Source organism: Gopherus evgoodei, chromosome 14 (genome assembly GCF_007399415.2).
Source record: "Gopherus evgoodei ecotype Sinaloan lineage chromosome 14, rGopEvg1_v1.p, whole genome shotgun sequence".
Taxonomy (NCBI): domain Eukaryota; kingdom Metazoa; phylum Chordata; order Testudines; family Testudinidae; genus Gopherus; species Gopherus evgoodei.
This window is the reverse complement of record NC_044335.1, coordinates 3269772-3339470: the sequence shown is the minus strand read 5'-3', so window position 1 is coordinate 3339470 and position 69699 is coordinate 3269772. Positions and strand designations below refer to the sequence as shown.

The following is a 69699-nucleotide window of genomic DNA, read 5'->3' as shown; positions in this document are numbered from 1 at the left end:
TCGCTGCGTACTGCAAGGGTCCTTGCACTCTGAAGCAGCAGGTGCTGGCCAGTGTCGGAGCCAAGGCTCTGGGCTAGCTGGCCTGCTGGTCTGGCTCACTGGCACTTCCTCTGCATGCTGTGCAGGTTGTCGCTGGAGAGGTCCCACATGCAGCTCTCACCAGCTGCCCCTACAAAGAGGCGAGTGGTTTGCTCTCATTTAAAGGCACCTCTGTTTCTTTTCAGCTCATCCACAGAGCCAGGTTTTCCCTCCAGCTGGCGAGATGTAAAGGGGAGACCCCATCCCGAGCAGTGCTGGGGGCTGGTAACAGCTCTTAAATCAAGGCTACCAGGAGCCTGAGTGAGGCGGGGAAGGCTGATGCAGGGCCAGGTGTGCCCAAGTGAGGGAAATGCAACACAAAGATGGGCTGATTAACGTGCCAGCCGCAGGCAGTGGAGATGGGGACGGATGCTGTCCCCTCTTTCAGCAAATTGAAGCATTCATGAAAAGTGAGTCGGATACCAGGCATCATGCAGGCAGGTGCTGCATTGCAAGCTTCCCCACACACCACTCTTCAGTGGACCTCCACCCTGAGCAGCACTGCCCTGGTTATGCCAGTCCTATGGCTCCCTGCTTCTCTGCCAGTGGCCCTCAGTCCTGCATTCCACTCCAGCTCCAGCAACCAGCCCTCTGCCCAGCTCTGCTCAGGCACCGAAATCCTGCCATGTGCACCAACCCCGTGCCCTCTGCCAGCATCCTTCCTCGGCCCCTGCTCTCATGCCACTGAGCTCTGCCAGTGCACCTCAGTGCTGAGCTGGGATTCCAGCCCTGCTCCTAGACACCCCAACAGAACCTGCCAGGCAGGTGCTAGCTGGGATATGGGCACTGGCATGTCTGCCTGGGGAGGACAGCTTAACCCATTCCACCCCTGGCCTAGTCCTGATCTGCACTGCAAGGATGATGCATGACTCCACAGGTCCTGCTCTCTCCCTTCCCCTGCTCTTCGCAGGTCTCCAAGGAGACATGTCCATCGTGCTGGCATCAGGCCTGTGTCATTGCACTCCATATGATTTTATGAAAACCTGCTAATAAGTGTCAATATAACGTAACTGGAATATGCTTCATGCAAAAGGCGTCTTGTAAGGAATCATTACAAAGCTTATAATCTGATCATCCTATTTGTGTAAATGTATCACTCTTGTATCTGAAACTTGAAATATAACTCTGAGGTCCTATTGTAATGATGCAAAGTGTGGGCCATTAATGGTGGTTTGGAATCTTGATGGCTCCCATTAACCAGGACAATTGGTTGTAAATGGCTCTGTTTACTTGCAAGCCTTCCTGTGAGTCAGGCCAGGAAGAATGAAGGCTTGGGGTCTCACAGGACACGTGACTATGTCACCTGGCACTGGAATCCATCTTACACCTGGTGCTTTTCCATTTAGAAGGAGGGTGGGGATCCAGAGAACCAAAAGATTCCCCCCTTGTGCCAAAGCTATATAAGGGGTGGAACAGAACAAAGGAGGTTCCAGTCATGAGAAATCCCCTAGTTACCACCTGAGCTGGCGCTAACAAGGGCTGTGCCAGGGGAGAGGATTGGGCCCAGACTAAGGAGGAGTCTAGTCTGTGAAAGAAGCTTATTGGAACATCTCTGCGATGAGATTTACCCGTGTTCAGTTTCTTAATGTATTGGGCTTGGACTTGCGTGTTTTGTTTTATTTTGCTTGGTAACTTACTCTGTTCTGTCTCTTATTACTTGGAACCACTTAAATCCTACTTTCTGTATTTAATACAGTCACTGTTTACTTATTAATTAACCCAGAGTATGAATTAATACCGGGGGTGGGGGGCAACCAGCTGTGCATATCTATCAGTGTTACAGAGGGCGGACAATGTGTGAGTTTACCCTGTATAAGCTTTATACAGAGTAAATCAGATTCATTTGGGATTTAGATCCTGTTGGGAGCTGAGTATGGGTGTTAGAGACAGGAACACTTGCTAAGCCATTTTCAGTTAAGTTTGCAGCTTTGGGGGCGTGGGTCAGACCCAGGGTCTGTGTCTGCAGGTGAGTCTGTCTGGCTCAACAAGGCAGGTTTCTGAAGTCTCAAGCTGCCAGGGAAAATGGGCTCCAAGGTAGTCTTAGCATATCAGGTGACAGTCCCAAGGGGATCTCTGTGACTGAACCCCTCACAGGGCCCCTTTGGGCCGTGTCCTGAGCCCAGTTTCACCCCAGGCCATTGCAGCCTGGGACAGCATGGAGCACCTCATCCCATCACAGCGTTGAATGGCGCAGGACCCCTCACCCTGTCCCAGGTGGGCCAGTCAGATGCTTTCTGTTTTGCACAGCAGGGCAGGACTGGGAAGTCCGTTCCATTTGTTTTGGCCCTGCTGTGTCTTGCAACGCACCTTGGATGTTGTCTTCTGGCCTCAGTGCTCGGTGCACTCCAGCTGAGGAAGGCACTGCTCATTGCACTAGGGCACAGGCCAGTGCGGTGCAGCCCGGGACACTCACTTAGCATGGTGCCTCCCAGTCCCAGATGTGAAAGCAGCCACCAAGCCTCTGGCCCTCAGCAAGTGCCAGCGAAGCCGATTCTGGTGCCACCAGCATTTCTCCATCAACCTCCATGCCCTGGATGACGTTGGATTGCCCAGTTACCCTCAGCACCGGGAGCACCATCTGTCTCCCACCAGGAGAGGCCATTGCAGGCTCCGCAGAACAGGAAGCGGGAGAGGCTGAGCCCAGGGCACTGGTGTGAACAGCACAGCCCCACACTGGTGTAGCACCATGGCACTGGGTTTATCTGAAACAGAGGCCCAGTGAGTGAAGTAACTGGCCCAGGATCACACTATGGGAGAATCGGGAACTGTGTGCCTGACTCCCCTTCCTGTCCCTTTGCCAGACACCCATCCTGCGAGGGACCCAAATGCGCCCCCCGCAATACCCATATATCAAGCCCCTGCCTAGATTTATCGCGCCCTTTGCATCTCCCACCTTCTTTGGCTCTGCCTGTCTGCTTGTCCCTGTGCCCATCTGGCTACGAATCCAGGCTCGGTCGTGATTAACTGGCCGGCCTTCCTGGTGTGGCTGAGCGCTGACAGGTGTTGTGTTAGCAGCAGCCTCGTGCAACGCGTTCCTACCATGTTTCATTTCACGCTTATAAGGAGGACAAAGGGCTGGCTGGGAGGAACCATTTGTCAGCCCGAGCAGTGGGAGGAGGGGAGAGGGACAGTTAGGATGAGGGTAGATGAGCTGGGGTCCGGCACAGCTCTGTAGCAGGGCAGCGCGAGGCACAGGATTCTCTGGGAGCCGGGGGCACAGGGGAGCTGCGTTTCCTCTCTCAGTGTATGAAATATAGATAATGACCTCAGGCCATTTCCAAGGGGAAGAGCCCCACCCCACCTCTGGCGCTGTGACACAGCCTCCTGCCACCCTGGGGGTGGCATCTGGGGCTCCATCTCAGCCCTCTGCACCCCCAGGCTTCCAGGCAGCATGGTACGCCTGCCCCCGCACCAGTTCAGAACCACCCTGATGGCTTCAACTGGCCTCAGCCCCAAGGCAGGGTGGCAAGAAGCATCGTAGCCCCACAGAATCCCAAACCAAGGTGTAACCAGCCCCAAACGTGGAAAGCACGCTGTGTGGGGGTGGGAGGCTGCATCTGATCTAGGACCTGTTCCCTCTCGGGTGTGTGAGGAGAGGAAAGGAGGGGGGTCTCAGGCTGTCTGGAGTATCCATGCTGCCCTCCACGCCCAGAGGAAGCAGCCGCAAATCCAGCTGAGTGAAGTGCTCATGGCCTTGTCCCTCATGTTATGTTCAAGAGACAGAGCCCAGGAGATGCCCATGGGTTGGCTGGTGAGCGTGTAGCAAGGGGGACACCTTTCGCAGCTGTTGTCTCCGCGCAGCTGTTACACATATAGGAAGGGATGGTTCCCCTGCTCCACTACGTCCTTCTGGGTCCCGCTCTTGGGGCTGGCTGGCTGGCTGATCTCCCCCTGCTCCTGTCCCTGTCACGCAGACATGGCCTCAGCTCCCTGCTCTGGCCTACAGACTCAGCTGCTCTCCCCACTTGGCCTGCAGCTGCAGCCCCTAGCGAGCACCTCTACAAGAGCATTTCTGGGAGTGACTGAGAGTAATTGGGGAACACGCTTCTGGGACAACGCCTCCTGCAGCCTGAGCTCACTGGGCATTGTTCAGGGTGCTGGGCAGGAGCCGTGCAGGTTTGGTCTACCCATGCAGTGGAATAGGTGAGGACGTGCCTCTCCGCCTGGGAGCCCGGCCCCCCACCAGCCCTTCCCCAACAGAACCTACCTGTCAGGTGCTAGCTGGCTGTGGGGATGTGGGGACTGGCAGGTCTGCCTGGGGAGGACACCTTAACCCACCCTCTATGGCCCAGCCTCCTAGCACCAGCCTCCATGAGAAATGCAAATAGAGGAAGGCCCCGAAGCACGCCAGGCTGGGCAGTGACCCCTATGGCGCCATGCTGTTAGAGAGAGACTAGGGAAGGAAGTGGGGCTGACACAAGCCAGAGGAGCAGTGGCCACCCCCAACGCCCCACCAGAGAGGCAGCCTGCAACCCCAGCCATGTCTCCCCTTTGCCTTACTGAAGACTGCCTACACCCTAATCACCTCCCCCATATCTGCCTGGCTACCAGAGACACCCGGCCCAGGAGCCACTTTTCAGCCAGCATCTAGTCCACCTCTCATTTCGCCTGACCACTTTTGCATGTGCAGCTGACTATGCCCACAACAGTACATGTGCAAAAACTGCATTTCCTTATGCAAATCAGGCACTGGGGTAGCCCACTGTCTGAAGTGTTTGGCTGTTACTGGGTGCAAAACAGATGTCCACTCACTTCAGCTAGTGCAGCCAGTTGCATGAGCAAAATTGGATGTGCAAAATCAGAGGCCAGTCTGAACATTTGGTCGTGACACGATAGTTTTTGTATCACCCAAAGTTCACACGGTGCTTTCCAGCAGTAAGGCCAGCTCCTGTCATCCGTACCTCATTTCCACTCAGTCTTCATTCAGGAAAAGCCTTCACCAGTGTCAACAGGCGCTGAGTCCTCAGTGCTACCAGACAAACGCCTACAAGGGAGATGTTCGGCAGCAGGTGATGTGGAGACTGGCGCGGAGGAGCATGGAGGCAGAATTACTCACAGAGGAGGGCTATTAAGAGGGATCTGAAGCAGAAGAGGCAGGCTGGGTAAAAGACAGAAATGAGCAATGGTCAATATATTGACACTAAGTGACAGAGGGGAAAGGTGGGATGGGGGGCAGGATTGCCCCCCAGCTGCCCTCACTCAACCCCCTCCACTATCGGCAGCACAGATCACCTCTGGTAAGTGATGTGTGTAGCCCCTGGAGGTTGCGAACTCTAAATGTCCCATTGGCCTTAATGGGAGTCACAGAGCAAAGCTCTGAAAGCTGAGGGGGAAAATAGCAAGGCTAAGACCTGGGAAAAAAGCAAACACAGCAAAGGCCACTGAGGTCAGGTGAGTTGGTGCCAGTGAACTCTCTCAGCTCCCCCCTGCAGCTCAGTGTTCAAGGTTTGTGTTTTTAAGTCACTCGTGTCCTGCCATGTAAGGAGCAGAATGATTCACCCTGCGAGCCCCACTGCAAATTGTGGCACGGGCAGCAAACTGCCCATGGTTTCCTGTCTCATGGAGCCTGGCAGGAAAGCTTAGGCTCAGATTTCCATCACTGCAATTGCCCACAAGAATATGTGCATGTGCAAGTTGCAGGCACAGTTACTGCCAATGCATGAGCAACAGTAGTAATTGCACGTGCAAATCCTGCGTGTGACTATCTAAGTCTGGGCCTTAGGCTTGTTCCTGCAGCCCCTGGAGTGTGCGAAATGAACACCGAAGAGGGTACATGGTGCACTTCCTGGACTTGTAGACATTCAAGCGGGGTCATCTAGTTCAGCCCTGACAATGCAGCATCCTTCCTAGTGCAAGCTCTGTGGGGCAAGGACCGCCTCTTGCTGTGTGTGTGTACAGCACCTGGCACCTCCCCTGACTGGAGCTTCAGGCCACTAGAGGAATACAGGTAACAAACACTGGCCACTTGTGGACTCAAACACTGTGAATGACCCACTTCCGGGGGGATTCTCTTCTAAAACCTCCCTGCTGGGCCATCTCTCCTGACAGCCTCCTTGGGCTTTGCTCAGTATCCTCCCATTACTCCTGCAGTACCTGGGCCCACCCTGCCCATCGCTCTCCCTCCTTGTCTGCACTTTTCCACTCCCAGCAGCAGATTCTCACGTCTCCACCTCCCCCCTGGCCATTGCAGCGATGAAGGGAGGGGCTTCAGCCCCATGAGTGGGGTCATTTTGTCTTCAGGTAAAGGCAGTGCTGGTCCTTTCTGAGAGCATCCAAAGCCCTGGGCCCTGGCAGCAACTCAGCAGAAGTGAAAACCCCATTTCCTCTGTGTGTGTGTGGGGGGGGGGGCTTGTAACAGGGTGGACTTGCTGGGGCTGGTGGAAGTGGTCAGCAGCTCCCCTCAGTCACCCGGGTCCTCCCAAATGAGACCAGGGAGCTCTTTTCTTTCCAGCTGGAGACGTGCAAAGTCCTGGAGTTCCTGGCACACCCATGCGTGCTGCTCCCGGACATTCGGGGCACCCAGGCAGCCATTCCCAGAGCAAAGATCCTCTTTTCAGTGCACGCCTTCAGCCCAGCACCTGTGGGGCTTTTCCCTCCACACGTCGCCTGCAAAGCCCAGCGCCTGCCCATGCTGGCAGGATTCCCTGTAACCCCCCAGGGAACACTCCGCTTGCTCCCCGCCCCCGAGATGAGACACAGGAAAGACTCGGATTCAAGTAGAACGAGAGGGAAATTATTTCCATACAGCTGCCCAGAACGCCGCCAATGGAGAGCTCGCCCAGTGGTATTTCAGAAGAAAGGATCCGTTTCCTTCTTCTCGGTTCTCTCTGCCTCCCTCTTTCTCTTTCTTTAGGGGTGGGTTACAGAGCAGTCAGCAGTATTTGCACAGCTCAGCAGGACTGATTGCAGGTTATTAACATACATTATCTCACTCCCCTGCCTCTGAAAAGAGTGTAGTTACTATTCTTCCCTCTTCCCCCTCCCTGGCTTTTACACTTAATTACCTCACTTATTACACCACAGCCGGAGAGAGAGAGAAAGCACAGGGCTCTGGGCAGGCAGGCAGGCATCCCGGCACAACTAGGGCGTGAGTAATTGCCCATTCTGCTAACGTGCCTTCAAGGAAGGAAATCACACACACACACATAAATAAATAAGGGACGCAGGGCTTGAAAGCACAGGGATCCTTCCACGCATGAAGGGGGGCAGGGGAGGCCACAGCATAACCAGAAGGTTCCAGTCCCAGCCCTGAAAGGGATGCAGTTGGGATGTGACCTCGGCTCATCCTAAGGGGACTTGCGACCTTGAACTTGTCAGGCCAGTGATGTCACAGATCCTTGCTGGAGAGACAGATGGGGTGTGATGTCACAAGGAGACGGGACTGTTCTTTCAGCCTGCCTGGTAGGAGGCTTCCCTAAAGTACGGGAGTGGGGGGCGGTGTTTGAATCCTGGGCGTTGCTTTGGCCCATTATAGAGAGGGGCATCTGAGAAGCTCAGATCTGAATCCAGCCCAAAGTTTGGGGGCTTTTGGATCTGGGGAGTACATTCAAGCCCTGAGTCTCTGAAGTAAGTTTACTCTGCAGAAGAAGAAGAGAATTTTTTAGTGGGAGAAGGTTCATGCCACAATGTTGGGTGGAGAGGATGGTGCTCTGAGTTTTCCTGAACATGGTTTTCCAGGTTGATCAGCTGCTGTGCCTGCACAGGACTCCAGCACATGAGTTTAGCCCATCCCAATAGTGATGCAATTCTCCACTGCCTGGTGACCAAAGGTGGAAGGTGACCAACTAGTCACCTAAGCCTAGTCTGAGTGGGTAAAAAAGGCAGGCCTCTCTCAGCATAAGTGTGAGAAGTGAGAGCATGTGGCCATCTAGGCAACTGGAGCCATCTCACCATTCTACAGAACAATGTGGATCCTTTGCACTAGAAGGTACAAAGTGTTTCACTGCATTTCCCAGGCCCAGGTCAAATGCCAAACTTCTGTCAATGAGACCAGTCTGTTCCTGGACCTCTGCGGTAATAGAAATAATAGTAAAACCATCACTGATCCCTATATCATAGAATCATAGATGTGTAGGAGTGGAAGGGACCTCGAGAGGTTGTCCAGTCCCCTCCACCCAAGGCAGGACTAAATATTACCTAGATCATCCCTGGATCTAGACTGTTCTCAGTGGTAGCAGATGACAGAACAAGGAGTAATGGTCTCAAATTGCAGTGGGGGAGGTTTAAGTTGGATATTAGGAAGCACTATTTCCCTAGGAGGGTGGTGAAGCACTGGAATGGGTTCCCTAGGGAGGTGGTGGAATCTCCTTCCTTAGAGGTTTTTAAGGCCCGGCTTGACAAAGCCCTGGCTGGGATGATTTAGTTGGGAATTGGTCCTGCTTTGGGTAGGGGGTGGGACTAGATGACCTCCTGAGGTCCCTTCCAACCCTGATATTCTATGATTCTATGACAGGTGTTTTCCAACCTGCTCTTAAAAATCCCCAATGATGGAGATTCCACAACCTCCCTAGGCAACTTATTCCAATGCTTGACTTGCCTGACAGGTAGGAAGTTTTTCCTAACATCCAACCTAAACCACCCTTCCTGCAATTTAAGCCCATTGCTTCTTGTCCTATCCTCAGACCATAAGGAGAACAATTTATCTCTCTCCTCCTTGTAACATGAAAACTGTTGTCATGTCCCCTCTCAGTCTTCTCTTCTCCAGACTAAACAAATCCATTTTTTCAATCTTTCCTCATGGCTCAGGTTTTCTAGATCAGTCTGGATGGAGACCAGACCCGATATCCCAGGAGAGGACAGCCCAAAGCACCCTCCAAAGGGATGAGAGGAGTGTTCAGTCTAATAACACCATACGGGAGGCCCTAAGGGCCAACTGGGCCAGCTCCTATCACAGGCTGGGGACAGTTTAAACAACTCATTGAACCAGATGCGAGGTGCTGAGTGGAGCAGCACTTGTCTCACCCTGGAAACAAAGCCGAGGGCCCCCTGAAGTGGGCCGGCAAAGGTTGGGAAGTTGTTTGCATTCCCTAGCCCAGGAGCTGCAGTTAACCTGCCTCGCATGGAAAAGGATCAATATGCCTGCAGTGCAGTTGTACCCGGGCCGTCTCACCCACCTTGTCTCTCTGGAATATTTGGCTGGCATCCGTATTGTTTGTTATACTAATAGTACTGAGCATTTTCCATTGCAAAGTCCTGGGAAGTGTGTAAGTGTCCCCATCACACAGGCCCTGCTCTCGGTATGGCTGCTGGCAATGTATCAGGAACTAGTATTAGTTAAGTGCTGACAAAGTGCTGGCACCTGAGAAGGTGCAGAAGACGCCTTGGTCCCTTCCCAAGAAGCTTTCAAGCATAGGACACAGGCAACACAAAACAGTGCACTGGAGGATCCAGAGGAAGGCTCTGTTCTGTTTGTTTGTTAATTTAATGGCTGGGTGGGTCTGTGGCAGACATTGGTTTTGATAATGGATTTGAAGGACAAAGGAGCAGCCCAAGGCCACAGAACAAGGCAGTGGCAGATGCAGGATTAGACTTTAGGCACTCCCAGCTCCTAGCCCCACACTTAATCAAGTCTAGGGGCTGTGGCTTCATAGCTGAGGTCGGATGAGGCGATTCATCAGAAGGCCTCTATTTTACCCCCTCCTTAATTCTCTGAAACAAAATTCCCTAAATGTGAACCATCTAGAACATGCAAGGATAAATTGTCAGAAGATGACGGGCCCTTCTCTTGAGTCCAGAAATGTCCATAAACCCCAGGAGTGTCTCTGAGGGGTGTGGAAAACTTACCTACAAAACCCTGCCACTAGGTCACATGGGTTCTTTGGTGCGTCTCCCATTTGCCATTAGAGAAACGTACCCGTCACAGCTCTCCGTATAAACATGGAAGTTCTGAAGTGGGATTTCCCTTTGGATCAGCTCAATGTAGAGCAGGAAGGGGCAGTATTTTCAAGGGCTTTTATGTTACTTTGGTTTGAAATTGTGTTTCTGAAGCAAATTATCTACCTGTCGTATGAGGACACTCCTGGAACGGTGGGAGGAAGGAAATAACAGGAAACTTTAACCCAGCTCCTTGTAGGGGCAACATGTTCTGACAGGGCCTCCCCTAGCTGGGTTATTCTTTCACTACTGGAATAGGGGAGTAAACGTGCTGCTGGTGTCACTCCATTCGCTTCAGTGGAGTGACACCAGTCAACAATTCGCTCAAGCAGTGACAAATTCAGGGAAGGCCAAAAGCATTTAATAAACTGATGGGCAGTCTGGAACTCCTTACTCCCCCTCCCTTCACCGGATTCTGGCCTAATTGCCGGCCACAGGAACGAACACTGATTGCCCAGCTAATGCTGAGACCCGCCAAGGTCTTACTCGCAGAATCTCTTTCCCAGTGTCCTTAACCTGCCGTGTGCATGCATTTCTGCAAGGCAAACACATTCTGCGGAAGGCAGAAGCCTGCCTGAAACCTGCTTGGCAATAGCAGCAAAGGCAAATAACCCAGCTCGTGGAAAGGGAACAATGTACCACAGCCTAGCCCCTCTTTTGGTTTTAGATCTGCCTGGGTCACTGGTTATTGCTCACCTTTGTTGAACTGGGAAATCAAAATGCACTCCCCTCCCCCAGCATATGAATCTAGACTGTATTATTCACAGGGTCTTAAAACACACTGGTTGCACCAAGACAAAGGAAACAGAGCCAGAGAGTTCATCTGAACAGCCTCTCTCCCTCTCCACTCCTCCTTCTCAGACTTCCTCTCTCCTCTTCCTCATGCACGCGTCTCTATTGTCTGCCTGTGGGTGGACTGGAGGAAAGAAAGAGAATTAAAGAAACCCACCCGCCCAGCTGGGGGAGAACAAACTGCCGGATCATGTGCAGGGGGTTTCAATGCGTCGCTGGATATTTCCGTGCAGATGATTGTCCTTGCCATGGTGTGGTGCCTTTCGAGTGTGTGTGTGTGTGCATGTGTGGATATGTGTGTGTGTATTTGTTGAAGAAAGTTCTCTCTTTATTTTGGAGCATGTCTCAGTGCTGAGCACTGCCCCTGCCTAACACCTGTTCCCTCCCCCCATCTGAGACTCAGACCAAGGGCTGTATCTAAATGTTAAGCAGATGGGCAGTGGGCCATCTCTCCACCCCCAATTTTCCCCCTTGTCTTCCTTCTTGCCCCACCTCCTTTCACTTTTTCTCTCTTTCCTTTTTCCTTTCTCTTTCACACACTTTACCCATCTCTCTCCCTCTTCGCCTCTCACTCTCTCTTTCACACACACACACACACTCTCTCTGTGTCTCTTTCCCTTTCTTTCCATCCTCCCTTCCTCCCCCACCCCGCCCCAGTGCCTCGCCTGCCTGCCCAGCCGGTTCACTGGTAATGTGATGATTGTCCTGGGGGACGTTTGATGGATTAGAGAGCTAAACAGCTCCATTGCAAGGCACCACCTGATCTCCAGCCTGCGTCCCGTGTAAAGACCGCGGGCCCTGAGTGCTGAGCTCAGCTCGTGTGTGCCAGCCTCTCCCCAACCCCCTCCCCTCCCTCCCTGCCTGCCTGCAGTCCGCGCAGGGAGCTGTCCAGTGCTGATCCCCTCGGCGCGCAGGAGAGAAGCCCCGCAGCTCGCACCATGCCCCGCTCCTTCCTGGTCAAGAAGATCAAAGCAGACGCTTTTCAGCCCTGCGAGGTCCCTGCTCCCAGCTACCATCCCCTGGAAGCTGCTTATGTGCTGGCCGGGTCCCGGGTGGGCAGCGGCCCCGGGGCCGAGAATGGTAAGTGGCTGAGGACGAGGACGGAGAAGCGTCCCGGCAGCTGGAACAGGGGCAGGCTCCCCTTTACCCCGCAGTGCGTATTATCCGAGAACTAGGGTCCCCTGCACCAGGCGGGGCATCTCGGAAGGGGTCAGGAGCCCCTCTGTGCCGCGGTGCTTGTCGGAAGGGGGTTTGTGTCCCCTACACAGCGGAGCGTATTATTGGGAGGCTACGCCCCCTCCCCTCATACACCGCAGCGCGTATTATAGGGGCGCGGCGGATTATAATTGACGAGTGGAGCTGACCCCCCCGGGCCCTAGAGGGTCTGTGCGCAGTAGTCTCCGGACCTCCGCAGCTGCTGGAGAGACTCCGGGAGGTCTCTAAAGCATCATTACGACCAAGAACCGGCCCGTTGGGGTCGCAGCTGGGCAGGAAATGCCGGCCAGAGGGGGATTCCCTTCGCGGCGGGGAGGCTGGCTCGGGAGTGGGGCGATTCGAACCCCGAACTCCAGAGGTCATGTGCCGAGCGACGCCCGGGCAGCCGCCTGGCCTGGAAAAGTTGCATCTCCATGGAGGGTGTTGGGTATTTCTGTAGGTAGGGGTGGGGGGTGTACACAGGCAAATGCACTTCAAAGGGAACCTGTGTTTGTAGTATTATGTGTAGATGCATGTGTGTGGATGTGAGTGACTGTGTGTGTGTGCGCGTGCATACTAGGATGAGTTCTCTATATTGTGCATATGCATGTGTCTGTGGGACTGGGGGGGGTGTTGTGTGTATGCATGTGCCAGCAGATGTGTATTGTACTGTGTCATGTTTGTGTGTCTGGTGTGTTTTATTGCGTGTGAGTACACACTTTGGGTGTATGGAGTGGTGTGTGCACTGTGGTGTATGGGCATGGGTTTGTACAGATGGGAGTGTGTTGGTTTGGATATATATATAGGCATGTGTTTGTCTATTGTGTTGGGGGCCAGGCACATACATTGTGTTGCTGGCGGTGTGCCCGTGGTTGTGTACTGTGTGGGCTGAAATGTGCACCTGTGTCTTTTCCTTAGGAAAGTGACCCTGGAACCCAACAGCCTCTGCTCAGAGTTGCTCTGTCGTGAAATTTCTCCCCCTGGCCTCTTGCTCCTAAGGGTATTGCTGCCCTTTTAGGGGTCTTGCTAAGCCAGAATTTGTTACCCTCCAAGACACACATGGGCAAGGGAGAGGGGGCAACTTTTCTGCCTGGACAGCCCTCCAGATTTCCTCTGAGCTGGAAATGTCCCTGTGTCGTTGATTTCCTTAGGGGCACCAGTGGCTGAAGCTGGGCTAAACCCCTGCCCTGGGCTTGCCTCGGGGTCACATCCTGGTTGGCTTGGTCACTGCAGAACAAGTGGTGGCATTGACAAGCAAGAGCAATTCCCCAGAAGACAGGCGCTGACCCAGGCAGGGAGAAAGGACATCTCGGGAGGAAACAGGGTCAGGGGCACTGGCGTTCCCAGGATGCCTCATTGTTCAAAGCCCTGCCAGCGGGTTTGCACTCCACAGCCCCAGCCAGGTGAGGGGCTGTCGCCTCACCAGCTAGACCTGGGGGAGCTGTTTGCTGCTGCCTGGGGTCGGCATCATGTAAATGAGGAACGGAATGGAAGAGCGGGGAAGGGAGAGCAGGGGGTGGGGAGTGGGTAAGAACAGACGAGGAGAGGGATGGCATGGCCAGTGTCCCCACGCTCCAGCCTGCAGCACTTGGTGAGCAGTGGGAGCATAGGAGGCTCAGGCTGAACTAGGCATCCCAAGCTCCATTAGAAGGCCCTGAATGTGTCAGTGTGATGAATACGGCTCTGCCCTGTGTTAATATAACCAGAGCGCCCAACACCATCACTGGAGTGAGAAATGCTAGGCATGATGGTGTGGAAGCAGAGTACCTCCAAGATGAAACCACAACAGGGTGGCCTCCGAGGCTCCCCAGATGTGCCTAGGGCTGGGGAGCACCCCCAGAAATCTTCTCAGAGGGTTGGGTAGCATTTGGAGGTTCCAGGGGAGGTTAAATCACGTCCCTGTCAAAGTGAGCTGCAAAGTTGGGAGGTGTTGGATGGATTGCGGTGCCAGGCCCTGCTTTCTAATCTACCTAGCCGAAGGTGACATTCCTGCCTGCCCTGGGTGCTAGGGGGAATTGTGAAGCAATTCCCAAGACTGGGCTCAATCCAAATCACAAGGCAGTCAATGTGAGCCTGGTCATTTACACGAACGGGTGCTAGATCAACGCCTCATTAAAAGACTCCCTCAGCTTCATCTAACAGGAGAGGTGGGTGGAAGGCAAACAGCTTGTGTCATCTCACTGGAGCCTGTTCCAGTCAAATCACTCCCATCAGGACACCTCTTTACAACACTGAGAAGGCTGCAGGGCTGTCCCAGAAGAGGCAGTGATTTTGAGATGACTTCTCTACCTCCCCCTGCAGGTTCAGTGAGGAATAGCAAGCGCCATGTTATATCTTAGCAGAGATTTGGGATGCTCTGAGATTCAGCATGTCACAGCCCTGCCAGGCCTGCCCCCCATTTCAGGTTCACACCACGACATTAGGGATCTGGGATTCCCAACATTTCTTGAGAAACTTCCCCTTCCCCTTCCATCCCATCATGCACAGACCATCATCTAGCCAACCGAGCCATTGCTTCTGAGAATGGAACTGTCTGGGGTCAACAGAAGGCCCACTCCGTAGAAAGCTCTTGTGTATGAATTTGCTTCCTCTGAGTTAGTCAGGTGGCCTTGGCACATCCATGGATGGGGTTTGGTCTTGAGACAAATGCACTGTCTGCAGGACAGTTTTGATGGGCCCTAACAGCACTGCTGACTTGACAGCCTTGCATGGGTTTAATTCTATTTGTAAATACCACTAGCACCTAGAAGAAGATCTGAATAAATAAATCAGGATGGGAAGGAGGATGCTGTGGCCAAAAGCTGGCCCTGTGAGTCAGGAGCCCGCCATTCCAATCCCACTCCTGTCACTAACTCAGGATGTATGGCAACGTGCAAGTCACTTCTCCTCTCTGTGACTCAATTTCCCCATCCCTGAAATGGAGACATTTCACTTACCTACCCTGATTATTGCTTGGTCAGTTCTTGGAGCTCCTCACCATGAAGCCCCTACAGAAGTGCAAAGAGTTCTCATCATTCAGTATTTTCAGTGCACATTTAGTTTAACAGAACATAGTCTGTTTGTCTCCATCCTCCAGATCATCTCAGCTCCAGACAATGACCCAGCTGGAAGAGGACCAATAAACATTGATTTACTGCCCAAAAGAAGAGAAATACGGGGTGCTGCCGTTGGCATTAGTGAGCGAATGGCACTTAGGGGCTGCACAGTTAGTCCAGTGACTGGCACTTAGGATCTCTCGGTTCGATACAGGGGATGGATGGGGGAGTATTTTCACCTAATGTCTTGGGTGTAGATATGGTAAATTCAGGCTGCGCCTTGCCAACAGAGGGTGGAATCTAGGGGCTCCATATCGGTACCGCAAACGCTTGTATGGCTTTGGAGGTTTTCTGCTCTCTTCCATCCTCTCCTCCCTGCATTTTGTGTGTGTGGAGCAAAACGTGTGTGAAATATTTTGTGCACTGGGTGATGTAAGGGAAAGGAATCCACGCAAGCCAGAGAAAAGCTGTTGAAGCCACTCTCCTGGAATTAACCTTGCTGCATGCTCCAGAGAAAGTGTGAAAAATTGCTGAGGAGAGTGCTTTTCGCCCAGCGTGTGTGACTGCACTCTGTAAACAAGGAGAGAGAAAGGAGAGGGAGGGAGGGAGAGGCAGCTCCATAGCAGAGCCGGGGGTGGGGGCAAAGGAGCAGGGGCAGAGGAAATGTCAGGCAGCACAGCTCCATCAGAAAGACCATCAGACACACTCTGTGATGGAAGACCACCGGAAAACAGGGGGGTTACACCACGTTCAGACAAGGAGGGGATGCTGCTTCTTAGGAGATGACAGACATATGCTTGAAGGGTTTACAAGGCAAGTCTTTCCAGAGCTGGGAAGCCAAGGAAGCTAGGTTGGGAGAGGACAAAAAATCCCTAACTAGGCAGGCAGGCTGAGGGCCAGTGGAAAGTGCAGGTCACGCTCAAGCAATCACTGTTACCTGGCACTTAGACTGAAGCAGGCCAGGAGGGAGGAACCCCCCCTCCCCCGCCTGGATACGACCACACCCACCACATCTTGGCATGACTGGCTCCTAAAACTACTTGCTAGGAGTAAAACTGTTGCCTTAGGACATGCAGCCGCTTGCCCCGAGTGAGGGGTATTTGCAGAAGAATTTCCCGTCCCCACCAGGGTCTTATCCCCTGTCTGCACAGAGTTAAAGCAAAGATCAGAATTCTTCCTTCAAACCAAAGCCTGAGTGTGTCTCCTCCACCCAGTGCCTTTTGGTCACCACACACAGAGGAAACCTGGGGTCCGTCTCATCAGGCACCCAAGGCGGTTAGGAATAGAGCTCCCAAGCCACAACAATGTCTGATCCAATTACAGTCAAACTCACTTGATGTCAGTGTTAAAGGAGGAAGGAAGGTCTGGTGGCTAAGGCACTGGGGTAGGAGTCAGGAGCCCTGGGTTCTGCTTCTGGTTTTGCCATGAATTAATTCTGGGACCATGGATAAGCCACTGAACAGCTTGTGAAATTCTCCCACAGTTGCTGGTACAACTCCCCTGTTGCTAGCAATGGTGGTAGTGCTTGTGGCAGTTAACTCTGAGCTGACTTAGGCAAAATCATTGGTCCAGGCCCTCCCTCCCTGCCTTGGTTTCAAATAATTGACAGACATACAAACCATGCAGCTAGGTTGATAGCGCTCAGCCCAGCCCCTATTCTGCTCCCCCACAGACAGTGTGGTTTGGTGCATGGAATGTGATCCTGGCATTCCGGAGACCTGGGTTCTGTTTCTAGCCCTGCCACTGACTTGCTGTGTGACCTGGGGCAAGTCCCTTCACCTTGTGAGTCAATTTAGCGACCTGTAAAATGGGAATAAAACTAATGAGTTCATTCATAAACTGTGAAATCCAGGGACAAGAAGCACTCTCTAGAAAGGCTGAGTATTTATTAGGATTAGGTAATGGCCCTCCCTCTCCCAACCTAGCTTCCTTGGCTCCTAGTGTCACATGAACTCATTGACATGGAGTATCTGGTGGAGGAGGTCACTGGTGATTTCCAAGTGCTGTTCAATGGGAAATCGTGTCATGGCCATTGATAGTAAGTAGGCACTGAGGGAGGTGAATTGGTTTTGCAATTGTGCTGATCCCCATATAGTACATCCCTCCCCCCTGCAGGACAGATCCCCACCTTTTTCTGGTCCCGCCCCCCAGCACCCTGGAAAACAATTCTATACCCCAATTGCCTCCTTACTCCCAAAATAAAGCTTTTCTGGGGGAATAACCCCTCTATTCCCCAGCTGGCAACTGACTTTATTCATGGAGGGTGGGGGGCAACCCAAACCCAGGCTCCCTCCCATTAATTTTTTTTATACTTGAAAACTCAAGGTTTTATATATATATAGGACAGGGTGGGGATCAACCCCCTCACCTGAGCATCACTGGTACATGCTGCACTGCATAGGAGTAGGTCTATCTCTGGCCCTTACTGCAGTCTTAGGATAACCGGCTAGTACTGAAAGCTGCAAGCAGGGTGCTACCATGAATGAAGTTACTTCTCCTAGTGTGGGATGTGCTTATCAGAATACCTTTGCCTACAAGTGCCACCTCCTGGTGGGTTAACACAAGCCTATGGAGAATAAACAATTGACAGAACAGGCCCTCTCCCTATTAGAGAAGAATATTGATAGACATGTACACATCAGACAGCCCTCAGTCTTTGCAAATCAACATGCTGAAATATTAATGCACCCAGAAATCCCTGGCTTATGTGAACTAAGTGCCGGAGCATACAGATGAGAGGCTGTTGCCAGCGGAAGAACACTTTTCTACCTCTCCTCGGCTGGAGGGATACCTTAGGAGTCAATGGAGTTGTGCCAGTTTATGTCAGCTGAGGATCTGGCTCGTTCATCCACATTTTACCATGCCACACCAGCAGGAGCTGCCTGCTCTGCCTTCTGCAGTAGCATCCACATTTCTAATGGTGAAAGTGCTCCCAGCTCGTAGCCTGAACATCTGGGGCTCTTTATCAGTCCAATGAATAATACCGATGGGGGTGGGAATATATGTGCTGGTGGGTTTGCACAAGCGGCACCTAACACAGCCCCATCAGACCCGGTATGTTAATTTCAGAGACGGGATAGCCAGAAAGAATTCAGTGCTTCACGTACTGTGTTGCAGTAGATGAGATGTAGAAGTCACACTTCCAAAGGCTTTTGCGTCAGGGCCACTTGCACCAGGCACATGTGAGCCTGCTCATTGTGTGTTCAGAGGGGCACGTGTGTGCCCAAATACCTGTTTTGCATGCACAGCATGCACAAATAGGGGGCTTTGTGGATGCATCACTGTACAGCTTCCTTTGATGGATTTAGCCCTCAATGTTTTAAATGAACGTGTCAGTCATTCGTTGACAGCTAAACATCATCCCAAGTGCCCAAAAGATCGACTACTCTATCAGCTCAGAGAGGTCAAAAATCATCAAACCAACAAAATACACTAAGTGATCAAGTGATGCCTGTTGCATAGAGTGTTAGAGTTTCACACCATGTGTCTCTCGGGCTGTTTTGTTAGGTACTCAGGACGCGTTGAGTGGAAGCTCTGATGTTTATATCCAGGGTGTAGAGAGAGGTTTACTTCCTACAGGTGGGGAGAGTTTGTAGTCAGATCCTGGGTTCTCAAGCTGAGAGTCAAAACTGCCCTCCATTGCTCAATAGCTAGGGCGATAGGGGGGATCCCCAAACTTGTTCTGTAGTTAACATGGGAGACCAGTCTGGAAAAGGCTGAGACCCCCTAAGTTAAAGATGCACCATGAAATATACACTGCAGAAGGATGCTAAGTGCATCAAAAATATCTTTCTCATGAGTCACCTTATTAGAATGTTTTACGGTTCCGAGCACTGTATGGTCCTGATCCTCTCCTCTCACTCGCTGGGTGGACCCCCAGGGATCCCTGCTGATGGGGCACAGAAGCGAAGCATGGCACTTCTCAGTGGCCATGCTTCCCCGTGAACATGCACACCGGCCAGACCCTGCAGAAATCCCACTGTGGGTTTGAGATCAGCACATGGCTAGAGGGAGTCCACCTAACTGCAGACACTGACTGAGTCAGGATCAGTGTTTGCGTGCACCTTGCATGCAGCAGAATCCCCTGAGAGGCAAGGCAGGTTTGCTCCATTGGAGCCCCACTGCCAGGTATCCAGCACAGAAAGCTGGAACAGTTTCAGAGCTGAAGGCCCTCCAGGTGGGTGGCTTTGGTTTCCAGCAGTTCCCCTAGAGACTTCCTGACTCTTCCGAGTGGGAGGACAAGCCTCCTGGAGTTTTCAGCTCCCTGCAGTGGATGAGCTGAGCCTGGTTCTCTCCCTACTAGCTTTCCTTCTAAGGGGGTTCATGTGTCTTGCTTGTTGCAAGGAGCGTTTGGTCTTTTGTTCCCATGTACGCTGCCTGCGGCTTCCTTACAGCTGCATTCTGTCTTCTCACCATTGTTGTCAGTTGACCTCAGTCTCCGACATCCATCTCCCCTTTGTGTCTCCGAGAGAGTCGTGCTCCCGAACCCTGTAGTCTCTCTTTGTCAGTAAAGCACCTGGCGAGAGCCAAGCCAGTAATCGGGTTTACTCTTGAAGGATGCGCCGTGAAAACAGCTGCGCAGTCCAAGAGCTCTCCTACAGCTGCTGCTGCATTTCTAGCTCAAGGTTGTGAGTTCAATCCTTGAGGGAGCCATTTGAGGATTTAGCTGGGGATTGGCCCTGCTTTGAGCAGGGGGTGGGACTAGATGACCTCCTGAGGCCCCTTCCAACCCTGAGATTCTATGATTTAGCGGTTGCTTGCACACTGATACCGCTGAGAGCAGGCTGGGCCTGTGTTCCCAGGGGAAATGGCTGGGGATGGAGGGCAAGACAGGGTGACCTTTGTGTTCTGTCCCAAGCCCCCTCCTGATCATTCACTTTGGGCTTGTCCAGTTTCCCCCAGGTTTCTGGAGTGTTGGGGAGGAAACGCTGAGAGACAGCACAGCTCATTGTGAGTGTCTGCCACAGTGTAACAACCAGGAGTTAAGCGTTGGCAGCTGTCTAATAGCCTAGGAAGTGATGGAACCCGAAAGGGGCTGGCTGCAGCCTGGGGCTGCAGAAGAGGTTCAAAGGGCAGATGGAGTGAATGGGCGGGGTGGGGATTCTTTCCTTGTGGCTCTCCCAGCAGCGGGTTGGATGGGGTGTGGCAAGGGGAGATATAGATGGAGGCTGGGCTGGGACAGAGGAATGGTGCCCCGCTAGAGGTCTACTGGGAACAAGGTGGCTGCACTCTGAGATCCGGGATTGTGACCCAAGGACTCCTGTCTCTCAGGCGGGGAGAAGAACAGCGCACTCTGCCAGGCCCGGCTGTACCCACAGATTCACAGATGTTAGCAAATGGTGAACCTGTCCCAGATTTCAGTTTGCAATAAAACCCCAATCTCAGAATGGGGCCAATGTGGCATTGGCTGCTAGGGGCTCCCTTTGAGAGCAAGGTCCTTTACACTGAGCTCTGCTAATCATGTCTGCTCTGCATGGACAGCCGTACAGCTTAGACTAAACCTCCCGGGTCCTACTCCACCTTGCAACAGGCAAGAGGAGAATGCTGGGAAAGCGTCTGTGGGTCCAGTCATTCCCCAAGTCCTTGTCAGGGTTCAGGAGTGGATCCCCGTCAGACATTGACTCCGGAGCTTCATCTGGTTTCCAGCACTCTCCTGTCCCGTCATCACCCCCAGACCAAAGGTTCTCATTTGGCTCATCATAGAGACAGCAGGCCAGTGCCAGATTTGGATGCAGGCTCAGATCCTGAACCCTTGTCAGAAGTTCAGGAGCACCCAGACTTGGCGCTTTTGGCTTGCCCACCTCCATCCAAAACCCACCTAGGCTTTTCTTGCAAGTCTGCCGTGTACTACAGGCTGCCCCAGGGAAGTCCTGGTCTCACAGGGATGGGGCAAGTAGGAAAGGGCTGGGACACACAAACAGGGAAGGAGAAGCCCTGGTCGATGGTGATCTCCATCTGTGTTTGTCTCCTGCAGGGTATAGCCAACATTGCCTCCCGCCCTCCAACTACGAGCCTGACAAGAAACAAGGGTTTCATCTGGTGTCTTCAGACCCGGTCTACGCCCCGGATCACGAGGAGTACAGCGACCCCGAGAGTCTCCAGTCGAGCCTCTCTGCCCATTACTTCAATGGCGAAGCTGCAGTCACAGACAGCTACTCCATGGATGCTTTCTTCATCACTGACGGCCGTTCCAGGCGACGCAGCGAGAGCCAGCGGCGCGGGAGCCACCGCCACTCGTGTAACGAGTGCGGCAAGACCTACGCCACCTCCTCCAACCTCAGCCGCCACAAGCAGACTCACCGCAGCCTGGACAGCAAGATGGCCAGGAAGTGCCCCACCTGCGGCAAGGCCTACGTCTCCATGCCCGCCCTGGCCATGCACATCCTGACCCACAACCTCAAACACAAGTGTGACGTGTGCGGCAAGGCCTTCAGCCGGCCCTGGCTGCTGCAGGGCCACATGCGCTCGCACACGGGCGAGAAACCCTTCGGCTGCTCCCACTGCGGGAAGGCCTTCGCCGACCGCTCCAACCTGCGCGCCCACATGCAGACCCACTCGGCCTTCAAGCACTACAAGTGCAAGCAGTGCGAGAAGACCTTCGCCCTCAAGTCGTACCTCAACAAGCACTACGAGTCGGCCTGCTTCAGGGACTCCGAACACAGCTGTGCAACAGAGAACTGACCCCTGTCCCAAGGGAGGGGCGAGGAAAGGCCGGGGCAGAAGAGGAGCAGCCGACGTCTGGGAGGAAGGGGGTCCCCTCCCTGCCGCTCTCCCACCAGCGAAATCAGGGCTACTCGGAGCTCAAGAGACGGCAGGGACTTTTGCAGCTCAGGCCAGCCGTGTTTGCTGAAAGGATGCGTTTTCCCAGGGATGCTCAGACTGACTTGCAGCCTGCAGCAGGGAGGGTGTGTGGGGCTGAGGGGTCCCAGGAATTTTCCTTAGGGACCAGGTTACGTTTCTGAATGGAAATCTCAAATGGTGCCAACCGCATTTCCACAGCTTTCCTGTTTCCTGCCCTCTGACCCGCATCCCCCCGCTCCAGCTCTTCCCCTCGCAGCTGGTGGGAGCAACAGCTCCTGGCTGGCTGGGGGAATCGGGGCAGGATTGACTCGGGAGCTGCTTTGCCGGCGAGTCCAAGTTCCTCCCCATGGGATTCACTCCTAGCTCCTTTTTAGGCCAAGGGACCTCGGGAAGCTCCTTGTGTATTTATTTAATTTATTGCTGTATTTATTTAGTGCTGCTGCTTCTCCCTGCGGGAATCGACTTGGGAGAAACGAAACTTGTCTTCTCCATCAGGAGCTAAACTCATTGGGTTCAAAATGCATCAGCTGTGAAAGTAAGAGTATTGACAAGGGAACAAGGCAGGCGAGGAGGCCAGACAGGACACATGTGGGTTCAGTGCGACTGACAGGCCTGGAGCAGGGGCGTCTGTGCGACTGATAGGCCTGTGGAAATGGGGTGGGGGAGTCAACTGACAGGCTGAGGCACGGGGGAGTCTATGTGACTGACAGGCTTCTGGGAGGGTGGGTGCAGCATAAGAGACAGGCCTGTGGAAGTGGGTAGTTCTGTGAGACTGACAAGCCTATGAGGGGGGAGAGGTGTTTGTGCGACCGTTGGGTTTGTGAAGAGGAAGGGTGCCTGTGCGACTGTTGGGCCTGTGGTGGGGGGTGTGATTGTTGAGCCTGTGAGGGGAAGGGGGGCCTGTGCGACTGTTGGGCCTAAGAGGGGTGTCTGTGCGGCTGTTGGGCTGGTGGAAGGGGGCAGGCCTCTGTGCAGTATGTCTCTGATTTCTGTCCTTGTTGGTTTGTTTGCGCTGCCCTAGGAGTACCTCTCTGGAGCTGCTCTGCTCTGTGACTGACAGGAGGGCTGAGGGACGAGCCAGCAAGGGCAAATTCTCTCCCACCGCAGCCATGGGAGGGATAGAAAATCTCACTATCCCCTGGCTCTAGGAGCGAGTGACCATGTGGCAGTGCAGGTATTGGGGCAAGCCCCAGCTCCTGGAGTCAGGGGAATATGTCAGAATCTCAGCTTTCATTTAAAACATAAAGGAAGATTCTAGCCCTTATTGGTGCAGAGAAAAGTTTAGACTCCTAACCTGAGTGCCCCCTAGGTGTTTAAAAACCAGAAGGTAAATTAAAGAAAACCCCAGATTCAGGAGGTTTTAAAACCAATCTCATGATTTTTAAGACACATCTCAGGATTTTGGGGATTGGCGATACTGTACACACACACCCTGCGACTGGAGGGCCATTCTGGGAGGCAGAGAGTTGCCCTTGTTCAAGTGAGTTACCAGGTCTCTGGCGAGTTGTGCGGCCATCACAATCCAGTGCTTTATGACGGGAGACCCTTACAGTGAGAGGAACTGGAACAAAACTTAAAACTTCTGCGGTTTCCATCCATCCCAAATCCCACGGCAATGTAAGACAAGATGCCAGGAAGGATTAAGCTCCACCAATGCCCAGGGCCCACATGCCACAGGCAGAACTATCAGCCCTGTTGGGTATGCCCAGCTGGTCTCCATTCAATGCCCCAGAGAAAGGCAGAAAAACCTCCTAAGATCCCAGCCAACATGCCCAAGGGAAAAGTCCTTCCCAGGCACAAGGTTTGTGAGCTGGTCTGTGATGTCAAAGACAGATTCCCATGCTATCCAACTGTACCTATGCTTTTCCCTGCAGACCCAGGAGAGTGCCAGAGGAGGTGTGGCAGGGCGTTAAATCCCAATCTGAATTTGGGAAGGGCCAGCCCCGCTCCTCACGCATCCTGACGCTCCCCCTGAGGCTGCAATGTCACACTGAAGGGTTTGTCCTGGGACGTGGCCACACCAAGCTGAGCCTTTGGGCTGGTGGCCAAGTCTGAGAGGGCAGCACCCTGACCCAGTCTGACTCAGAATGTCGGGGGGTAGAGGGGAAAGAGGGCTTCAGTCCACCCAACAGGAAGGCTTGTGACTGTGGACCATGCTCCGATCCCCCTGTGTCCCAGTGGGCTTCCCGCATTGCCCAATCAACAGTGCATCCTGCTGATTCAGACAGACTGGGATGTTCAGAGGCTAGAACCCCCAGCCGCCTCTCCCTCAGTCACAGAGCTGGAGTTCCCTGTGGTAGAGGCCGGTGAATAGGGAGAGAACCAGTGTTACTGTAAAGTTGGGGGGGGGAGGGGTCTATTTAAATGCTCTAATTTATATTATTTATAATTTATGCTTTCGATTATTTATTTGCCATGACAGAAAGGGCCAGGCCGGACCCTAGGGGCCCCTTTGCATGGATCTGTTGAGGGCCTGAAGCTGCCTGCAGAGCGGCGCTGTTCCCAGGGCGAGTATTCGGAGTGGGAGAAATGCGGGGCCTTCGGTGACCTTGGGGAATTCCCTTATTCCCAGACTGAGGGGCAGGGGGGCCAAGACCAGACTGTAGCAGTTCCACAGCTGGCGGGAGAAACTAAAGCTAGCCTGCCACAGCTGGGCATTGCCCCTTCGAAAGGGATTCTGCACTCTGCCATTCGGGAGCAGGCTGGTCAAGGCAAAGCTGTTCTCCCTCGTCTCCCTCAATGCCGAAGAAGGGCTCCCTGCCCTTTGCCAGGGTTCCAGGCTGCAGAGGAAATAAAACAGTCATTTCTATGCAACTTTCCCAATGGAGAGCACCCTTTGCCATGCCCATGTGCATCAAACCTTTCACCAACATTACTGACTGCACCATCGTCGGCATGCTGCACTTCCTCCCCATGACATGCAATCCCACCACAGCACTTCCTCTTTCCTACCTCAGATCCTGAGCCTGTGATGGACTGTCAGTCACCATGCTGTCTGTGCCAGAGAGCATCGGTCCAAGAGAGCAGGGCTCAGCCGCAACAGGGGCCCGCCAACATGCTCAGCTCTTAGATCCTCGCGTATGTAGGAATGCACACACATGTACCCGTGTCCTTCTTCCAATATACAGCCTCCCATGTTCCTTTGCACATGTGTTCGCACGTCTGCTATCATGTCTGAAGTCTTTTCTATGCACCTCACCTCACAAGACACACATGCACACGCTCATGCATGCACACCTTGATTGCACAAGCGGCTCCACACACCTGCATAGTTGCATGTAAGCACCAGGTGCACAACCTCACAGGCACAATCCTACCTTCCCCACGCACTCACAGCTAATCACACATACGTGGCCGCACATTTGCCCATAACCTCAGATGTGTACTGCATCCCACTCACATCCTCTATACATGTAGCCTCACTTGCACACTGCTCTGTGTGTGCAAACACGCACCCCATTATACATGCAGAGCTTCACTGCCCCACTCAGCCTCACGCAGTGCCATTCACACACCTGGTTCATGCATACATACACACACGTGTCAGGCGGGGTGATGCTCAGCACTGAGACATGCTCCAGAATAAAGAGAGACCTTTCTTCTACAAATACACACACACACACACACACACACACACACACACACACACACACACACACACGCTATGAGTATTCTTCTCTGATGACCCCTTCCTCAGTGGAATCACCGTTACCATATTTACCTTCCCCTGGGGACAGAAGGCGGAGCACCTTCTTTTGGGGCTTATCCATGGGAGCTGTGTGTGAACCAGCCCCCCTGGTTTGATTGCACTGGGGACAGTACAGGAGGGCCAGTCCCTGCTCCGTGTTTATATTGTATATAGGAAATCTGACAGCAATAATTTTCCGTGCATGATTGATTTTTCTGCCAGGTTTTGTATTTGGCAGAACATGGTGAGACATGTCTACCGAGAACCGGCCACCTGCAGTATTATTTGTAACGCAATTCAGGGATATTAAAGGGACTTCTGCTACTCAGACACCTGTCTCTGGAGATCTGTACATATGGCTGAGGCGTGGTTGCAGGCTAAAGCTGGGGAAACTAGTAGAAAAACATAACACACCTGTCACCAGGCCTGAGGTGCATCACACTTGAACCTGCAGGTCCAAGGACAAATGATTTGTTTAATAAACCGTGCATGTAAATACCTCGGGCATCAGCTGTCATTTTCCTGCTCAACCATTGCTGAGCCAGGATCTTTTATGCTGTCCTGAGAAGCAGCAAGATGCCTATCTGGGCTACTTTTCATTTATGAGCTATTTCTTTGGTTAATTTTTTTCCTGCAGAATGAAGAGGAAATTAAAAATCCACTCTTCATATACTGTGCAGTAGCTAGCGAGAATCCCTTCCAGTTACAAGAGTACCTAGAGTACACACATGAATTGACTTATCTGCAGGCATCTTTAGAACCTCAAAACCAAAACAGCAAAAAGCACAAGGGAAAGGTCCGGGAGGTGCCTGCCTTCCCAGAATGCCTTTGAGGCACACACGTGCATCAGCCCTTTGAAGCCCACATTCACTTAGCTCTTGCCCCTTGCAGAAGCATGAGACTGGCTGTAGCAGAACAAGCCAATGGTCCATCTGGTGTCTGAGCGCAGCCAATGTCTGTCTCTTTAGAGGAAGATGTAAAATCCCCACAATGCACCAAAACGGACCTCTCCCTCCTCCTTAGCCCGTGCAACCCTCTGAAATGAATGGTGTCTCGTGACTGGAGTGAGAGCACCGGCAGCTTGGGTGAGGCAGCGCAGAGCTCTGAAAGCAGGGCACAGGACAAGGGAGTGGGATGGGTACTGAGCAAGTGAAAGGCCCCTCATGGGTTTGTCCCTGGCTTCCCTGCCCTTTTCTCCAGGTTGACACAGCAATGCCCTCATCTCGCAGTCCTCTGCCTTATCCCACTCTTGCTTCTGCCAATATGTGCTGGTCTAAAGTGTTCCTCCTGAAGCAGGTGCTTCCTGGGCACAACCAGGCGAAGGCTCTCTTTTCCTGCTGCTGCCAATTTATTGCACACCCGGGGCAAAAGCAGCAGTGCCTGCAAACAGCAGAAAGGGAGCAATAGGGAACTGGCGTGACCTACAGCTCAGTCACTGGCCCCTCTTCTGGTGTCGACAGTGGAATCTTTGCTGTCCTTGTGGCTTCTGCTTCTGGTCCTCCTAGTTCCTTTTTCTGGGAGCTGGAAACTGGTGAGCTCACGCTGGGGTGAGCAATAGATTTATGCTAATGCCACCCTGCTCGTTAAAGAGCCGGTGAGGCTGGGAGCAACAGCAGAGCGCTGACCTGAAAATAAAGAGAAGCGAAGTCTTAAATAGCAGCACTCCAGTCAAAAAGCTTCCAGAGTCAGCCCCGCAGGGATCTTGAGATCTTCAAACACATGCCAAAAAATCCCAGGGAAGGAGCCCAGGCCCTTATTAAACATTCAGAAGGCAGATTTGAAACCCAAACGTTCCAGCTGCCTGGGCTTTTCCATTCGCTCCTGCACTCACACACGCTCAAGCTGGCTCCTGGGGAATAAACCTCATTAGCAGCTGTGCTCTTTTGTGGCAAGCGAATCATTTGCAATCCCAACCCTTTGAGTGGCTTTGTTCTTTGCAAATGTGGGCAGAAGAGTTAGCGAATCATGTGCAGCCCCTCAAGGTGGGGCTACACCACAGTGGCACAGCTAAGGCACTGCAGTGTAGACGCTACCTACAGGGATGTGGGGCAGTAGCTAAGGCAATGGACGGATTTTTCCATTCACCTCGCTGTGTCTACAGTGGAGGTGGTCGACCTAACTCTGTCGCACGGGGTGTGAATTTTTCACAACCCTGAGTGACAAAGCTAGGGTGACCTAAGTTTTAGGTGTAGACCAGGTCTAAGTTGTCAGTGAACTTTGCCTCTGGCAGTTCACTGTTCATGTGGTTAGTCACCTGACTCAAAATGTATTGTCTCTGCTTCCTTGTGGCTGGCCGGGAAACATCTTAATTAGGAGACCTGTGAATCAGGCTCTGATTTTGCAGATGAGTCATCACGGCTGCTAAAATTCATGAAACTCTTGGGACTGGCAACTCGTTCTGCGAATACCTTGCAGCCATCCAAACGCTCATGAAGAGTCGACAATACAACCCCACAAATCACAGCAAAACGAGGATGGTGCTTTCAGCCATGAAAGTATTTGCAAATCCAGTTTGGGGGCGGGCGGGGGTTAACTATTCACCCAGCTCGGCATAGAACTGCCTTTCACAGCCACTTCTTCTTGCTTTTTCTGCCTTCTGACATGTTGCCCAAGGACCCTCTGGGGAAAGGACTGTGTCTTTTGATCCCGGGAGCCTCCATGCACCCTTCAGGCAGGCTGATGGGCCTTTCGTTTTCATCTGTTTTTAAAATATATAAACATGCATGTAAAACTGCCCATATGTTGGATGGATCCCTTTCTCCAGTCACCCAGAGATCACTGATCTTGTTAAGTAAGCGGGACAAGGATCCCATTTTCCTGGGTGTTTATGTAATCTAATGGGGCCCAGATACTGACTGGGACCTCAGGGCACTAATAATAAATACAGTCATAAATAAAGAGCAGTAATTAAATACCCTAACAAGTGCGTCAAATTCACAGGCAGGAAGTATCTCCACTCTGGATAATAAGACTGCCAGCTCCTGCACTTTTCATCTTCAAAGCTTCTTCCAGGCATATACAAATGGATCCTCTGAACACCCCCATGACCGGTGTAGTAGGAAAAGAGCCTAAGACATAAGCCCTTGTATCAGAGGCATGGTATAAGGCAGGACCTGCTCACAAAATCTGGCAAGAACAGGGCCGATATTGCAGAAATACACATTCCTAAGAAGTGCTAAGTACAGAGTACTCACGCAAACACAGCCCGATACCCAGTGGTACCAGAACATCCCGATACCAAGTGATACCAGAACTTCCTGATATCAAGTGGCACCAGAACACCCCGATATCAAGGATGGTACAAAATATTCCCCAAGAATAAGAGGAGCACACCGGCCCTTCCTAAAAACTAAGGTCAGAATGACAGGAGATAAGTTGTTTGTATCAGGGTATAAAGATGGATCTCAGAGGAAGTATCTTTGGCCAGCCTAAGGGGCAGTGGAAAGTCCCACTATAGACTGATCTGCATTCATTATCACAGGCATACATGTCTTAGTATCCTTGTAGAGTCTGCCAGGTGCTAGTACCGTGCTTCGTCGACAATAAACCTGGCCTGGCGCCTTCGTTTCTTAACAGATCTTGTGGTCATTCAGTGGTTTGCTCGAGGTCTGCTGTGCCAGCTGTCTGCACAGAGCTGGGGCAGCACACAGGGAGAATACACACATTCAGCCTAACATCTAACCATAACCAGGAAGTAGGGACCATCTCCATTTTACAGGAGGGAAATGAGACAGGGAGGGTGGGTGATTTGCACAATGCCACTTCAGCAACTCAGTGTCAGAGCTGCCTGGGAATTAGACCCCAGGAGATGCTAGCACCTAGACCTGCATTCAGACCATGCCTCTATCAATCCCACCTGAGTTCAGTGCAAATGGGTCGGGGAATGACGGATTTTCCTAAAAGCAAAGTGGCGAGACAGGATCATAGACTCATAGACTCTAGGACTGGAAGGGACCTCGAGAGGTCATCGAGTCCAGTCCCCTGCCCTCATGGCAGGACCAAATACTGTCTAGACCATCCCTAATAGACATTTATCTAACCTACTCTTCAATATCTCCAGAGATGGAGATTCCACAACTTCCCTAGGCAATCTATTCCAGTGTTTAACTACCCTGACAGTTAGGAACTTTTTCCTAATGTCCAACCTAAATCTCCCTTGCTGCAGTTTAAGCCCATTGCTTCTTGTTCTATCATTGGAGGCTAAGGTGAACAAGTTTTCTCCCTCCTTCTGATGACACCCTTTTAGATACCTGAAAACTGCTATCATGTCCCCTCTCAGTCTTCTCTTTTCCAAACTAAACAAACCCAATTCCTTCAGCCTTCCTTCATAGGTCATGTTCTCAAGATCTTTAATCATTCTTGTTGCTCTTCTCTGGACCCTCTCCAATTTCTCCACATCTTTCTTGAAATGCGGTGCCCAGAACTGGACACAATACTCCAGTTGAGGCCTAACCAGCGCAGAGTAAAGTGGAAGAATGACTTCTCGCGTCTTGTTTACAACACACATGTTAATGCATCCCAGAATCACGTTTGCTTTTTTTGCAACAGTATCACACTGTTGACTCATATTAAGCTTGTGGTCTACTATGACCCCTAGATCTCTTTCTGCCATACTCCTTCCTAGACAGTCTCTTCCCATTCTGTATGTGTGAAACTGATTGTTCCTTCCTAAGTGGAGCACTTTGCATTTATCTTTATTGAACTTCATTCTGTTTACCTCAGACCATTTCTCCAATTTGTCCAGATCATTTTGAATTTTGACCCTGTCCTCCAAAGCAGTTGCAATCCCTCCCAGTTTGGTATCGTCCGCAAACTTAATAAGCGTACTTTCTATGCCAACATCAAAATTGTTGATGAAGATATTGAACAGAGCTTGGCTGGTTTCCCAGCTGGATGGCACCAGGGGGCTGGAGCCCCAACTGACTGTGTTTTCATCGCAAAAAATGACCCACGGCCCATAGAAGTAGATGTTCGGGCTCGGGCTGGAGCCCAGGCTCTGAAACCCAGCAAGGGGGGCGGGTCTGAGACCCCAGGCTCCAGCCCAAGCCCAAAGGTCTACGCTGCTGATTGTAGCCCTGTAGCATGAGCCCGAATCAGTTGAGCCGGGCTGAGACTTGCTGCTGTGGGACCTTTTGTTTTTGCAGTGTAGATATACCTTCCGTGGGATCTGGAGTATCTGCTGAATGAGCCACCATGGAGCCCCAGTGTCTCCACTGCGTGTGCACCTGCTTGTGACACCAAGATCTGCCAGGAGCACAAGGCCTGTGCTCAATTTGCTGTCTAAACATGTGTGCATCTTTAGGATCAAAATCAAAACCCGTCTCACCTGCTTGCACTCACATCCACCTTGCTAGGTACCTTCCCCTGGCTTGGTTCATAGGCTATGCACACAAGCCCTCGATCAGCTTTGTTCTCACTTGTGCCAGTTACAAGGAGTAATTACATGTCGCTGTGCACCACCTTGTCTTCAGGTGTGAGAGGGAGGGGACATCAGAGCCCTCATGTCTCTGGGCCTGCCCCAGCTGAGCACCATTTGGGACGATGTCTTACAAGAGGAGGATGACCCAATAGAGGACCGAGCTGTAATTGGGCCATCTCTGTCATTTGGACCCAGGCTGTGGATAGATCCCAATGTAGTGCCCTTGCTTGTTATATCAACCCTCATATAGAAATCTGACTGGAATATCAACGTTCATTCCTTGCTGCTCAGTCACATTTTCTGGTTTTGTTTTAATGCGGCACCATTCGTCCTCAGGGATTGGAAGGACATCAATGCTAGAGTCATTCAGTGCCACTGGAATGCAGCCACCTCTGGGGTGGAGAATGTAAACAGCCTATGCAGCAGGGGAAGGAAAAGTTCAGCCCGGAACAAAGTTCTGGCTCAGGACAAAAGTGGCAGGGGATTTTTAATGTCCCTGCACAGCAAACAGGACAGTAGTTCTACAGGCCTCATCCTAACGACCCACCTACAGTAAATCTCAAGATCCTAAAAGTTCTGGTAAGAGTCAGCCCGGCCAGGCCAGAGCTCCCTAAATTGAAAGGGCAGTGAGCTGAGAGTGGGGGCTGTAGACTGACAGGCTCCTACCTATAACCACCCAGCCGCTGACCCTGCCGAACTGTCATGGCAGGCGTGTGCCCTAACTGCCAGCTGCTTTCAGGAAGTCCTCGGGCCCACAGTCTTTCTGTAGGGTTATTTATTTACAGTAGCGCTGGCTACATGCCAGGCACATCCCCAACACGGTGCGCAGCCCCTGCTGCGGGGAGCTTCCTGGCTAAGGGCAGTGATCACCCTGGGACCAGAGGTTTATGTGTATATGGGGCTGGACAATCCCAAACCGAGATATTGAGAGGCAGCCACCTCTGGGGTGGAGGGCAGGCTGGGGCAAGGAGCTAATGATTTGGTTAAAGACACTGGGCTCCTGGGACTTGCAGCCTGGGATCTTTAAGGGCCATGCTGACTGGACAGGCCCTCGGCCTGCCCCATCCCCCGGACTCCTCGTGGGATGCCCTGACTCCGTTCTGCTGGTTCATTCTGAGTCGGCAGAGGGAGACAGGCCCCGCCTCCAGGGGAGTGATGATGGACCTGGCTTCCCGGCTGAGCGAGGGTGAAGCACACTGCACACTGCACACTCACTGTGACTCAGCCGCACTCGCCCTGCCGGAACAGCCTCTCCACCTCACACACAGCGGGGAGGGGGGACCCAGAACCGGGTCCCAGGCTGAAAGCACAGAGTGAAAGCTTCGTGCAACTGAGAAACCCACCCGGGGCCGTGACCCAGGCCAGCTGGAGCTGGGCTGGGGGACAGATTCCTCTGCATTCCCAAACGGTGTAATCCACGCCGGAGCGTAAGGCCTCTCCGGCAGCGCTCCGTGGGGCTCTGGGACAGGAGTGGCTGCCGCAGGTGAGGGCAGGTGGGCAGTGGCGTGTGCTCCAAGGAGCTCTTGGCAGGGGCTGGGCCACAGCGATGGCTAGCAAGGGCCCAGCGGAAGAAGACCAGGGGAAGAGAAGCATCCACTCCAACAATATCCCCACCGTACACAATGTCCCCATGAGGGTGCTCATCAGACCCATCCCTTCAGCCCTGGAGGAGAGCAAGGTGACGAGTCTCATGAAAACCATCCAGGTAACACCAGGGTTAGATATCCTGGGGATGGCAGTGCTTCGCTGGCCAGGCTGGGATGGGGGTGCTAAGCAATGCTGGGATTGTACCGGCGATGCTGGGATGGGGGCGCTGAGCGATCCTGGGATTGTACCAGCGATGCTGGGATGAGGGCACTGAGCGATGCTGGGATTGTATGGGTGATGGCAGCGTTTCACTGGCGATGCTGGGAACGGAGCCACCTGCTAAGCCCAGGTTATGCAGGGGGTGGCCATGCCAGCGATGCCAGGGTTGTGCCGAGTGGCTGTGCTGCAGTAGGCACAGTGACATGTGCCTGCTCTTCCCGTGTTCATCCTGGGAATGCTGAGATTGTGCTGATAACACAGGTGTGACGAACTGGGAATGTTCTTAATGTTTTCTCTGAATATGGTGTTGGTGCCTCAGTGTCCCCTATGCAGTTCTTAATATCTAGGTGGTGGAATAAGGGCATGTGATTGCTGCAGAGGAAGGGGCCAGTGCACCTAAATGCCTAGCATCCGTCTCCTAGCAACCGATGGCCTGGGCCCCTCCTCTGCAAAGGTGCCAACTGAAGGTGTTGGAGACAAAGAGATCACGTGACCTCCTGGCCCAGGAAAGGAACTGAGCAGAGAAGGAGGGGCTGGAGGGGGTGGTTGATCTGGAGCTGGCTGGGGATGAGGAGTGAAATGCAGATGTGGGGGTCTGGCTCACTGCCCCCCAGAATGGACCCAGCCGAGGGGTCCGGTTCACTGTATCTACAAGCTCTGTTTTAGACCCTGTTCCTGTCATCAAATAAACCTCTGTGTTACTGGCTGGCTAAGAGTCACTTCTCACTGCGAAGTGGGGGTGCAGGACCCTCTGGCTTCCCCAGGACCCCGCTGGGGTGGATTCGCTGTGGGAAGCGCACGGAGGGGCAGAGGATGCTGAATGCTCCAAGGAGAGACCCCGGAGGTGAAGACGTGTGAGCTTCTTGCCCTAAACAAGTCTGCTCCAAGGGAGAGGAGGCTCCCCAAAGTCCTGACTGGCTTGGTGGGGAGCAGTTCCAGAGCATCTCCCGGTGACTCCGTGACAACAGGGTTATACCAATACTGCCAGGAATGTAATGTCAGCCTGTATCTTGAACAGGCACTGCTGCGGGGAAGCTCACAGCTGGGGCGACTGGGTGTTGGAGGGGTGAGTCTTTAGACTCTGGCGGATGGGTTGGATGGCATTAGCTCCCTGCTGCTGTTTGACCCTGTTTCTAACGCTCTCTCTCTGCTCCCCAGGAGGAAGCGGACAACGTGCCCCCTATAGACATCCTCTGGATCAAAGGCAGCCAAGGAGGGGATTATTTCTATTCCTTTGGGGGGTGTCACCGCTACGCAGCATACAAGCGGCTGAACAGGGAGACCATCCCTGCCAAAATCATCCCGTCAAACATCAGCGACCTTCGCACCTACCTGGGCGCCTCCACCCCTGACCTGCGCTAGGAGCTGCTCGCTGGTCAGAACAGACCTTCCGCACCAGACCTGCCCGATTCCTGGAGCCCAGAGCCGCCTACCTTATCTCAGAGACCCGCTATCAACCCCAGGAATGGCAGCTGCCTGCTTGACCCCTCCACACCCCACCTCACCTGTAGGGGGAGCCCTTTGCCAGACTCCAGGGACTCTGCACCTACCACCTGGGATGTCCCAGGCTGAAGCACCCAGGGGCACCTGTCTTGCAACGGGAGCTAAGCCCTGGACGGTTTTCTGCATTTCTTTGCTGTGTCTCTGTTGCTGCTGGTCTCCCCAGGGGCTGAGATCTGCCAGGGACCTTGAAGCAGGCTGGGCAGAAATGCCTCTATGCAGAGGCCATGCTCCTGGCTGCAGGTGGGATGGGGAGGGGTTGCAACTGCAGGAGTGTCTATTGCCCATAAGCATGAGGGAGCCTTGCTTTCCAGCCTCAATAGGCAGGCAAGGAGCAAAGCCGGAGCCCAGATATTAAGGGAAAGGAGGGGAGGTCAGAAGTGTCCCAGCGCTCAGCTGGGAAAGGAGGGTCTGTGGGGGAGGGGGAAACTTGGGGTTTATTTTATTACAGGGGAAAACTCTTGTAACCTATTTATGTAATAAAATGGAATGGGATCCATTGTGTCCCCGTGTGGCGATGTGTCCAGGAGCCGGCAGAGAACACTGCCCGTCATGCAAGAATCACACTGCACAGATGCACGCATATGCCCAAGGCTTGAACCTGTGCAGCTGTGCAGACTTGCAGGTGTCAGCAGTAGGTGTGGGCTGACCCAGGCATGTCAGGTGTGTCAGTATGCAGTGGGTGTGAGCCGAGCCAGGTGTGTCCATATGCAGTGGGCATGAGTGGAACTGGGCGTGTACAGGTGTGTCCATATGAGGTGCGCGCGAGCTGAGCCGGGCGTGTACGGGTGTGTGTCCGTATGCAGTAGGTAGGAGCCGAGCTGGGCTTGTACAGGTGTATCCATATGCGGTAGGGTAAGCCAAGCCGGGCGTGTACGGGTGTGTCCGTATGAGGTGGGCGTGAGCCGAGCTGGGCGTGTACGGATGTGTCCGTATGAGGTGGGCGTGAGCTGAGCTGGGCGTGTACGGGTGTGTCCATATGCAGTAGGTAGGAGCTGAGCCGGGCTTGTACAGGTGTGTCTGTATGCGGTAGGTGTGAGCCAAGCCAGGCGTGTATGGGTGTGTCTGTATGAGGTGGGCGTGAGCCGAGCCAGGTGTGTACGGGTGTGTCTGTATGAGGTGGGTGTGAGCTGAGCCAGGCGTGTACGGGTGTGTCCGTATGAGGTGCCCGTGAGCCGAGCCGGGCCTGTACGGGTGTGTCCATATGAGGTGGGTGTGAGCCAAGCCGGGCCTGTATGGGTGTGTCCGTATGAGGTGGGCGTGAGCTGAGCCAGGCGTGTACAGGCGTGTCCGTATGAGGTGCCTGTGAACCGAGCCGGGCCTGTACGGATGTGTCTGTATGAGCTGGGCGTAAGCCAAGCCAGGTGTGTACGGGTGTGTCCGTATGCGGTGGACGCAAGCCAAGCTGGGCCTGTATGGGTGTGTCTGTATGAGGCGGGCGTGAGCTGAGTCGGGCCTATACAGGTGTGTACGTATGAGGTGCCCGCGAGCCGAGCCGGGCCTGTACGGGTGTGTCTGTATGCGGTGGACACGAGCTGAGCCGGGCCTGTACGGGTGTGTCTGTATGAGGTGCCCACGAGCCAAGCTGGGCCTGTACGGGTGTGTCTGTATGAGGTGGGCGTGAGCCGAGCCAGGCTTGTACGGGTGTATCTGTATGAGGTGGGCGTGAGCCGAGCCAGGCGTGTACGGGTGTGTCTGTATGAGGTGCCCGCGAGCCGAGCCTGGCCTGTACGGGTGTGTCTGTATGAGGTGCCCGCGAGCCGAGCCGGGCCTGTATGGGTGTGTCCATATGCGGTGGACGCGAGCTGAGCCGGGCCTGTACGGGTGTGTCTGTATGAGGCGGGCGTGAGCTGAGTCGGGCCTGTACGGGTGTGTCCATATGAGATGCCCGCGAGCCGAGCTGGGCCTGTACGGGTGTGTCCATATGAGGTGGGTGTGAGCCGAGCCAGGCCTGTACGGGTGTGTCTGTATGAGGTGGGCGTGAGCCGAGCCAGGCGTGTACGGGTGTGTCCGTATGAGGTGCCCGCGAGCTGAGCCGGGCCTGTACGGGTGTGTCCATATGAGGTGGGCGTGAGCCGAGCCGGGCCTGTACGGGTGTGTCTGTATGAGGTGGGCGTGAGCCGAGCTGGGCCTGTACGGGTGTGTCTGTATGAGGTGGGTGTGAGCCGAGCCAGGCGTGTACGGGTGTGTCTGTATGAGGTGGGTGTGAGCCGAGCCAGGCGTGTACGGATGTGTCCGTATGAGGTGCCCGCGAGCTGAGCCGGGCCTGTACGGGTGTGTCCATATGAGGTGGGCGTGAGCCGAGCCGGGCCTGTACGGGTGTGTCTGTATGAGGTGGGCGTGAGCCGAGCTGGGCCTGTACGGGTGTGTCTGTATGAGGTGGGCGTGAGCCGAGCTGGGCCTGTACGGGTGTGTCTGTATGAGGTGGGCGTGAGCCGAGCCGGGCGTGTACGGGTGTGTCTGTATGAGGTGGGCGTGAGCCGAGCCAGGCGTGTACGGGTGTGTCCGTATGAGGTGCCCGCGAGCCGAGCCGGGCCTGTACGGGTGTGTCCGTATGAGGTGGGCGTGAGCCGAGCCAGGCGTGTACGGGTGTGTCTGTATGAGGTGGGCGTGAGCCGAGCCAGGCGTGTACGGGTGTGTCCGTATGAGGTGGGCGTGAGCCGAGCCAGGCGTGTACGGGTGTGTCTGTATGAGGTGGGCGTGAGCCGAGCCAGGCGTGTACGGGTGTGTCTGTATGAGGTGGGCATGAGCTGAGCCAGGCGTGTACGGGTGTGTCCGTATGAGGTGCCCGCGAGCCGAGCCGGGCCTGTACGGGTGTGTCCGTATGAGGTGGGCGTGAGCCGAGCCAGGCGTGTACGGGTGTGTCTGTATGAGGTGGGCGTAAGCCGAGCCGGGCCTGTACGGGTGTGTCTGTATGAGGTGGGCGTGATCCGAGCCAGGCGTGTACGGGTGTGTCTGTATGAGGCGGGCGTGAGCCGAGCCGGGCCTGTACGGGTGTGTCTGTATGAGGTGGGCGTGAGCCGAGCCAGGCGTGTACGGGTGTGTCTGTATGAGGTGGGCGTGAGCCGAGCCAGGCGTGTACGGGTGTGTCTGTATGCAGTAGGTGTACACAGGTCCATATAGATGGACTATCAGATTCTGCGGCCGTCCGGAGCAGGCAGCAGATGGCAGCCTTACCCCGTTGTCAGCCGACTGATGGCAGGAGCAGCAGGGCCTTGGCCTGCTTGTATTTCTCTTCCCGCCCAGGGCCAGATCTTTGCTCCGTGGCCACAAACGACACCATTTCCTCCTGTCTCCTGGGGAGTGAGCAATCACCTCATGCCCTGTCCCACTCAGGGCTTTCCCAGGCTGACCTGCTGCCCCCACCCCTAGAACACACTGTGCCCAGGGATCCAGCTCTCACCTGCTGCCCCAGACACCCGAAGGAGCTGATCTGATGCCTGGCTGGCAGCGCTCGTCTCCTCTGGAGAGGGAGGGGAGCCAGTGGTTAGGGCACAAGCCTGGGCATTGGAAAAGCCAGCTTCACTGTCCTGCTCCACCCCAGGCTTCCTGCTCAACCCTGGGCATGTCACAGAGCTTCTCGGGGCCTCAGCTCCCATCTGTACAGTGGGGATAAAGCCCTGCCCTGCACAGCTGGCGTGCTGGGAGCAGAAACACCTGGATGCTTGTGGAGCACGTGGATACCATGGTAACGGGAGTTACAGAAGTACCTTAGACAGATCAGCCCCAGGACTCCTGGGTTCTGTTCCCAGCCCTGCTACTGACGCTGGGTGTGACCTTGGGGGACACGTCCCAGCCACGCTGGGGAACTCTTTTCATTAAGGGCCGTATGGCACTTCACTGCCGTGGGGCCGGGCTCAGTGTACCGTGTTCTGCCCCCTCTCCCAGCATGGAGCCGGCTCTGGAACGCTCCTAGCTCCGCACAGTTCTCAGCTGGGCCCCATTGCTCCCATAGGGATCCTCAGCCGCTGCTAAGGTGCTGTAGTTATAAACTCTGTTCTCTGAGGATCTGAAACCCCTTTATGCCTATCCCCCCAGGAGCCGGGCGAGTCTCCCCTCCACCGCACAGAGCGCCTTTCCCAGCAAGGGGCAGAGTGGGATTAAACGGAGCCCAGCCTGATGCGCTAGCCGCTACCCCCCACCCCACCCTAAGGAGCTTTCGGGTGAGCTCTCCAAACGTCACCCACTCAGAGCCACTCGGCCTCCCCTTCCCTTTGCCTGGCGAATTTTCCTTCTCAGCCAAGCACAGCCACCTGGTAAATGCTGTGTGAGCAGCGACTCTGCAGAGGTTCAGTGACAGCCGGAGGCCAGGAGGGGGCGATGCTGCTTCTCCCTTTGGCCACAGAGACTGCCCAGTCCTAGGAATCGCTGCAGAGAAACTGGGGACCCCTGTGGAAGCACCAGGGCTAGGAGCATAGGGACCACTAGAGCGGAACAGAGAAATGGTCCATCTCATCCGGTAGCCTGGCTTGAGAGTGGTCCCTGCGGGGGGCTTTCAAGGAAGCCATGAGCCGCCCATGATGCACCTAATTGAGCAGTCATGGGTGGAAACTTTTTCCTGAACACAGCTGGGGACTAGTCACATGGCAGGACAAGCTGATCGTTTTTATTCCACTGAGCAGGCGCAGCTTTTATTCCGCACCTGCTTTGATCCCTAGGTCAGGGACTGAATTTGGCCTTATACGTCTCTCCCTTTCTGGAAGCTTACACACCTCTTTGCCCCAAGAATAGCCAGGAGCAGGAAGCTCCGCTGGTTAGTTTTAACGTATTTCTACTTAGTGCTTGAAATGTGTCTTTTAGGGTCCCTTTTGCTGGTGCAGTTGTGCCACTAACTGTGCCAGAAGCGGGCAGCCGAACTCACCCTGCTCTTGTATGTGGTGCTGATGAACGGAGAGGGGATAAAGAAATGATGATAGAGAATTCACAGGTCTAAGGGTCACGAGGCTGACTCGAGCTCTGGCAGGAATGCTGACAGCAGAGCAGGCAGGCCTGAGAACAGTTTCTTAACCTTTATGGGCTCAGGACTCATTTGTAACCTTGATGGCCTGTCACAACCCCCCTCAGATGCCACCAGACCCAGTGCTCCCCTCCCACAGGGGTCCATTGCAGGGGGAGCTCAGAGCTAAGATGCTCCAGATGCTCTAAGATGCTGGTCAGATGCTCCAGACCATATGTATAACCCTCAATGTCAACTGGGGGTGGGGTGATGAGCCAAGACACCCCCAAAACACAAACCCACTCACAGCCAAGGAAGGACAGAGGATAAGGTGGGATTTGGAGGCCTGGAGGTGAAGTGGGGAGATCAGGGTGGCTGGAGGTGTACTGAGGATGGAGCTGGGAGTCCTGGGGGCTGAGGAAGGAATGATGGGGCAGGAGGAATGGGGGTGCAATGGGGAGGCTGGGGAAGGAATGGGGGGCAGAGGGGTCTGCAGGCAGTGCAGCCAGCCAATAGCTCCCCAAAAAACACACAATCCCCATCCACAGCCCATGAGGAGCAGAGGGTAAAGGGATGGAGGGGATTTGGGTTGCTGGCGGTAGAACAGGGAAGCTAGAGGAAGGAGATGGGGGCAGAAGGGGCTGGGGCACAGTGGGAGAAGATCTGGGGGGCTGGAGCTAGGATGGGTTCTCTGATGGAGGGGAAGTTGCCTGGCTGTGGGAGAAGGGTACATGAGGGGGAGCTGACGGGGCGCAGGTCAGAGAGTATGGAAGACAGAGTGTCGTCTGGCTGCAGGGTGGGGGGTACATTTGAGGCTGGTGCTTCCCAGAGAATGTGGCACCAACTGCTCCCTCCCAGCTTCTGTCTCAGGGGCTGGCTGGACTCAGCTCTCTGCTCTGGGCATTGTGAGCTCGGGGGACCACTCGGGCTGAGACATCCTGCCCTCTAACTGGGGAATTGTAGGGAAGTTGGTTAAAGGTGGGTTCTGCAAACCCCACACTCCACTTTTGCGCACCCCAGGCCCACGGCAGAAAGCCCTCCAGAAACACCCCGCAGGCGTCAGGATGTCCTCTGGGGGAGACTATATAGAAACCACATCACAGAGAGGGCGCCCTGACTCGCCCAAGCTGGGACTAGCCCTGGGCCCCTGCTCTGACCACTAGACAATACTCCTCTGGGCAGAGCCTGCCTAACAAGGCTGATTTGGGACTGGCTACATAAATAATAAAAGGAGGTGATTCTGGAGGAGGAATCAATCCAGTTCACCTGGATTTTAAGGGATCTTTTACTACCAAGTGAGATTTGGGCAGTGCCCGCTGAGCTGCGGGCACGTGGGGAGGGAGATGATTAGCTGCCTGCCTATCTGCCGCATTGCCCCTCCTCATGATAGCTAGATGGGCCTTTGGCTCGCTGGGTGTGGCGCGCTGCCTCCACAGGCCTATGCCACCCTGCCTCGGGGGCTCCCACCGGTTGCCACCAGCAGCCTGCTTGCGAGTGAGCGATTTCCGTAAGCAGCCATCGGAGAGGAAGGGAAGGGAAGGGGTGGGTGTGTTGCAGGGCCAGTGTGTGCCTGCAGGGGAAGGAACCGAATAGCTGGCGCTGGAGCTGCATGCCTGCCTGCGTCGCATCAAAGCAGCTCTCGGCCCCTCGGAGGAAGCGCAGCAGCCATTCAGGCAGAGAACAGCCCTGGCAGGCCAATCCCTCGTGGGCCATAAATTTCACTGAAGAATTGTGGCGTGCTAAAAAGTTTCCTCTTGTTAGAGAGAGGGAAGGAGGTGGCTCTTTCGGTGGCTGCAGAGGGAGACTTTCAAAGGAACCCTGCCCTCGGGTCCACCTCCCGTACCTGGTCACTGCTCCGACAGAGGCAGAGGGTTCACCAGGAGGGACGCTGCTGCTCCCATCACTCAGCACCTCTGGGACGATCAGTTTCACTCCAGACACTGGGTGTGTGGGCCCCCTGCCCCTTCCCGGGGGATGGCTTCACCCCGCCTCAGCAACCCCAGCTCATCCCGGAATCCTTCCTAGATTTATGCCCCTTAACATCGGGACCGAGGTGAAATGGAGCCCAATGGAACTGTAACTCCACAGGCAGGGATGAAACAAAGCTGCACTAATCCCCCAGCCATCCCCCACCCCACACATACACCTCACAGAGCGCTTTCTCCTCCAGCTCATCCCAAGGAGCAGCCTCAGGCTTGAAACGACCTGCTGCCGAATCCTGATCTTCCATGGTTCCATCTTCCTCTGCAAACAGACCATGGCTGCGCTTGGGCTGCCAGGGGGTTGGCTTGGATGATCTAAGCCTCATGCCCACACTGCCCCATTCAGGGGAGATGGATGTCCCTGCTCTGGGGGGCAGGGGAGCTGCAAAGGGATCCGGGGGTAAAGCGAGCAGGTCATGGAGAGAGGGCAGACATGGTCCCTTCAGCTGCAACTGCTGCTTTTCACTGTTGCGTTGTGACCCAACAGATACTGCCCGGCTGGGCGCAGGCAGACAGACAGACAGACAGACAGCGCTAGGACAGGCCCATCCATCTGGACTAGCAGGGCGTGTTTCAGGTCAGGACTGTGCAGAGCTTGACCGCATGAGACCATGCTTGGTTCTGGCTCTGGGACGCGTCTTTGCTCAGGGCTGCGGGTCAGCAGTGACGGGCCTTGGCAGATGGGGTGGGCGGGAGATGGGAGCCCCAGACTGGGAGAACAGGAGCAATGCAGACCTGCAGGTGAGCTCAGGACTAGACGCAGCCATGGGGCAGTCTGAGCCCACGCTGTTTGGCAGGGGTGAGCAGAGGCGGCTTGCCCCAAGTCCTGTCCAGCCAGCGCTAGACCTGGCCGAAGTCTAGGCCCCTCCCCTAGCCAGAAGAGTCCGAGATAAAACTTCGCCCTTCGTAACCCGTGGCTGCCAGTCCCACCCCCCACTGGATGCCCCAGGAGCAGGCTCTGGAGAGCGCTGCTGTTATTTATAGCTGTTTGCTCTGTCTGTCTGTCCGGCTGGCTGTCTCTCCACCTGTCCCCCTTCCCTCCTTCCCGCTGCCTGACCTGTAAGGGCTCCGGTAACGCAGACTGACAAATGACCTCAGCTGTCTCCAATCCATTCGTTCCAGCAGAGGAACAAAGGCTCTTTGTGGGACTCGCTTTCAATCTCGCCTGGCTAGCGAGGGTCCCCAGGTCCGGAACTGGGACAGACTTCCCCTCCTGACAGGCGTGTAATGCATTCCAGGCTCTCAGGGATCGGCTCGCGGAGCCTGGCAGGTAGGAGACGAGAGAGGAGCTCCTGGCCTATGGAGCTTGTTGGCAAGGAGAGGGACTGAGGACGGGCTGTTACCTTTGCCCGGCAGCTGATGGTGATGCAGGGATGGGATGGGCCCAGAGCCCAGACCTTGTGTTTAACCCCCAACCCCACGCTTGTCCTTTAGGGGCAGGCACCCCACACTTCCAGAGTAGTGAACAGAGCCTCTCCCGCTCCCAGAGCCAAGGCACAGACAGAAGCCCATCCCCTCTTTGTTGCCCCTGGAAGAAGAGACTCCCTCTGCTCTACACTGGAGCAAACGGAGGTGGGAAGAGGTCCCAGCTCCAAGCTCCCACTCAGAGCCCTGCCCCATCAGGCCTGTCGCTCTGCCGCTGCCAAGGCATTGTCACACCTGCTGCTACTGAACCAAAGGCGACTGCGTCCACCAGAGAGACGTGTGGTGTCGGCGACTTACTAGGGGGAGCTCTGCTCGCTGCCGATCGCACTAGGAGGCGCTGTGCAACCAGATCTGCCATGGGTGGGATGAGACGCGAAGCCGAGCCGACCCTGGGTGGCCAGTAAGGGCTCGACGCTCAGAAAGCTGAAGGCCGAGGCCCGATGGTACGCGGGGACCAGGATACGGCCTCTGAAGGGCGCTGGGTCACTGCCCTCGTCTGACAGGGCAGGGGATGGGCTCATGGCATGTCATACAATGGAGGGAAGCGGGAACTAGTGTGAACTGGAGTAAATGGGGGGCTCTCTGCACTCTGAAGTCTTCGAATCAAGATCTGAGCCTTCAGGAACTCAGCCAGAGGCTAGGAGCCTATGGCCGGAGTGGGTGGGTGAGGTTCTGGGGCCGGCAGAGGGCAGGAGTCAGGCTAGAGTCTGGCTTTAAAGTCTATTAGTAGCTAGGATCCTGCTGCAGCTGCTTCTCATGGGAGTAGCTCCTCTGAAGTCAATGGGACTACTTAGGTGAGTAAGGGCTGCAGCACTGCCCAGACCTTTCCAACTCCACCCACTAATAGCAAACCGTAGGCTGGCCAGGGAGCTTGCGAGGACAAGAACTCAGCTTCCCTTCTGCATCCCCCAGCAGCAACTCCTCCACAGACAGCTCATCCCGGCATGTCAGAACCAGCACGCCCTGAAGTCACCTCCACTCTGGTGCGTGCCCAGAGAATCAGAACATGCGCCATGCTGGCTGAGCTCACCCCCACTGTGGGGAGAGGACTGATACCAGTGTTAATGGAGCTGGCACGCCACAGAGCAACACATAACAAGCCCCTCAGTCACCCAGACTGGTAAATCACTCAGATAAACCTGGTGCTTCGGCCCAAGTTTCCGAGGCAGGATCTGGTTTCCAGTTGAAAGGAGGCGCAGAGCTGGATTGGATTCCCACAGGAGCACAGCAGCATTTTATGGCAGTTTAATGTGGTTTTCAGAAGCCTGCTCCACCCCCCAAGAAGCAACGGGAGCTGACTCAGGGCAGTAATATTTCCCCACGTCGGGACAGATCAGCGTTGATATGGGCTATATGGAACAGTCACCCCTACATGCACCTCCACACACATCTGATTCCCACACCTCTTCTGCACAAAGCCTACGTCTATAACAAGTTAAAAACACCACTACAAATTTACCCGTTTTAATACGTTCTGTTATTTGTAACGTTCTCTACAAGCCTGAGCGTGTTATTTCTTACACCTGAACCAGTTTGTTCTTTTTCATCTGACAGAAGAGGAGTGCCTGGTTTTTACCAACATTCAAATTAACAGTGAGGGCCTGTTTTTTGCTAACATTAACATTTGCACACTTGTTTTGCTCATGTATTTGCACATTAATTTCTCATGCAGTTCTAAAGATTTTTTTTAAATCAGGCCCTGGAATTGTTTTGCCATGTTTCAAATGCGGCTGAAACCAGTGCAGAGCCTGATTCTGCTCTCGTTCACAATAGGAGGAATCAAAACTAACTGCATTGAAGCCAGTGGAGTCACACTGTAAAACTGGTGTGAGACAGCGAAGGTGAGCGCTCATGGTCTTTCATAGAATCATAGAATATCACGGCCGGAAGGGACCTCAGGAGGTCATCTAGTCCCACCCCCTGCCCAAAGCAGGACCAATACCAACTAAATCATATTCATTACCTCCTCATTTCATCAGCCCAGGGAACAGCGATTGTTACAATGAACCACCTAGCACAAGAGCAAGGGATATTTTGTGTGGGTCTTGTGGAAATATAATGGTGGCAAGCGAGGGGAGAACTTGTGTGGCTGAATCAGAAACACACTGAAAAACCAGGGTTCTAGAGTGAGAACAGAGCTTATAAGTGCTGAGGTTCGGGTTTCAGAGAATGGTGAGCTCTGGGCTGTTACCTGGTTTATCATCCCAGAGGCAAGACAAGCAGACTGGAAGCTCTTTGAGACAGGGCCTGTCTTTCTTGCTCTGTGCTTGTTCAGTACCTAGCTCAGGAGGCCCTGCCCCGATCTCGGAGGGACACTGTCACAGAAATACTGTAGAAGAACAAGAAGAAAGAACCTGAAACCCAACTCATTCAGCTAGGTGCGTGGTGGGAGGTTGTTCCTTTATTACTTGTCTCTGGAAAAGCCCTGATGCAAATTAAGGGGGGAAATGTTTCGAGCAACTCCTGGAAAACCAATGCTACGTGGAACAGCCATTTTCTCTGGGTTTTGCAAACTAGCCAGACCCCAATGGAATCTCCCACCCGCAGGGGAAATCGTGGCCGCCGCTTGCCCTCAGCAATTCCTTTCCAATAATGCTGAGTTAGGCCCAGATGGTGCCCAGCTGTGCTGCTAATGAGCATGCACAGTTCCAGTGGCTGCACGTGTGAATGGCGGAGCTGCCTTTGCAAAGGATCAGAATTCCCATTGGCACTAACACTCACCAGCTTTCCACACAGAAGCTAGGTAGGTGCTTGCACACACCAGGCCAACAGTTTCATGCTTAACGTTTTTGCTAATCTCCCCCTTAAATCCAGAGCATGTTCTCCCAGTGAGGTCCCCAAATGGTTTAGACAAGGACAGTAGCTTTCCAAACGTGCAGCCTCCCCGGTCTCAGCCAGCACCCCACATGTGACTTCCCTCTCTCCCAGACCAGATACCACAGTGGTGGGCACCTAGGTATCAGAACCTAGCCAGCTGCCAGCCCAAATGCCATTGGCACAAGCTGCTGGAGGCGATCACAAGACCAGGGTCTGGAGTAACACCCAACAGCACAGGAGACAGGCAGGGCCCCCAAGCTCAACAGCTGGGCAGGGAGAGCCTAGATCCCAGTTGGAGCACCAGCCCCTGTGCTGGAGCTGGAAGCTCTTGTCCGAAGAGACAAATCCAGCCCCTTTCAGCCTCGCCCTCCCCTCCTTGCCCTCAGCTCGCAAGCACGCAGCGTTTCCATTGCTCAGAGTGAGGGCAGGACCCTGGCGGAGAGCCCCCTCCCCCTGCTGGGTGGTTAATATCTCTCCTTGCCCATCGACAGGGTGGGAGGGGGAGACCTCAAGGCCAAGCCAGACCAGGCTTGTAAAGCAGGCCACCGGGCCCGGGAAGGGGGAGCGAACGGACCCCTCCTCGACCCCCTCGTGTGAAGGACGATGCTGCTTTAGCAAGGTTCAGCAAGGTCAGGCCAGCAGCGTCCTGGTGGCCACATGTGGCCCTGGCGGGTCTGGAATCCATTTGCCTCGGCTGGCAGCCGTGTTTTCCCAACAGGAACCCCCGAGAGCAGGGAATTGCCAGCCGGGCCCTCCGTGCCATCTGCTCTCTGTTTATTTACTTACACTTAAGTATCACCTCCAAGATAAACAGCCCCTGAGCAGAGGGGCCCTAATATAGCATGTCCCCCGGAGAGAGGCTTTGTGTCCCCTGGCTTTCCACCCCACGCACCCCAGCCTGGCCCCACAAAACCCCCTACCTCATTCAGGGGCCAGTTCTTGCCTCGCCTCACACACCGTGTCTGGGACGACTTGTGTGGGGTGTGCCGGATCCACCCCCACCGGCAGCGAGTGCAGCCCACAGAAGGGCCACTCAGTGCTCCAGCAGCCTGGCTCCCGAACGGCGCCTTCTCCTCTTGGGGCCTGAGCACAGGCCGGGGAGCCAGAATTCCAGGCTGGTTCTGCCACTGACAACCCTGGGGCCTTGGACCTGGTCACTTCCCCACTCTGTGCCTCAGCTTCCCCACCTGTAATACGGGGGCATTCACCCACCTCAGCGCTTCAGGCCCCCTCCCTGGCCCAGGGCAGGAGGTGTGAGTGACTGCCCCAGCCCAGGCTGATCACCCTCTGCCCCCATCAGCATCGAAAAGGCCCCTCCCGGTTTTTGGAGCTACGATCCTGGGGAAGGGGGCTTAGAGAGAGACTGTTCCATCCCAGTCTCCTGCTGGAGGAAGGAGGAAGGAGAGGCTATTTCTCCCATCACACCCTGGGAGAGCAAGAGGTGGCCTCCCACCTGCTCCCCAGCAGTCCGGGGCCGAGGGATCCCTCTCTAGAAGGGGATCCCATGGCCCTCCAAGGGGCCTTCCCACGTCAGCACAGAACAAGGAGGTGGGTTTGGCTCAGCAGGTCCTGAGTCGCTGGAGACAAGCCAGGCAGTCTGCGAAGCTGGGGAATAAGAAGCCTTCAGCAAATCCCATCAGATCCCCTCTCCTCTCCCTCAGCAGCAGCCATGTCCTGCAAGCAAAGGAAAGAGTTCCCTGCATCAGCCATCGAGGGGCCTGAGACACTCACCCCCACCATCTCCCCAGCAGCGTGGACACTGCACAGACACAGCACAGGCCAGCGCCTTTCCCGGGGACCACACTTTAGGGTGTGAATTGCCACAGGAATGCTCAAGGATTATTGGAGCAGCAGTGCTATGGCAAAGCTTCGGAGCCCCACCGTTGAGCCTGGAAGCGCCTACCCAGCCTTCCCCATAGCGACATCCCCATAGCCAGCCAAAGGCAGCTGTTGAGTGACGTGACTCATCGATGTTTCAGACTGATGGCTTTGATCACAGGACATCGTCTCCAAACACAGGAATGAGGCAAGGCTTTGCACTGGGACCCTTCAGTGAAAACAGAGAAAGCCTGGCTGCCCTTTGCCCAACAGGCTTATTGTGAAATCGGAGTCAAAAGAACGTTCTCGGAGGCATTCAAAGGCAATTCTGGTGCCAGCAGACTGCACAGAAGTGGTCACTTGGAACACATTGGTAGTCAACCAGATCACAGGCCGTGCATCAGCATATGCTTAATTTCTGGCCTGTTGGTTTCTGTGTCTCTTTATTCATTTCTTATTTGTTTTTATAGGATCTGAATTAAAACCTGGAGTTCTGCAGAGCACCCAATCTCAGGTTCCCCCTTGTTGTTCAGCAATCTCTAACTCTTTAGTGTCCAAGGTTCATTATTATTCATTAGCTCACTAGCACTCAGGGTGTGTCTACACTGCAATTAGCCACTAGCGACTGGGCCGTGCCAGTTGACTCACACTCGCAGGTCTCGGGCTAAGGGGCTGTTTCAGTGCAGTGTAAACGTTCTGCCCAGGCTGCAGCCCGAGCTCTTGGATCCTCCAACCTCCCAGAGTCCTAGAGCAGGGCACCAGCCCGAGGCCAGATGGCTACACAGCAAAGAAACAGCTGGGCAGCCTGAGCCACAGGAGCCTGAGTCGGCTGGCATGGGCCAGTTGTGGGTTTTAATAGTTGTATAGACATACCCTGAAAGGCCCCAGCCAAGATCAGGGCCCCATTGTGGCAGGCAGGACATATAGTGGGTGAGAGGCTGCCCTCACCCAAATTGCTTGCAGCCTGAATACACAAGTGCGGCGAAGAGGGAGGGAGAGGGGTCATATGAAACAGAGGCACAGAGAAAGGAAGGGATTCGCCCAAGGTCACAAGCGAGTGGCAGAGCCAAAAATAGAAATCAGGTTTCCTGACTGCCCTCCAGTGACTTTATCTGCCTGAAGTTCCACAGGGACTGACTCCTTCTCAGGGAAAATGAAGCAGCAGACACTGGCCAAGATCTCCAAAGCTGACTAGTCATTCTGGGTGCCCAACATCGGATACCTTAGCGGGACCTGGTTCTCCAAAGACGGGTGCTCACCACTTTCTGACAATCAGGCTCCTTTAAGGAGTCTCCAATTGGGCCCCCAAAAATAGAGACAGCCCAAGTCATGGGGCAGTTTTCAAAACCTTAGCCACTGTCCTTCAGAAGCTCCTCTGGCTAATGTAATAGGACCCCATTCACCAGCATACAGGAGGCATTTTCAAAGGTGCTTAGCAGGGGCTGATCTCTGCTCCCAGTGAAGTTAATGGTTACGATCCTGTGTGTTGTAATAACCCAGTCTGCTCTGATGCGTAGAGCATGGCCACCTTTCCTTCCGCACCCACTTCCATGCCCGAGCCCCACTGGATCCTGGGTTTTGTAGTCCGACACTCCTTTGCCAGGGTATCAGACGTCAAGGATCACGCTGCAAAATCATCTGCCAAAACCACCTGAACTCCACTTGTTTGGCTGCAGTGCAAGCACTGGGGTTATTGTTTTGGCAAAAACAACTGGCGCATGCTCACTTTGGAGCCTGGCTGGATGGGCGTTGTTTTAAACCGTTCTGAACATACGGCCATTTTCCCGGCCGTGTACGGTGTAAGGGATGATTAGCTAACCTCAGCCTCCCCTCAGAGAGAAACAAACCAGCCCCCTGTGTGAGTCAGACATGGAGATCTCATTGTCCGTCCTGTGGCCAGTGGGAGTCAGAAGCGGGGAGGCATATCCTGTCCTAGAACGGGCCAGGCACAGGGGCAGAATAACAAACTGCTGCTTCTAGTGTAGCATCTTTACCGGGGGGTGGGGGGAAGGATGTCTTGGCTGAGAGCACTGCCCAGCCAGTATTGCTCTATTGCATCTCTGTGTTCCCTGCTCCGTCTGGCAGTAGCCAGCTGTGGTCTCTTGTCTGGTACTTAGGTTGTGAGCTTTTCAGAGCAGAGACCATCAGTCTCTTCTGGGTTTGTACAGCACCTGACACAGTTCAGCCCTGGTCCATGACTGGGCCTCCAAGCTGTTTCGGCAACACAACCAAAATGAAACCCAGCAGCTCTGGGAAGGGCCCAGTGGAGGTTTAGGAGACCTCCCAATGTGCAGGTCACAGGCGGAAGACACACGTGGGCAGGTCACTCGATGGTGACCAGGTACCATGTCCATTTCTGAAGCCTGCTGAGACTCAAGGCAGCTGCTGGTACTTCTGGGGCTGCCCTCTCCTCAGTATCAGGGTGATGCAGCCACGCTACCGCCTGGGAGGCACATGCCAGGGTAAGAAGGCTGATGCAGGGCCATCCCTTGGCTGGGAGACGGCAGCGCGGCTGGAAGTGGCGCTGGCCAGCCTGTGGGCGGAAGACGTTCTCCTCTCTGGATCAGGTGAGGACTGGAGGCATTGGGCTACTGAAGGTGCTTTAGATGAGACAGAAAGCTGCAGTCCTGAGCACTGACGGCCATTAACGAGCTGGTGGCAGGAGAAGCAACTGTCCAGCTCGTTTCCTTTCCCCCATTTCTTCAGCACATTCAGGGGGATCTGGGACTTTCTTCACCCCTCCTGAAGCACTGCACAGCATTGCCGTGCGTCTAACAGCGGCCTTGCTTCGCCTCAGAGGTGGCTGCCTGCCATAGGTAGGTGAAGTAGATCTCTGCCCCTGTGTCACGGAGTCACCGGGCGATGCTCTGGAACTCCTCCCCACCAAGCCAGGCATGACTTTGGGGAGCCTCCTCTCCCTTGGAGCAGACTTGTTCAGGGCAAGAAGCTCACACAGCTTCACCTCCTGGGTCTCTCCTTGGAGCATTCAGCATCCTCTGCCCCTCCGTGCGCTTCCCACAGCGAGTCCACCCCAGCAGGGTCCTGGGGAAGCCACCGGGTTCTGCACCCCCACTTCGCAGTCAGACGTGACTCTCAGCCAGCCAGTAACTCAGAGGTTTATTCGATGACAGGAACAGGGTCTAAAACAGAGCTTGTAGGTACAGCGAACCGGACCCCTCGGCTGGGTCCATTCTGGGGGGCAGTGAGCCAGACCCCCAGGTCTGCACTTCACTCGACCCCAGCCAGCTCCAGACTCCCAACCCCTCCCAGCCCCTCCTCTCTGCTCAGCTCCTTTCCCGGGCCAGGAGGTCACCTGATCCCTTTGTCTCCAACACCTTCAGCTGGCACCTTTGCAGGGGAGGGGCCCAGGCCATCAGTTGCTAGGAGACAGAGGGTCAGGCATTTAGGTGCACTGGCCCTTGGCTCTCCCAGAGACTTAAGAACTGACATGGGGACACTGAGGCACCAACACAGTACTCAGAGAAAACATTAAGAACTTTCCCAGTTCGTCACACCCTGTTTGTAGAGAAGTCTGTTCTGGAAGGTGCAGTGTGAGATCAGGGTGGATGGTGACTCTGCAGTTACTTAAAGCTGAAGAAATAGACGTGCCAGGCACTTGCTTGATTTTATTGTCTCTCTGGCCTCGTAATGTGGGCTGTGTTGGGACTCACAGTCTGGCACAGGGAAAGTTAAGAGGGCGGATAGCAGCCAAGTGTAAATTCTAGCTCTGCTCCCTTACCAGGGCATGCAAGCTTCCCCCCACAGCAGACTTGACCGGCTCCCTGCACTAACCCACGGACCTGCCCAGCTATCTGGAGCCTGATGCTGTGCAGCATACAGCTGGCTGCTTTGAGGACCACAGACCTGCTTGATTTCCTCAGCTCCCGAGAGCTTTCTGTAGCAGACTGAGCACCACACCTTGCAGCCCTGCCCCAAATCCCACTCATATCGGAGGAGGAGTATGGCCTAGCAGAGAGAACACTGGCCTGGTATTCTGGAGACCTGGGGTCTGTTCCCAGTTCATCCCCTGGGTGACCTTGGACAAGTCACTTTGCTGCCTGGTACCTCAGTTTCCCCATCAGTAAAATGGGGGTAATGGTACTGATCAACTGATGAAAAGCTCGGGGTTATTATTAGAGAACATGGACCACTGAACATTTCTAAGGTCAATCCATTCCTCTTCCTCACTGCTCCTCAGGGCTCAGGCCAAGAGCACCTGAAAAGGCCAGCGGGGGCTTTAGGGATGCAGGTCCATTGATTTCTCCTTCGTCTCCCCCCCGGTTTGTCTCTCATCCTAGTGGTCCCTCTTGCCCTGCCATGGAAGGAGAGTTCTGACCTTTGCGCTGAGGCTGCAGAAGCCTTCCCCAGGCAGTTTGGCTTTCACAGGTTGTGCTGTATGTGGCATTAATGAGGCTTTGCTTTCTCCTGCTGTTCCCCAGCCCCACACCCTGTGCCTACATGAGAGAGAGCATTCCTGCTCCCCAGATTGCGTCTGACCACGGTCCGGCAAATCAACTCCAGCTCAGGTCAGGCCAGCACAGCAAAAACAAACAGGGAGCAATTAGTTCCGATTTATGAAGCGAGGATTCCTGCAAAGGCCAGGGCAGCGGGCAGGGGCTAGGGGTTAAAGGCTATTGAACCAGGTGCTTCTGAGCCCTGGAGAGCACTGAGGGACTCTTGCAATCCCAGCTTGCACTGCTGCCATCTCCTGAACATGTGCTTTTCCATAATCCTTCGCTGCCCCCAGGAGTGTTAGCTGGGAACTCAGATCTGACGGGAAAGAGTCAGGAATCAATAAAGCTTGGGCTAATATCCAGGAGAAATGGGGCAGGGAAATGTGCCTTGTAAACCCTGCTAAGCTATGGTCAGAGAGCTGCTGGACACAGGTCCAGCTGACGTGCCCGGCTCAGAGAATGGGGCAGCCCACGCTGGTGGGCAGGGCGCCGCCCCTCCACAGACACTGCCTAGCTGAGTAGCAGAATGCAAAGCTGCAAAAGCCGATTCAGAAGCCCAGCTTTGTCTGTGGGGCCGGGGTCACATGCCATGGCTGAGCTGAAGGAGGAGGGGCGTTTCTAGGCTGTATCCCTGGAAATGTCACTGCTCCAGAGACTCCCAGCACCCCAGCAGGGCTGAGGGGTTATCATCAAAGCTGGGGCTTCAGGCTGTAAGTACCTGCATTCCTGAGCTATTAGCCGTCGCCTATGCTAGCAGCATTCGTATCCCTGTTCTTAGGCAACCGAGGAACTCTCTGGCAAGTGACAATCCTGCTGGCCCCATAGCGCTGCGTGGCAGGTGCTTGCGAAGCCCAAATCAGCTTGGCTGGCAGGTGCCTCAGAGTCCCCCAAGGGTGAAGCAGAAGGTTCTGAGGAAGCATCACCCATAAACCTCTCTGCATCAGAGTGTCCCTGAGCGCCAGTCGGGGTTATGATTTACAAGGCAGGATGGCTGCCAAAAATGACCATTTCCAGGTGTTGCCAGCTGTAGGAAAATTGATGGCAACACAAACTGTACCACAGGCCTGTGACTGCTGCTCCGGGGCTGTTTGTGGAGAACTGGCTGAATGGTTCTGTACTGAACCTTTAGGGCATTGACTGACCTCAGTCCTTCTGGCCTCTGCATGGAAATTGATTTTGTTGCTCTCCAGTTCCCCGCAGCAGCTCTCTGCTCTCTGAGTAACAGGCAGTGCCACAGACTTGGAGGGCTTTGGGTCTGTGAGTTCCCGTCCCCCAACCAGGAGAAAGGCTCTCTCCAAGCAGGAGCAAAGCTCGGCCGTGCAAGCCTTTTTGCTTCTTTGACTCCAATGACCTTCCCTTTGCAGCGGGCTTGGGTATTGCCTTGTGCCGATTGCTCTGCAAAGCCCAGCAAGAAAATGAACAGAGCCAGGGTAAAGGTCCCTAATAGCTGGACCCACACCAGTGCCTCGAGCCGTGTATCCAGAGATGTGTGTGTGCACACACGCATAGATGTGCACAATAGATGCATGCACACAGAGAATGCATGCATGTACAAACACGCAGGGCGCATGAGGATGGATGGATGTACAAGCACACGTGTCCGCTCCGGCACGCTCATCTAAATCCATCTCTCCCCACACAGATATGGACTCAAACATGCACTGGTTCTCACTTCACAGCAAGCTGCAGGCTCCCTTCACACCTACATTCTCCTCCTGGTGAAAGAGCCAGGCCTTGTGCAAAGCCTGCAGGGACTGCTGCCCAGCCTGCGAGCAATCCTCGTGCACCACGGTGCTACTTGGATGGGAGGACGGGATGGGAGACACTACGTGCTGCACGCAGGCTGGCTTGGAGGTGTTCACACGAACAAAGCGAATTTCTCTCTCTCCCTGTCCCTCCCTCTCTCCCGGCCTGTTTTCCTTCAGCTGCTGTCCATGTGCTCTGGAACAGCTGCACCTGAATACACAGCCCCTGCCTATCCGTCTTGCCTTCTGTCAGGAGGATCAGTGGTGTTCAGCTCAGCCGAGTCACACCCCAGCAGGGGGCCAACGTGTAAGAGACCCTTAGAAAACCAAGAGGGGGGAAGAGGGAGAGAAAAGCCATGACCTGTGGCTGGAAAGAGGGAGGATGGGCTGAGATAACGGGCTGAGTGGAGTCCTGGGACATCCCAACGGGGAGACTTCCACCTGCTTCTTAGCCAAAGGAGCCGGCAGTGGATGGTATGTCTGTTGGCAGACTGTCTCCCCGGATGACGCGTTACTCTCTCCCTTGCTCAGAGATACAGTCCAGTGCTCTGAGCACAGCAACGGGAACCAGCCCCTCGTGGGGTCTGAAATCCACAGCCTTGGTGGCCACGGGCAAGTCCGGTGGGGGACCACATTTGTGAGATGGAGGCCCAGGAGGGCTCATCTGCTCTCAGTGGGTTTGTGCATCTCCCCAGAGCTGATGCAGCCAATTGCAGGCATGGGACTGGGACATGTTTTCTGACCCACAAGCCTCGGCACCTGGGTTTGGAACCGTCACCTCCAGCAGGTAAACGCACCTGCTGCTCTGTGAGGCCCCAGCTCCCTCTGACCGCGGACTCCCCCCCACAGGGCTCAGTGACCCAGCCACACACTCCAGAGCCTGCTCCAGTCTGAGGAGGCAAAGCTAGGTGCTTTGTTAGAGGGATGGGCAGAGACACATACCGATGGAGATGGAACCTCCCATCCCTCCCTGCCATTGGCCACCTGCTCAGGGCCTGCATGATGCTCACCATAGTAATCACCTTCCTCCTCTCCCCTTCTCCCCATCACTCCTCCTCAGCCACAAAAAGTCCAGCCCCGCACTCCCGTTTACCCATCTCTGCAGAATTGCCCAGGCATTCTCTAGCCATCCAGAGGGCTGGGTGCCCAGCGGCCTGCTAATCATATCTAGGGTCTATCGGCCTATGCATGGGGCAAGGTGTCTGTCTGTCATATCTGCGGGCCTACCCATCTCTCCTTTGAACTGTGTCTATCTCCCATGTCTAAGGGCTGGAGCCATGCAACGACCCCAAATGTCTGTCTGGCCTCTCTAACCACCCACCAGTCCCTGTGGCCATCAGCAGCCCCTGCCAGTCACTAGTATCGTTGCTGTTAGCTCCGTTCCGGCTCTGGGAGCCTAAAGAAAAAGTGCAACATAGGAATGTTTCGAGGGCTCCTGCCAGGAGTAATTTGCTGTGGGACCTGGGGGAGTCTGTAGGTCCCTTACGAACCGAGGTGACTGGCTCCAGTATGCAGGAGATTTACTTCCAGCTCAGACGGAGCCAGGGAGCTGCTCCGGGGAGCAAATTCTCCTCCACTGATCCTGTTGCTGTAAAGCCCCTTCCTCTCCTCTCTCTCCCCCGGACTGTCCTCAGCCAGCTACAGGGATAAATAACCCGTGGCGAGCCCTGAGGAATTCACAGCTGCCCCATGTGCACCTCTGAACAGGCCTCTCTCAGGGGCGAGACAGCCAAATGGCTGCTGCCCCCCACCCCCCGCCTCCACCAGCACCAAAACTGTCACAGGCCGAGGGGGGGAGGGAGCTGGGCCGCTTGCAATGAGGTTTCACTTGGCAGTGGGCACAGTGTGGTCTGACAGGCAGAAGCTCTCGCATTGGAAGGCTCCATTCCCAGAGAGACTGTGAGGAAGCCAAAGTGCTAACAAGCCGTCTCTGGCCATGCTGCGGTGGGAAGACGCACTGGCTGGATGATGGCGGCCTTTGGGGGTTACTGCATTCTAGGGGCGGCAAGGGACAGACTGGGAGTCCTGGCAACATCTACAGTCACCTAGGACAGGGTGCTGCACCCATGGGGAGGGACAGGCGGGACCCTAATTCATGTCAGAGTCATTACTTAGACTGGAAACTGTCTGGGGCAGGGACCATCTTCCTGTTATATACGAGTGTGTGTGTGAAGGGCCTAGTTCAATGCAGCCTCCCTCCCTGTCGTCAGCCCCAGGCAGCACCACAATGCAAATACTAAGGAACAGGAAGCTGTGACTAGTGTCTCGAGACATTTTAATGATGCATCATGAAGTGCTTCCAAAGCAGGGCAAGCAGCTTGGCTCCAGGGAAATAGAAGGGCTCTGCTTGGTGGCACGTTTCTCGTCCTTGAAAAAAGGTGCAGTCCCAGCTGCCCCTGGGTGCAGGGGATTGTACGTCCTCATGGGGAAGGAAAGGAAACATGGCTAACGCCATGGGGGCATCTCTGGAAACCATTCTGCTGGGGTCTGGTTCTGTTTAAACACAATGAGCCAGATTCTGCTCTCAGTGACACGGAGACAAATCTAGAGTAACCCCACGAAAGCTAATGGGGACTGTCCCAGTCGGGTTCCAGCTATAGTGTGGACAGGATAGCAGGAGCAGTGACTCATGCTACGCCCAGCTCCAAAGATAGTTTGTGTAACTCCCCATTCTGCCTGTGTGGTCACCGCCCAGACATCCCTTTCTGCCCAGCGATGCTGATCTCAAGGCTGCTGGGACCCCTCAGACCTACAGTGTGAATTCCACTTCAGTTTATGGGCTACGGGCAGGCAGACAAATGGAATAAGAAAATTTCCCTGCTGCAACCCCCCTACCCTGGAAAGATCCCATCTCTGCTCTGCAGAGAGACAGAGGGGTGCCCAGCTCAGCTGCCACTTTCCACCGGACACACACCAAAGGTGGGAATAAGGTGAGCCCTGCAGCAGCAGCAACCAGTGGCTCAGTGAGCACCTCCTTCCTGGAGAAATCCAGTCACAAAGAGGACCCTGCTCGCTGTTGCTGTGGGACATCATTAGATGTGCCCTCCCAGTCTGACAGGGAACCACTGATAACTACTTTTTGAGTACAATCTTTCAACCAGTTGTGCACCCACCTTATAGTAATTTAATCTAGACCACATCTCCCTGGTTTGCTTGTGAAAATGGCATGTGGGGCTGTATCGAAAGCCTGACTAAAATCAAGATATATCATGGCTACTGCTTCCCGTTCCTCTCATCCTCTAGTAACCTTATCAAAGAAGGAAATTAGGTTGGTTTGGTGTGATTTGTCCTTGACAAGCCCATTCCCCTCCCCATGCTGGTTATTCCTTATAACCTTATTATCCTCTGGGTGCTTACAAAGTGATAGTTTAATAACTTGGTCCAATATCTTTCCAGGTCTTGAACTTAGGCTGACTGGTCTATAATTCCCCTGGTCCTCTTTGTTCCCCTTTTTAAATGTAGGAACTATGGGTATGTCTACACTACCCGTCAGCTCGGCGGGTACTGATCCATCTATAGGAGATCAATTTATCATGTCTAGTGTAGACACAATAAAATCGATCCCCGATAGCTCTGCCATCGACTCTGGAACTCCACCGCGGCGAGAGGCGGAAGTGGAATTGACGGGGGAGCAGCAGCGGTCGACTCGCCACCATCCTCATGGCCAGGTAAATCGACCTAAGATACGCCAGCTTCAGCTACCCTATTCACGAAGCTGAAGTTGCATATCTTAGGTCGACTCTCTCCCCCCCACAGTGTAGATCTAGCCTATGTTTGCCCTTCTCCAGTCCTGTGGGACCTCACCTGTCCTCGCAGAGTTCTCGAACATAACAGTTCCAAGATTGCTTCAGCTAGTTCCTTAAGTACCCTAGGATGAATTTCATCAGGCTCTGCGAATAATCTAACTTAGCTAAATGTTCATTAGCCTGTTCTTTCCCTATTTTGGCTCATGTTCCTTCCCCCTTCTTGTAAATATTATTTGTGCTGAGTCTCTGGTCACCGTTAACCTTTTTAGTGAAGACTGAAGTAAAATAGGCATCAAACACCTCAGGCTTCTTGCTGTCACCCAGTATTAGCTCTCTCTCCCTGCTAAGTAGACAATCTACAGTTTCCTTTGTCTTTCTGTAGCTCCTAATGTATATAAAGAACCTCTTCTTATTTCCTTTTATGTCCCTTGCTAGGTGCAACTCATTTTGTGCCTTTGCCTTTCTGATTTTGTCCCTAATTACTCCTCCTTAGCAATGTGTCCATGTTTTCACTTTTTGTAGGATTCCTTTTTGGTTTTCAAGTCATTAAAGAGTTTCTGATGGAGCCATATTGGCCTCATTATTGTTCCTATCTTTCCTTCGCATCAGAATACTTTCCAGTTGTGCCTTTAATATTGCCATCTTGAGAAACCACCAGCACACCTGAACTCCTTTTTCCCTTAGGTTTTTGTCCCATGGGACCTTATCTACCTGTTCTCCGAGCCTGTTGACGTCCGTTGTCCTTATTTTGCTTTCCTCACTCCTTCCTTTCCTTAAAATCTTGAAATCTATCATTTAATGATGGCTTTCACCCAGGTTGTCTTCCTTCTTCAGGTTCTCAACCAGTTCCTCCCCATTGGTCAGAATCAAATCTCAAATGGCTGTTCCCCTGGTCACTACCTCCCCCAGTGCATTCCAAGAGCTATGGGGCATTGTGTGTCTTGCTATATTACTCTTCCAGCAGATGTCTGGGTAGTTAAAGCCCCCCACGCTCCGTTACTACTCGGGCCTGTGTTTTGGATATTTCTGTTACTTGCTCTAGAAAAGCCTCATCCACCTTCACTTCCTGATTTGATGGTCTGCAGTAGCCTTTACCATGACATCACCTCTGTGTTTCCCCTTTTAGCTTTACCCAGAAACTTTCAACTGGTCTGTTTCTCACATCCTTGTGGAGTTCAGAGCAAGTGTATATATTCTTGATGTATAATGTAGCATCTGCTCACTTTTTACCCTGCTGGTCCTTCCTGAACAAGTTCTATCCGTCTATGCCAATATCCTAGTCCTGAGATTTATCCCACCGAGTCATCATTTAGCTTTGGGACTCGTACTTCCAGTTCTGCCTGTTTACTCCCCATTTGTGTGTAGACACAGAAAATGTTGAGCAGATTCCCCTACTGAGTTCCCTCTTCTTTTTCCTCTGACCAGACTGTACTTTTCCATGTCCTCCCAACATCTAGCTTTCTGTTCAGGTTGCCTTTTCTATGCTTACCTGGGCCTCCCTTTAAACTTGGTTTAAAGTCCTCCTCACTAGGTTGGTGAGTTGGTGCATGAAGATGTTCTTCCTCTTCTTGATGGGGTGGACCCCGTCTCCACCCAGAGTCCTCCTTATCAGGACAGTATCCCATGGTTGAGAAAGCCAACGTCCTCCCCCTGATACCACCTGTGCAGCGATGTATTCATCTCCAGGATGCCCATCCCTGCCTGACTCTTACCCTCCACCCGAAGGATGGATGAGAACAGAACTTGAGCCGCTGGTCCCTTCACCCTCATTCCCAGAGCCCTGGAGTCACTGCTGATCTGCCCAGGGTCAGATCTGACAGTATCATCACTGCCCATGTGGATAAGCAGTATGGAATAGTGGTCAGAGGCACTCAGCAACCGCTATGTGATGTCTCAGATACAGGCCGCACACCTCCGGGGACAGCATCGCAGGCTGGCAGACGGGCGCCTCCACGCTTCTGGGGATGAAGACCCTTTTGCTCTAAAATCACAGCGTGGAGTTTCCAGCTGAGAAAACCAAACAACCAAAAAACAAAACTTAAGGCGGTTTCTGCATCATTTCATTTGTGTCTCTAGCCACGCTGCCCCTCTCGTTAAAGGGCCGGCACTGAGACACTCTGCTCCATTTAAGGGGGTGCATACATCGCACTTGCTTTGCTAAGGAGCCTTTGGTGAGGGAATTCAGGAGTAATTGGAGGGTTCTCCTTTAATAAATGCAGCAGAACACTTGTTGGTTTCAAGACCCGTCTGTGTAAATAAACGATTCTCTCTGTTTGGGAGCAGGTTCCCCCTCTGTTTGTTTAAACTGCCTTCCTGCTTTGACCTGCAGAGCTCATGACATCCCAGGCCCTGGCGATCTCCGCTCAGCATCAGACCTCTGAGGAAGGGAAGCACAGGAAGCCTTCTGCCTGCTTTATTTGGCTAACTTCCCCTCCTGCCTCACTCTCTGGAGTGCTGTGCTTGCAGGCAGAGAACGAGAGGAGGGACACCGGGGTGGTGGTGGGAAATAGAAAGGGAGAGTGAGACAGGACTGAATAGCTCCACCAAAGAGGAGCAGACAGGAAAGGAAATCTCCCAGCAATAACTCATTGGCTCAGGAAGCCAGAGATGGGCAAACACTCCCTGTGTGTCTAAGGAGCTGTTCTGATCTCTCAGGGCTGTGGCAGGCTTTGGCTAACCCCAGCTGGAGGGTTTCTTCTCTGCTGAGCCGCTGGTTTGCAGAGGGTCTGGGAGGAACAGAATTGCTGAACCCCACGTGAATTCAGAGGCTTTTGCTGCTCAGATCTCTTTCCACTTTAGGGGAAAAAAGCTTCATTTTTCCACTGCCGGCACACACCTTCCTCCTGGGGTGAGAGGAAATGCTCTGGCTCAGCCATGCTCCAACCTAGCATTCAGAGAGCTTTATCTTAGCAAAAGCTGTTTTTTTGCTAGGATGATTTATGTGATTAATGGAAAACCCAGAGCTAGGGGAGCAGCTCATGGCTCCTCCAATCCCTGCCTCAGCCAGCGGATATCACTGGAGGGGATGGTGGTGTGAGCAGCTCCCAGCTACTCCACTCTCAAGCCTGTCCCAGCAGACAGCACATCAGGGAATGAGCCCCTATGGGGGACTGAAAGCAACTCCATTCACAGCCTCTCCCAGCGACTGACCTTATGGGAATGGGAGACGAGCACTGTCCATAGAGGATCCTATATCTTCTGCATTCACAGTGTGCAAGATTCCCCCAAGCATGTTTATCAGGAAAGGGCGATAAACGTCAATCTAACCTAGGGTGACCAGATTTCCTGATGTTATAGGGTCAGTCCCAATTTGGGGTTCTTTTTCTTATATAGGCTCCTATTACCCCCTCACCGCCTGTCCCGATTTTCCACATTTGCTGTCTGGTCACCCTAATTTCACCAGGCACACACACACCAACAAACAATATGTGCATTGATGGTCATTGACAATTACAGCTAGGTCCTGGAACCCAGAAGAAACCTGCTGTTGAGAACTTATCATAAGCTGATTTGAGGCACTTGACTCAGTATGTCTTGACAAGTGATGTTGACAATTTGTGTGTTAATGGTTCTGAAGCTTGCACTTTTGGAACCTCAACATCTGCTGTCATTAAATAATTTCAGTCTGACCCTCCCCCCATAATTTCCCGCAACTGTGAAAATTTAAAGCAACCAAAATAGGAAAAAATGCTTAAACATAAGCATGGATATTATCTGTCAAAATCATAACAAAACAGAAACTGAAGGCCAAGCCCAACCATAGACAGCAATACATGGCTGCTGGCTGGGCGGAGCTCAAGGGTAAAGCAGGCCCAGCCCCTCCAAGAGGTGAACTTGATGGGGCAGCGTTTGAAAGCTCAGCTCCTTTTCAGGAAAATGAAACCATCCCCACCACGTGCTGCTAAAGCGCCCTGCCCATCTTAATGTCTATATCTTCTGTGCCCTCCACAAACTAGTCCTTCAACCCTGCATGCCCCACACTTGGGGAACGTGCAGCAGGGAGCAGTGCCTGGGTGCTGGCTCTGTGGAAGCTCTTCTGGGGCATGATAGTCAGGTGCTGACTGTGGGGGCATTACAGCCTGTGGAGGGGGCTGTGAAATCGGCTGGACCTGCCTGGTCTGTCTGTGTCAGGAGTTAGTACAGAAGCAGCATTTGCAGCAGCTCCCCAGCGGTGGGCTGATCTCAGATGTGCAGTAGCACTTCCCACCACAGCCTGTGCCCAGCTGCAGCCTGTTTGACTCATCGCCATCAGCCACCCCCGCAGGGTGCTGTTTGCAAGGTGTCTATGCACCAGAAAGGGCCCCCACCCTGATCCTTGTAAAGTACCGAATACAGGCAGCATCTGCTGGCTTTAAATTCCGGGGGCTGGGAGAGCACCACAGTCCTGTTGGCTGGATGGAAAAGTCCAGGGCAGCCCCATTGGCTGGCCAGGAATCTGCTCTTAGTTCCTAGCCCCTCCCAGGACTTATATAGAGAGATTCTTGTGAATCCCACTAGAGCAAACTGTCCCACCCTCTCCGACACGAAAGGGGAGAAGCTGGAGCAACAGCTGGGAAGACGTCAGGACCTGCAGCGGGGGTGGAGAGGGCTTCCTGCTTGTGTCCGCGCATTGTGAGCCCTTGAACGCCACAAGGGTGAGCCTCTGGAGTGAGTCCCTGGTGCTCCAGCGAGGAGCCAGACTGCCTCTCGGAGCCCTTCCAGCCTGGAGCACACAGAAGTGTCTTGCTGCTGAAGGCTCCCAGAGAGCAGCGGGGCCCTGGGTCTGGGGGCAAACCCCCATGGCGTTCACCATGCTGAGACCCATGGCAGCTCACATGCTCTACCCAGACCTCAGCATGCTCTCCGAAGACGAAGAGAATCGGAGCGAGAGCGATGCCTCGGACCAGTCCTACGGCTGCTATGAGGACCTGGAGACCAGGAGGAAGGTGGCGAGGAAGCCAGGCCAGGTGGTGATGGTGAAGCAGAGGCAGGCGGCTAACGCCCGGGAGAGGGACCGGACACAGAGCGTCAACACGGCCTTCACAGCCCTGCGGACCCTTATCCCCACCGAGCCCATGGATAGGAAGCTGTCCAAGATCGAGACCCTCCGCCTGGCCTCTAGTTACATCTCCCACCTGGCCAATGTGCTGCTGCTTGGAGAGGGCTGCGAGGATGGGCAGCCCTGCTTCAGTGCCATCTATGGCTCCAAGGGGGAGCTGGACAACAAACAACCCCGCAGCATCTGCACCTTCTGCCTCAGCAACCAGAGGAAAGGGGTAAGTCCATCCTCCCAGCTGGGTAGCGCTGCCCCTGCTCAGCCAGCCACTGGCAAACAGGATCCCTTTGAGAAGGGAGGCTGGGAAGGGAGCTCTGCATTTGAACTGGGAAAGGCCCTACCTAGGTATAGAGCGATGTCGCTGGGATGCGTGTGGGAGGGGAGGGTGCTGGGTTTCAGGTGTCGGGATGAATGGAAGCAGAGGTGTCAGTGGGACTCTGTGGGGAGTGCATGGCCGAATGGCAGGAGGATATGAAGGGTGAAGGGGAAGAGGTGACAGCTGGCACAGACTGAAATCAGCACAGGCTGTAGTTCAGACTCAGCAGGATGCTTGTGCGGGTTGGGACGTGCGGGCATTCACTGAGGTGTACCTGCTTTCGGACAAATTCTGCCCTTGGCTACACGCACACAGCTCCCGCGCATGACTCCGGCCTGGGCCAAACTCTGCGCTCTGGGTAAATCCAGAGGAACTCAGCTCCGCAGCACTCCAGATTCACAAGGGTGCCTGGGACAGCAACCTCTGGCCCAATGAAATAACACCCCGGGGACCTGGGCTTGTGTCATGCCTTTCAGCTGAAGGTCTCAAAAGTGAGCAAATCTCATTAGTACTTTTACAAATGGGGAAACTGAGGCCTGGAGGGGTGCAGTGATTCATCCCAGCTCACACCCAGGGGTCACTTAGGATTGGAACCTACTCCTGAGCCCTGTCTTAGGCCTAACAGCTGCAGGGCCAGGCTGCCTCCACAGGCAGATCCAACTTACTAAATAGCTCCTGGACACTGAGCATTTCCCTTAACGTGCACTAGCTGTCCCATTAACACTACTTTAAATGCGTAGTCACGAGAATGCAGGGCTCTTCACTGGATGTGTTCTCACTGTCTTCCACCTGTCTTTTCTACAAGCCCCTGCCTTGCACAGCGCACCTGCTCCGGCGGTTGCATTAGGGGCATCTCAGGCGCTTTCCCTGGACTCCTTGGCTGTCTCACTCTTCATGGAAACGCTGAACTCCTGCCCCTGGGCAGAGAACCTGAGCAGAGAAATTCTAAAGAAGAACAGGCCCCTCTTGGGCGTGGCCTCCTGCAGACGCCTTCTGTGCCAGTATCACATAACTTGTTCTAGTTTCCACATGCTTGGTTTAGATTTAAGGTAGAGGCAGACCTGAGACCAAGCTGTGGATACATTACATTGAACCCCCTTCAGAGCCTGAGGGTGTCTGGGCCCTGGAGTCAGATCAGCCCTTTGTAGGAATAAAATAGAGACGCCAATATTGAGTCTGGACAGAGCTCAATTCCCAGCTGCCCTCTTGCCCCAGGCTGTGGGGGTGATTGCTTGCCAGGCTGTAATTTCACCGCCTCTCACGTTCTAGGTACTCTTTCACCTGGAGTTACCCCATTGCCATTCAGCTCAAGGGAGCTAACACCTTTGGAAAGGCAGATCTGGATACTTCTGAAATGTTTGTTCCTGGCTATGCACGTTCGGGCTTTACCTTCCTCCACAAATATCGTAACTAGGGCCCTACCAAATTCACTGTCCATTTCGGTCAACTTCACGGTCATGGGATTTTAAAAATCATAACTTTCATGATTTCAGCTATTTAAATCTGAAATTTCATGGTGGTGTAATTGTAGGGGGCCTGACCCAAAAAGGAATTGTGTGCGGGGGGGGTCACAAGGTTATTGTTGGGGGCGTTGCAGTACTGCCACCCTTACTTCTGCACTGCTGCTGATGGTGGCGCTGCCTTCAGAGCTGGGCAGCTGGAGAGCGGTGGCTGCTGCTGGCCGGGATCCCAGCTCTGAAGGGAACAGCGCAGAAGTAAGGATGGCATGGTATGATATTGCTACCCTTACTTCTGCGCTGCTGCTGGCAGCGTGCTGCCTTCAGAGTTGGGTGCCCAGGCAACAGCTGCCACTTTCCGGCCACCCAGCTCTGAAGTCAGCGCAGAAGTGTCACGGAGTGTGGGGGAGTCCGGCCCTGCACCCCTCTTTCTGGGACCCACAGTGACTCTCGGCCAGCCAGTAAAACAGAAGGTTTATTGGACAACAGGAACACTGGTTACAGCAGAGCTTGCAGGCACAGTCAGGACCCCTCCCTCGAGTCCTTCTGGGCTTTCAGGGTGCTTGGATCCTAGCTAGGATACCCTGAATTCCGCCCACACAGCCCCAAGCCCAAACTCAAACTTCTTCCCTCCTGCCACTCCCTTCCTTTGTTCCCCTTCCCGGGCAAAGGTGTTGACCTTTCCCCTCCCTTACCTAGCTCAGGTTACAGGCCCTGGCATCGTCCATCCCCTAAAGTCCTCCCCTGCTCTCCCACTCCCCACACAGACAGTCCCTACTGCATCACAAGAAGTAAGGGTGGCAATACCACGACCCTCCTAAAATAACCTTGTGACCTCCCCTGTGACCCAACTCCCTTTGGGTCAGGACCCCCAATTTGAGAAACGCTGGTCTCCCCCGCACCCCATGAAATCTGTATAGTACAGGGTAAAAGCACCCAAAAACCAGATTTCATGGGGGGAGACCAGATTTCATGGGGGGAGACCAGATTTCACAGTCTGTGATGCATTTTTCATGGCCATGAATTCGGTAGGGCCCTAATCATAATCTTCTGCCTGTGACATCATAACCTTCGCCACGGCAATCAGCTGTGAGGTCACAAATAGGATGTTGGCATAATGTGGGGAATAAAGAGCAGGAGGAGATGAACTCAAAAGAGACAGAAATCTTGGGCCTAATCCATAGTTTCCACTCAGGTCCCAGCTCCCAGAAATCAGAGGGAGTTCACTGCAGTCAGGGCCTCAGGATCTGGCCCCTGCTGCAGCTCTGTCCTGAATGGTGCAGAATGAGAGGAGAGAAATACAGAGCCAGTTCATTGTCTCCATCCTCTGTAGACTGTCTCCTGGGAAGGCTGCCGTGGGGCTTGAGCTGGTGCTGGGTCAGGACTGGGAGTCCGGAGTCCCTAAATGCAAAGCCAATCTGGGCAAGCTCTCTGGATGCGCTCGATTACCCTCCGCATACTGCCCAGCACGCTGACCCCAGCGCTCACACACTGCCCCGTCCCTGCACGTCGTCTCCAGGTCAGACAGCCCTTCACACATCCAACCGTTCTGCAGGGCAGGAGGGTACATGGGGCTGCAGCCTGGTGTGACTCCACTGGCTGCAGCAGGCTCCTCCTGAGCTACACACTGGCCAGGCACTCTCACACCCACAATTCTCACTGAGATCTGTCCCCGCTTCCAGCTTCTCTCCCTTTATTTCTCACCTCCTGTCTCTTCCCCCAGCCCCTTGTCCACCTCTCCTCTCTCTGGCTATTGAAGTATTTGAGCTGATGGATTTAAAAAACGCAACAGATGCTCAAGAGAGGTCATGTCCCACCTGCCCATGCACTGTACACCCCCAACATTTGGGCCTGTGCCTGAATGGCAGACCCAGGTCTGGCACCCTTGCCGGTGCTCTGGTCTGCAGCTGTTCTCAGTGGCCCAAGGACTCAGGCATGGGAAAGAGGGAGACTAGACCTCAACCCTTTTGGAAACTTGCCCTTAACCTCAGCGGCTGGAGACGATAACCAAAAAGCCCTCTCACCCCCTTGCATGGCTGGCAGGAAGGGGGCGGGCCAAAGATAAGTATTCAGCTATCGATGGAAGCCACCTTTAGGACCATCTTTCCCTCCCAAGGCAGGACTGCTTCCCACAGAACAGTTACTAGTGCCAGGGCAAGCCCAGCTTTTAACGTCCCAAGCAATGGAGCTTCCACCCCCTCTATAGCCAGATAGACCTCCCCCATCAGGAAGCTTCCTCCCTATCTGCATTTCCTCCCGCTGCTCTGAGACCTAAGGAAGGAGATTTTAGTGCTCTGAGAGCTGATCCACAAGCTCTGGCACGGACAGTTGCAGCAGGGCCTGCACACCAGCCTCTGAGAACAAGGGCACTGTCTCTAAATGGGAAACAAGTATCTGCAGCAGTTGGGATTTCTTTCCCACAGCAAAGATGTGGAGAGAGGAAGGGACTCGTTCAGCAGGTCACTGGGAAAACTGGGACTAGAGCCAAGGCCGTCAGATTCCCAAGTGCCCTAGCCACAGGACTTCACTGCCACTGCTGCCTCTCGCTAGCCGTATTGGTCAGGGTCAGGTCTCTGCATCGCAAAGTCCCCCCCAACATGCGAGGATGGCTGAGGAACACAGGGAGGCTGCATCAGCAGAGCTTTGAGGGGTCCTGGCCCAAAAGGAGGGCTACCACAGATCAGGATTGGGGCAGGGCTGGACGAGCCAGGAGAGCTGCAGGGCCTGGCAGAGGTGCACAGGTTGGGCCTGCGGCTGGGACTGCAGAGTGGTTGGGGTGGGAGAAGCTGTTACAACACCGTCAGCACCGGCTTGAGCCTGGAAGAGGGGATCGACCTCAATGTAACGGGCACCAAATGCTCTGCACAGGGGAGGGCAGGGCCTGGTGTCACATCTCCGTGGAGTGTTCCCAGCCGATTCCCACAGCACACAGGCACCCCGGGGTAGGTCATGTGTTACCATGGTAATCAGGATTCCTTTGAGGGCAAGGCCCCTGCCTAGAGCCAACCCAGGTCCCTCTCTGCATGGCGTGGTGGGTGGAAGTTCAGTCCAGGGGATTCGTTTCCTGAACATTGGCATCTGCTCACGGTACCTGCTGGGACCTCTCCCTGTCGCAGGCCCTGCCCCACATTCTCACACTCCTGAGACAGGCTAAGGAACACAGAGCGCCTGCGAGTCCCAGGCGAGAGGGTCTGGGTGGGGACTGCACCCGCTAGGAGTGGCAGAGCAGGACACCTCATTTTGGTTAGTGCAAAGAGCTCCTCTGGGAAGGCAGGACCTGCTCTGGGGTCATTGTCCCCAGAGACCCCAGGCCTCTCTAAATGGTCAGTGGGGATGCCATGGGGGGTTGCGGTGGCTCCCTGGGGGTCAGGGGCAGGGGCACAGTCAGGTGGGAAGATCCCATGGTGCTTTCCAGCAGAGCAGAAGTTTGTTCCTTAGCCAAAGGGTCCCCTCCTGCCACCATAGGCTGCGGAGTGGCTTGTGACCTGCTCCGGGCTCCCTTGTGAGGAAAGGCTCTCAAGCAGCTGTTTTCCTGGCCAGTGGCTCTCTCTCCTGCAGCCTGCTCTGACGCGTACCAGTCAGGACAACCCTCCCCGATCCCAGTACTCGTGGGTCAGTCCCAGGTCGGTTTTCCCCCAGGGGCTTCACATCAAGAGACGAGGGAATAAATGTAACTCCAAACGGATTTAAGAGCTAAATTCCCAGCTAGTGGGTCCCCAGGAAAGAGACTGGAAATTTCCTCACTTTCCAAAGTAGGGACTTATCAGGATACAATCGGTAGCCAGGGCGCAGGGAGTGGGGAGAGAGAACTGTGCTTTGTAAGGTTCCACCTCTAGAGCTCAGATGTCACATTGACCTTGATGGCTAATCCCTGGGCACCCACCACATAGGATCCCGTCCTCTTGGTCATACCAAGAACAGGCGAGATGTCAGCATGCCAGCTTCAGCCCAGCTTGATCTCCTGCCCTTCCCCATCTCTCAAACCCAGCCCTTCTCTCAACTGCAGAACTTAAAAATCCATCCTCCCTGTGTTCCCTGCCCTGGCTCCGTGGCCATTCTGCCACCTGCCCTTCTGTCATCCAATCGCAAGGCAGAGTACGAGGAAAGTCACAGCACCATACTGCAGCCAGACCTCCCTCTGGAGCCTGAAATGTGACAAGATGACATGGCCGGAGCCTTGAGTCTCAGGGCTGTAGTGCTTGGGGGATGGACTTTCCACCACGCCCTTCCTTTGCAAACACCTCCCCTTCCCATTCCAGAGAGGTGGGAACACACACCTCTGGTCTGGGCTCCCCGTGACTGCCCCAGCTGAACTATGGAGAGGCACAACCTAGTCCGAGTGGCGAAAAAGCCCCAAAGCAGGCCCCTCCCTGAGTGATGCTAGCACGGGCCTTGTTAGCAGAGTCACATGGGATGGTCGCACAGCCATCCCAGATGGAGTGTGGTGTATCACCCCTCCTCCAAAACACGCTGGGGGGCCATGGATGCACAGCTCGGTCTGTAGCAAGAGCCCAGAGGAGTGGAAAGAGCTCTGAGAAAGGGGTGGATCCCACCAGGACTGTGCTGTCCCCTGAGCGCATTACAAGAGTTTTTGTCAGGCAAAGTCCCCAGCAAAGTCAGGTAGAAATGAGTGAGGACTTCCTGCTCCGTTCCATCGTGCTTCTATGATGCACTAGCAAGGCAGCTCCCACAGCAAACTCTGCAGGGGGATCTTCCTGTTCCCCTGAGCGTCTCTACCCCTCACCCCAAGATGCACTCGTCTCTGGGCTTTTCTCTGCCTCCTGCTAGAACAGTGGCTCAGGGCAAAGTCCAGCTGTCTGGGGGCACAGGAATGCGGTGTGGGCATCGTGTCTCCAGCTTTCCCCTTCCTTTCTTGCAGGGCAGCCGGAGGGAGCTTGCGGGCAATTGCCTGAAGGCGCGAGGGGTGAACCCAATGCGAGTGCCGCGGAGATGAGCCCGAGCTGCGGGAGCATCTGCCTGAGGAGCCAGGCCAGGTGGCCGAACCCCAGAACACATGAGCTTGATATTCCAGACTGGGGGGCGGGAAGGAGCAAGGGACCCCTGGAGCTCAAGGAAAGGAAAGCCTGTGTGAGATGAGCCCACACTCAAAGGACTCCACGGAGACACAGGGGGCTGGGGCTGCACCGACTTGGACCGAAAGGCAGGACGATGCTCTAGATGCAAATACGAGAGAGCGAGAGCGACCGCTCCTCTGCCATCCACTGTGCCTGTCCTTCGCGGCCAGCGGGAGCCCGGGGGCAGCAGGGCTCACTGACCCCTGGAAGGGGATGTTGGCCCAGTGGCTGCAGGACAGAGGAGCGGGCAAGGGCGAGAGTGTAAAATATCGTTCAATGGTCAGTGTCGATACAGAGCTTTATGAGAGTTAAGATTATTGCAGGTCTCCATGGTCACTGTTTTGTTTTTCATATTCAGCAGGTTTGAAAATAAAAGTTATTTTTTTGATCATTTGTTGGCTCTTTTTTCATTGTTTCCCCCCCCGTTATGCTCAAGACACACAGCTCCAGCTGCAGGTGGAGGGCTGGGGGTCTCCCCCGCTGAGGGGGCTGACAGCAGACTGGCTCTGCTTCCCCCAGGGGCCTTTTGCTTCTGCTCTGGAGGTCTTGATCGAGTGCCAACCTGGTCTGGCCTGCAGTGTGCCCGCTGATAACCATGGCTGGTGCGGTAATGCAGAGACCCTGGTACTCCAGGAGTCATTCTGTGTGCTGCCACATGGGCTTTGGTGAGGCCTTGGCTCAGGGAGGAAGGAGGATCATGGGAAAGG

The 69699-nt window shown here is 54.2% G+C and overlaps 3 protein-coding genes across 3 annotated transcripts; all 3 read left to right on the top strand.

Moving 5' to 3' along the window:
* The first annotated feature begins 11681 nt into the window (after positions 1-11681).
* SCRT2 (scratch family transcriptional repressor 2) lies at positions 11682-21653 on the top strand. The gene is made up of 2 exons (XM_030533667.1): positions 11682-11823; positions 20947-21653. Exons 1-2 carry the CDS (start codon positions 11682-11684, stop codon positions 21651-21653), a joined length of 849 nt encoding a protein of 282 aa, XP_030389527.1.
* Positions 21654-32077: 10424 nt separating this feature from the next.
* On the top strand, positions 32078-34685 carry SRXN1 (sulfiredoxin 1). Its single transcript, XM_030533490.1, has 2 exons — positions 32078-32585; positions 33845-34685. Exons 1-2 carry the CDS (start codon positions 32427-32429, stop codon positions 34046-34048), a joined length of 363 nt encoding a protein of 120 aa, XP_030389350.1. The 5' UTR covers positions 32078-32426; the 3' UTR covers positions 34049-34685.
* Positions 34686-61561: 26876 nt separating this feature from the next.
* Positions 61562-69383, top strand: TCF15 (transcription factor 15). Its single transcript, XM_030533321.1, has 2 exons — positions 61562-62364; positions 68797-69383. The coding sequence occupies exons 1-2, from the start codon at positions 61888-61890 to the stop codon at positions 68869-68871; spliced, it is 552 nt and encodes a 183-aa protein (XP_030389181.1). The 5' UTR covers positions 61562-61887; the 3' UTR covers positions 68872-69383.
* The last annotated feature ends 316 nt before the right edge of the window (positions 69384-69699 follow it).

What these genes read in the sequence shown, in the direction of transcription:
- SCRT2 (XM_030533667.1), top strand. Translation starts at nt 11,682, where the DNA reads ATGCCCCGCTCCTTCCTGGTCAAGAAGATCAAAGCAGACGCTTTTCAG. An exon ending in CGGCCCCGGGGCCGAGAATG is followed by an intron (nt 11,824 to 20,946) that starts GTAAGTGGCTGA and finishes TGTCTCCTGCAG; the next exon opens with GGTATAGCCAACATTGCCTC.
- SRXN1 (XM_030533490.1), top strand. Translation starts at nt 32,427, where the DNA reads ATGGCTAGCAAGGGCCCAGCGGAAGAAGACCAGGGGAAGAGAAGCATC. An exon ending in GTCTCATGAAAACCATCCAG is followed by an intron (nt 32,586 to 33,844) that starts GTAACACCAGGG and finishes TCTGCTCCCCAG; the next exon opens with GAGGAAGCGGACAACGTGCC.
- TCF15 (XM_030533321.1), top strand. Translation starts at nt 61,888, where the DNA reads ATGGCGTTCACCATGCTGAGACCCATGGCAGCTCACATGCTCTACCCA. An exon ending in TCAGCAACCAGAGGAAAGGG is followed by an intron (nt 62,365 to 68,796) that starts GTAAGTCCATCC and finishes CCTTTCTTGCAG; the next exon opens with GGCAGCCGGAGGGAGCTTGC.